The following is a 72089-nucleotide window of genomic DNA, read 5'->3' as shown; positions in this document are numbered from 1 at the left end:
AAAATGGAGAGTCTGTCGAACTCAGTATACAAACGGTTGGTTTTTCTTTGTTTATGACAGTGAAAAATATTAAGTGAATAATAGGCTATTCCAGAAAAAAATCGTACCCCCCATGTTAAGGAGGTCTTTTTTGGAAAAGGTGACCCCTTGTATATTTTTCACCCTGATCTTTGACCTCGCTTTACTGACCACCCTGGATTTTTACACCCAAAAAACCAGACCGCCTTTTCTTTTAAATTTCCAGACCATTCTGGACGTCACACCTCCTCAACATAGGGGGTACAGACTATTCAGACTTAATGATTTTATTTTCGACTTGTAGACTTTGAATTAAGATAAGTTTACCAAGAAAGGGTTGGAATCATTAATTCCCTATGCCGATGTCTGACCAAGTCATACTTTTTCAATTGAATTTTGTTGATTAGTTTTATTTCACACGATGACAATGTGATATGCGTAATAAGCGTTCAGAAGAATTCTTCATCTTTATAATGTGAATGTTCTCGATAACTTTTAAGCATAGAAACTTAATTTAAAAATTAAACTAATTCTTCAGGTGAAAAAAGCGAATGACGAGAAGTTGATAATGCATCTGATCGATTTCTTGATGGGTGAACTGGATGGTATGCCAAAGGATTCTAAATACCTCTTCCGCTTGTACATGGCTATCGAGAAATTCACGGAAGCGGCAAAGACAGCCATCATTATTGCGCAGAGTGAACAGGAGATGGGGAACTACCGGAACGCGCATGATGTGTTGTTCAGCATGTATAAAGGTACCTTTATTGGATGGTTTTACTGTTTGTCTTCTTATACATGAAATGATATACTAAAAATATATTCGAATTAAAATATGAGAAGCAGAGAATATTGGAGTTAAAGAACACTATTTTAAATGTGTTCTCTTTCATTCTAGAATTGCGTGAACGGAAGATCAAGATACCAAATGAGATGAATCAGAACTTGATGTTACTGCATAGTTACATTGTTTGCAAGGTAAAAGAAATCTCATCTTTCTCCATTTATTCTCCTCCAAAAACTGGATTGTTTATTTATTTGAAGCTCGAATAACACTACTTCATCTGGTACAATACACACAAGGAAAGTAAGTTCTTTTAGTCCTTAAATTCCGGTTCGTACATTTGCTTTCACTTCAACACCAAGTGAACTTTTTTTCTCTCCATAGATTCATATCAAACGCGGTGACCATTTGAAAGGAGCTCGAATGTTAATCAGGGTTGCCAACAACATCAGCAAATTTCCTGCACGTACGTTTCATTACTAACACATAATACAATGGTTGCAATGCTCTACCTGGTTTTGGATGTACAGTAAAACCTCCAATTAATGGACACTCTAAAAGGCGGACACTATTATTTTCCTCGGCCCTTTTCTAGCCAAATCCTCATAAAAAAGTTTCCAAAAGGCGGACACTTCTAATTAGCGGATACTAACCCTATTTCCCCATGGTGTCCGCTAATTGGAGGTTCCATTGTACTTTAAAGAGGAGAAATTCTCCTTTACGAGAATATTACTCCTGACGAAAACTTTTAGCAGAAGAAATTTCAGCAAGATGAAATTTCCCCTTCTATTCGTGATATTCATGACGTAATGTTTTAAACGGAAGCACCCCCAAAACGACCGGGTATTTGCCGCTAATTTAACCGATAAAATAGTGACAAACGCCATGGCTTTTTTGGGTCTTGACAAAACATGGTAATACGAATAAGGTGTTTGATTCAGTGAAATTGAATAATTGTTTCTTCGCTACTTTCAGACATTGTACCGATCCTGACATCGACGGTTGTGGAATGTCATCGAGCTGGGTTGAAGCATTCCTCCTTCAGTTTTGCTGCCATGCTAATGAGGCCGGAATATCGATCACAAATCGACGTCAAATACAAGAAGAAAATTGAAATGATTGTCAGGTACTGAGAAGGCTCGGGTGTTATTTTTTTCGCACTACCGATAACTTAACTTGAGACGTAAACTTTTGTTTAAATCACCATTTGAGCATCAACGCTAATGCATTATTTAAAATTTCGATGTTGATGTTTTTCTTTTCAAATTTTTCCAGAAAACCTGACAAAACGGAAGAAGAGGAGCCATTGGACGCGTGTCCGTTCTGTTCGTACCCAGTCCCTCAAACACAATTGGATTGTCCGGAATGCAAGCAACACCTCCCTTATTGTGTTGTCACCGTAAGCTCCTTTTATTCATCATCCGAAAATTACTTGTATACTTGCATTTTCCCAATGTTTTCTCTAATGAATTAGACTGAAGGTCGTGGTTTATCTATTTATACTATTCTCTATTTATGTTTTTTTGCAAGGTAAAACACTCTATTCCTTCATTTTCAGGGTCGACACATGTTGAAAGATGATTGGTGCAATTGTCCTAATTGTTCATTTCCTGCTTTGAGTTCAGAATTCAAAAAGTAAGATGGCCTACTTTTCTTTTCGAAGAAACCAGTCTATTTTCCCCATGTTATTAAAGCTAGTATCAAAATGCAAATTCATATCTTCCTTTTTTCAAATGAAAAGTTTCTTTGAAATTCTTGCTAACGTACGAGTAATTGATGCTAGCTTGTGTTGGACTACAGAGAACTAATTGGCATATTTCAGTATAGAAGGAAAACCCTTTTTGTAGTGAGTTCATCCATCTATCTCTAATATCTTTTTCTAGCTTATTGGAGGGAGAAGACACGAAATGTCCAATGTGTGCAGAGAAAGTGACGATCAATAGCTTGAAGCCAGTTCCTGATCCATCTATTTATCTCAGAGACGAAGTGGCCGTTCCTGCCGTCCCTGATGAACTTTGAAAGATGCTGGGGATGAATTTATGTACTGCTGTTTTCTGGAGATCTATCACTACAAAACCTCTATCTATTTAATGAAATGACAAATACCTTGATGCTCTCTACCGACTAAGGATCAAAAAAGCTGTATTGGCTTTCTTTACTTTAATTGTACACGCTTTTTGTAAGAACAGTTTTATAAGAACATGAGGCTGAAAATCGGCCAATATCTAAGAAAATTTCAAAAAGCCTTAGCCAAAATTGAATGGTTCTATTAAAAAAGCGTGTAAGTAAATGGACTAAAAATCTCCAGATTAAGTTCTATTTTTTTTTTGATAATACAGAAATATTAAATACATCATCCTCTCTGCCCCTACCTCAATAAAAAATGTAATATCAATGAATAAATATGAGTAAGGTTTGAAGAACATTTTAACATAATACTGTAATATGAAAGATCAATATTAGGGAAATTATTATACAAAACTATTGAAAAATTTTTACGAATTGTATATATAATATGTAATTATGTAACATTATCTGTGGGTTTTTTTTCGTGTCACATTTTTATTGAAGATATTTTAAGTACAATCTTCACAAATACTTTCCATCGCTCATTTTCCTTTCCAACATGCCTTTTTTTAGTCGGTGACATACAATGACACATGAAATACGCGTTTTAATTCTTATGGTAATTTAGGTACTGGTACTTAGGCAAAAATGGGTACTAAGTATGTGCGGACGGTAAGGGGTCGGTTTTTTAACCGTTCAAAGTCTCTCTAAGGGTCGCAAAAATCAGAAAAATTCAAATTAGCCTCTCCTTAGGAAATTTTTTTGATTTAGATAGTGAAAGAATTGTTAAAAAGTCTCTCTAAGCTTAAGGGTAGGGAATTTTAGAAAAATCAAAGAAAGTTTTTAAAAAATGTAACCCTCTTAAGTCTCTCAAAGGGGTATAAAGAGGATAAATTATAGGCTTCTGCTCATCCTCTAGCGAAAAAAAGTTTCTTATAGGAGATATATCTATAGAGGTTTGCGAATCAAACTAGATAAATTAGCAATTGAGTCTCTGAAAGGGTCACCCTCGCACCCTCGCGCGAGAGTGAGAACAATGTCAATTGAATACAGCCACTCTGCAGTGAGTGCTGGCTGTTGTGACGTCACCCACCAAAAAGACTGTAGATCAGGGGGCTAGACCGTCCATTCGTTTTTATATAAAAAAAATTCAACCTTTTTGCTTGCGTTACCTGACCAGGTTCTATATATTCAATTGACATTGGTGAGAAAGCCCCACCCTCATTCACTGTTAGGTATTTTACTGAGCAGATTTTAGGTAGGATCCGATTTCATAAATATTCGGGATAAAACTTTTCCTCGATAGGCCATTTCACGGTCGAAATGGATCATGGGTAATCAGGACTGATTGCGCCTCTATTACGGCTTCCCGTTGGCTAGACGCAAAAATCTTCAATTTTTTTCAAAACTTTGGACCAATAGTAAGGCGTTATTAGCGCGCAGTGGTCCTGATTACCCATTACGCTTTGCGACTGTGAAATGGCCTATAGGCCATTTCACGGTCGAAATGGATCATGGGTAATCAGGACTGATTGCGCCTCCATTACGGCTTCCCGTTGGCTAGACGCAAAAATCTTCAATTTTTTTCAAAACTTTGGACCAATAGTAAGTCGTTATTAGCGCGCAGTGGTCCTGATTACCCATTACGCTTTGCGACTGTGAAATGGCCTATTAAAATGAAAAAGGAAAATGGTAGCATTCAATGTGTCAGGTCCACAATCGGGCTCAACCTTTAGGTCTTATCTAGCCTACACGCCAACGGGCTCAAAGCTAAAGGCGGAAAAGGCAGACTGTTAATACAACAATATCAATATAATGTTATAAACGCTCATAATAGACAGTATGTTAGAGCTTGACCCGACCAAATGAGATCGACTTCCCAACAAAACAGCCAGACAACAAGGAGCTGTAGTAAAATATCAAAGAAATGGCTGGGACTTTCTTTAAAGCAATGAGCGATATATCCGTCAAAGTTGGATCAGATGGCTCACGAAATGTAGGGAATAATGCAGCAATGGATAGAGAAGATAAAGGTGGAAGAGGCTTTCAAAGAAATGGTAAGTATATTCTTTTCTTTCTTGTTGTGTGGCTTTTTTTGTTTGATTTGTGCAAGGGACATCATTCCCCAGAGAGTTTGTCAATTTTATTGGGACGGTACAAATATTTCCCATCTCCCAACAAAACTTTCAAAATATATAGGACCCTGCCGACGCACCGGACTGTCCGGTGTATTTGTCCGGTGGCAAAAAAAAGTATCCTTTCGCTACACCCCGGACCCAATAATTCTGGTGTCAGTCTGGTGTTGCATACAGGGAATTTGGACGCCGGACATTTATGAAACAAAAAATTAAGAAACACCGGACGCACCGGACGGGCTGGGAATGTCCGGTGGAAAAAAAATATCCTTCTCTGACACACCGGACATCCCACTTCCTTAAGTTCTGGTGTAGAGATTGTCCGGTTGTAAAAAAAAATTCTCATTTTACACCAAACTTTTTTCCTGTAATATATTCAAATCAAATCGACGTTTTTTATTACAAATTTCATAAAAAAAGAAGGCTTAAGTTTTTGAAGTTTTTGTGACATTTAGTTACCTGGGTAAAGGCCACATTTTTGGTATACACCTGTCCCTTCCGTTACGCTAAAAAAATTTCATCCTCAAAATTGTTTAAAACCTATTTATTTGGATGTGTATATACCTCTATGATGATAATCAAGTATGTGCTCCTCTATATTACCTTTTTGCAGAACTGTAGGACCCTAGAAGTTGTTGTGGTTGATTTTTTTCTCATTTTCAACCAATAACTAAAAACTTGTTATTTCTACAATAAAAGAGACACTTATAAGACTAAACTTACTCTTAAAATGTTTCTACAAATTGTTTTAACCAATTCCTAATCGTTTATCATGAATTTACATTTACGGGTTGGAGGGGTAGCCTAATTTGCGTAACGGAAGGGACAACTTTCAAATTTTTAATTAACATCTTTACTAGGAAAAAACTTGTTTCCAAAGATAGTTTGAATTTTAATAGTCAAATATGATCTTTTAACCTAAAATGATAGAACTAACTACCGGGTGACCCACGAAAAAGTTCAGACGTTTCCCGACGTCTTGAGGCCGAACAAATGTCCCAAAGTGCTTAGAGTTCTGATATTTAGAAAGTAGATATCCTCACTTAAAATTTGAGCTATCACTTTTTAAATTTGACCAACTTATTCTCTGCTTATGAGCTTTTAAAGTCAAAATTCACTTTACGAAAAGTGTAAAAAACACGTAAAAAAGGGGTATCAAATTTGGTATTTTTAGACGTTTTTGATATAAAGTTTTTAAAAAAAAAATCTATGAAAGCACCAATTTTTATAAAACTAGTCTTTTTTTAAACAAAAATTACTTTCAAAGGTGTTTTTATTAATTATTAATGTCATAAAACTCGTTAAATAAGTCAATTTGTAAGTGATTTTCTAATTGATTGCATGAATTTAATACCTCTTTTTTATGTGTATGATTAACGATGAAGGCGCGCCAAAGAGAGCAATTAATCGTTAATTGCATCCTGTAGAGAGCAATTAATCGTTAATCACACTCTTCAATGCCGCGCCAATTTTACAAAATTGATTTTAATGTATTTTTCTTATATTTTTTTTTCATTGAACGTTTTAATTGCATTCGAAATAGGTTTTGTGAGAAAGAAAATCTATAAACAACAATAAATAAAAAAACATAAAGAGAAAAGAAAAATATCAAACTTTCAGTGTAATTTACTTTCCTGACGGGAAAAAGTAGTGAAACAAATTGTGCGATTAGCTCGTAATCACATAATAACTCGTAAAATTCGAAAATTGCACTCGTGAATTTTTTGTTTCGAATTTTCCTCGTCCTTTCAAGCTCGGAAATTTATTAACAAAAAAATCACTCGTGCAATTATTCTCGAATTGCACTCTTTATCATGTGATTAGTACTAGTAATCGTCAGTAAACATTCGAAAACTTCCTTTTTTTCTTTTGTTTAAAAAGAAAACATTGCAGTGTAATTTTTCTTTGTTTTCAATTAAAAGAAGCTATTGTAACGTAAAATTCCTTTGTTCTTTTTTATATTGAAGAAAAAAAATGTCTTTGTTTTTTATTATATAATAAAAAAAAGTCTCTGACACAGGACTTGGAAGAGAAAAGATAAGGGGACAAAAGTGTCCCCCTGCCGAAGAGTGCAAAAAGTGGTAATAGTGCAATTAACGATTAATCGCACTCCTCTAAACCAATCAGATTCGAGTAATTTTGCATGGCTGACGATTACATATACTTATTAAATTGCACATTTCTTTGCTCATCATTAGTCAGATAAATGATAAAGTACTTTTGTAGCATTTAATCTTTGATACACATTTCAGTGGGAAGCTAGTGTGGCCAACTAACTGAGAAAAAGAGATCACTTTCGTTTTAATTGCAGAATTCAATAATGAACATTGCATGGGGAATATTTTTGTCAATGTGCTTTTTAAAAATGTTTTTTTTTTCCTAATACATTGTTTGTCTTTTGAGGAGGTGTATAAAATTCATTGCGTAGAATAAGTGCTTTCTCATGATTTCTAAACCAATTATAATACGAGCACAGACTGTGCTAGGTCTTCTCTGTTGACCTAGCTATCATCACATCATAAAATGTAGAAAAATCTGATTCAGTGAATCATTACCAGAATTACACTTTGATAAAATGCCAGTTATGCAATTATATCTTTTTGCAAAGGATTTGCATATTTTCCTATGAACTCTCACCACAAAAAATTTACCGCCATAATAATCTGCACATAATCCGGGGGGGGGCACTCAATTTCTAAACGATGGTATGTGACACCAATAATTGGCTTTCAAAATCAGACCCTTACAGTGCAGCTCTTAAACAGTGAAAAGGCACCCTTACAGTGCATACAGTGTAGTTTGATTTCATACCTAATTTTGCTGAAGCCATCTGAAGATGAGCCTGAGCTGTCAATACAATTTGCAAAACAAATCAAAATGAGTGCGAGTTGAAACTATAAAAGACACACACTTACAGTATATTAGCTCAAAAAAGACCCTTGTAGTGCACTCATCAAAAGTAGACCCTTACGATGCATTAAAGGGTCTCAAAAAACCTACCCTTAAGGGAGGCACATGCCATGAGTCGGACCATATGAGTGCCCCCTCATGCACATAAAAGCGAAAAAGGTCTATTTGGGTCTACTTTCATAGTCACCTCATACTTATGAAAGTACCCCCTTACTTATGAATGCAGTAATTACCCATTTTCAAATTTTATTTTGAAAAATGGCAGTCATTAAACATAACATGTTTTTTGTAACAAAATAAGCCATTGGTGAGGTGAAATTAACTTTTTCAAGGGTGTTTTACCCATCTTTTCCCAGTGACCAGTGTCTAAGTAGGGGTAGAGTCACTTTTTTCCTCAAAAGAAGTTAGTACCTGGTACTAAAAAAGTAGTGGTGGTATCCTATGGGGGAGAGACTTGCGGTAATATCCCCTGATCTATCTATCTATATATATTTAAGTAACATTAGGCCCGAAGGCCCATTTTCGCTACATATAAAATACAAGATTGTTTAATAAAATAATTTTATTCATAAATATCAATAAATATTAAAATCATTCTAAAAGTCAAGGGGCTAACAAGAAAAGGGGGTGATAAGTGTGTCCAAGCTTGGAAAGAGTAAAACTTGATATGACGCAGGGGGGGGCACGCAGTTACTACAAGACAGTATGACACTTACTACCGTGGTGGTACTGTATTCAGAAGTTATGAAAACAGTTACTACACAGTGTAGTAACTGCTGTTTGGGGGTGGTGCCAAACACTAAAACTAGCACTTTTGGTGTAGTAAGTGCTTATATTTTAATTCTTTTTAAAGAACTTTCAAAATTTTTTACAAAAAATGAATTTTTTTGTGAAAAAATTGTTTGTTAAAAAAAATATTTTTGTTATAAATGGAACAAAAAAATTTTTCTCAGACCCAACTTTGAAATTATGCTTTCCCTAATTATCATTAAAATGTTCTCAACAGCTGTTAACCAAGTAAATTAAAAGAAAATCTAGCACAAAAATGGCTTTAGGTTGAAAAATAATCGCAATTTAGGGTAATTTCGAGCATGTTTTTGATGATCACTCAAAAACAGGGGTGGTACCTGGAAATCTTTTCTGAAAACTACCAAGGTGTAGTAACTGCAAAGGGTGGTGGTCCTGAAAAAAAGTGTTGAAAAAGCACTTACTACACATCATGTCTTGTAGTAACTGCGTGCCCCCCCCTGTATGACGCCCTATCCTCAAATGAACTTTAATTCTTATAAGTTACCATCCTCATTATAAGATGAACCTAGACCCCAAGAACAAAAGAACAAATTTCTTCTCTTAGAGGTATTATAGTCTGCATAGTCTGAAGATTGCGCTAGCATGTAACACTGTAGTAAGTTCTTTATTTCTCAATATAATGATAATGATAAAGTAGGGGGGCTAATCTTTAGGATCTGCAACATCTTTCATGGGATGTAACTGTATGTGATTGGTTCGAAAGTAGATAGGATTCTAAGACTTTTTTTCTGAGAAGCAAATTAAGCTAGCAAAAAGTGACCAATGACCAAAACACTGATGATTACAGGTTTGACAGACTAAAAAACTGACGTTACAGGAAAAACTCCTTGACGAGATTTCAAAGTATAATTCAACAGAAATGATTGATACCATAGAGCATGGAATTTTGATCAAAAAAATTAACTGCAATAAGTTTTGTACTCAAATAGAGATGGGTAGAGAATGACGTCAAATTTTGTCTAAAACGTAACAAGATTTCATAGAATTCCTAAGGCCATATCTATCCGTGTGTTTGACTTTTGTAAGACTTTTAATACAAAACTACCTTATTACACCGATATTACTAGGTAAGAGTATTCAATGGCCTTGAAATTTGGAAGATCCAAAATTAACACAAATTGTTCTGCTTTTTCAAGGAAACAGCGGCTTGTTTTAATTAAGGGGCGTTTTTGTTAACACGCAACTTTTCAATTCGTGTTGATAAATTGACTAGTAATATTCGTGTAATAAGCAAAGTGGGCTCACAACTAAATGGAAGTGTTTCGAACACTAAACAGTCAGGAATAATCAAATTAGGATGCATTAAGCAATCTCTCTTAGTTTGCAATTATCCCTGACTGCTTGTGGTCGTTATACCCTCCCATTTTCGTGGTTTGGTTTTGTTTCCAACTTCTTTTTGAAGGAATTAAAACAGCAAAATAGAGTGGCATGTATCTGTGTATCTGCGTATATACAAATTTAGGACGGGGTTGATTTGCTCCTTCGGGCTGTTTCTGTGCTTCAAGGGTTTTTATTTAAGGTTTGCATGGGGGTAATCTCACCTAGGGGGCTACTCACATATAACATTTTACTAACATTATATTGACACTGAGTCTATAACTCTATACTATATAGGTACTATATACTCTCTACCATTAGCATCAAAACTCATAAAATCGACTAGAATCTGTGTTCATCTCTGTCAGTTCAAGTTTATATTGACTTTTCAAGAAATGTTATAAATATAAACCTCTCAGCATTTGTTTAAGGAAAGTTAGATTTAAATTTGAGCTGTTAAACATTCAAATTTGCTTTATAATTTCAAAAGTTATGAAGGAAAAAAGCAGAAAAAATTCTTCCAAAAAACGCTATTAAGAGATATGACATACCAAACTTGAGAAAGAAATATTAAAAAGTGAACGAAAAAAAGAGGAGATTTTTTTTGAGGGGAGTGAAGGGTGACATAACTGACGAAATTTAGTCACGTGGTATCAATTGATTTATAGATCTTGATGTCTTCTGTAGTAGCCTCGAATTAAGTTTTTAATTAAGCATCAACTCTTGAGATTTTAACACTAATTTTATTTTTCAGATAATGGTGGAAGATGGCAGAGAGGTGGAGGCTTCCGTGGAAGAGGGCGTGGTCGTGGAGGAAGAGGAGGAAATCGTGGTGGGAGAGGTGGGAATCGTGGCGGTAGTGGAAATAGAGAATATCATCCACGCTCGAGGTTTGAAAATGATGATGATGACCAAGATGGTGATGCTTCCATGGGCGGCAATAGATCAGGGCGTTTCAATCCTTACGGTGGGCGTGGTGGTGGCGGTGGTCACAGAGAAAGAGATCGGTCGCCGACAAACTCGTCAGAATGGTGGAAAGTCATCATTCCCAATGGATCATCTCATGATCGAGAATGGCTGGTGAAACAACTAAAGAAATCCAGCAATGTTCCTTTTGAAGAAAAGAATTGCCACAATGTCAAAGAAAGTTTCTGTTTTTTCGTCAATGATGAAAGTGCTGCTAAAGCGCTCCGCAGACTAAACAACACCATCACAACTCGAGACGGTAAAATTGGTATAGTCACAAAACCAAGTGATCCACCGAGAGATATGAATGGTAGTTCGCATCGCGGTCGTGGCCGTGGCAGTGGCAATGGGCGTGGCTTCAGCCGGGGAGGCGGATTCAGTCAGGGCGGTGGTGGAAGTACACGACCTGCTCGAAACTTTGGTGAAACAGAAACTGCACCAGAAAAACTTGAAGTTTTGAAAGAGTTTCTGTCTACACGATATGACCACAATGCCGTCAAGTTAGATTTAACGGAGATTGGAAGCGATAAAACTTTACGTACTGGTGACTTTGATACACGAATTTGGCAACCAAAACTAATGAACACTATTCTTATGCTGGTTAACGAACTTTGTCCAAATCTCAAATCTCTTGATATCTCAAAGAATCGCTTGCAACGACTAAATATTCTTGCCAATTTGAGTCAAAAATGCCCCAGCTTGGAAGAGTTGAATCTATCACACAATTCTGTCAAATATTTGGATGAGCTATCGAAGATTTCTGATTGTAAAACGATCACCAAGTTATGGTTCAGTGATAACCCAGCAAAGGAACAGTATGAGAACGATGACAGTGGCTATGTATCTGCTATTCGTAAACACCTGCCTAGCATCAAAGAGTTGGATGGAGTAATTCTCCCACCACCAATCACCTTTGATTTGGTCGACGACAAGAAGACACTACCAACCGTTCATAAGTCGTACAGCTGTAATACAGAAGCTACAAGTATCCTAAAAAATTTTGTGGAAGGTTTCTTCAAGATTTACGATTCTGCAGACACGAATAATCGCCAAGAGCTTCTGCAAGCCTACCACAACGATGCTGTGTTTTCAGTCACCACTCACAACACCATCTCAAACAAACAAAACTCTAAAGGACTGAATGATTATTTCAATCATAGCCGAAATCTTGTCACTTTAAAAAGCATGGAGAAGAAAACGAGTTTAGTTAAAAATAAGAAGTTATCAGTAGTTGCTCTCCTTACAGAGCTTCCCGCCACTCGTCATTTACTGGAGTCACTCATACTAGATGTTTGTCTTGTCACGAACGAATGTTTGGTCTTCAATTTGAAAGGTATCTTTTTGGAAGGAAAAGATCTGACACCGAGAAGCTTCACTCGATCTTTTGTCGGTGTCCCTGAATCAGGCGCCAAATTTCTGCTCATCAACGATCACTTGACGGTACGTCAAGCTACGGAAAAAGAGATCGCAAGTCTTGAAAATGGTATTACCCAAAGCTCTAGCACTGGGGCTACTGTGTCACCAAATCTATCTGCTGAACAACAAGAAATGTTACAAAGATTTTCGCAACAATCTGGTATGAAGCCGAAATATTCATTAGATTGTCTCTTATCTAGTAACTGGGACTTCCAGGCTGCTGCAGCCAAATTTAACGAATTAAAACAAGGTGGTAAATTGCCTCCTACCGCTTTCGGTGTATAATTTCTTTTGTTTTAATTAGTATTTTGTTTATATATATTATTACCTCACCGACTATAGTGGTCACGTAGATTTTTTAACATTAATTTTTATTAAATTTTAGATTTTTAGGTTTCGATTTCCTTACCTTAAATTACGAGTTTCTTTATCTCTTTATTCATTCAATAGTTTCTGACACTTTCTGAAATTATATAATGGTATGATATCACCAAAAGAGTTCAATTTTTTACTCAGTGTTGCAACTTTTCCGTCTGTAGACGGATATCCGTCCAGTTGAGATACAAATATATCATTTCCGTCTTGCCAGTAAGAGGGTTTTTGGTTCAAATGACCATCTAATCCTAAGGTTTCCGTCCATATTCACAAAACCTAGTTGCAACACTGTTTACTACTTTTGATTTGGTTCAGTTTTTGTTCCGCTGAAAATTTCGACAGGCACCTTTTTAATGCACAGTCTCTATGAATTGTAGAAATTTGCGAGAGCCGGAAATTTTTTTGGAGTATAAAATTTATATCACAAAAAAAGCGAACGATAAAATATTTTTCCTTTTACCTAGTTTAAAATGTAAAAATTTCATAATATGTAGCCAAACAACATTATCATTATTTTGAGTTATGTGTGAGTGATTTTTTTTTAAATTTTTTCAGAATAAAAAGATTTTTCGTTGTTGTCGTTTTTAGTTTTCCCTTATTTAACCGATGAGAAGTATTCTTTTTCGAAAGACTTAAGAAAACAATAATCGTCTGTAGAATTATTCTATTTTGCTGAAATTCTTGTATCTTCTTTGTATGAAGTCATCAAGTTTACTCTCATTCTTCATTTATTTGTTTGTTTGTTTTACAGTAGTGAAGAAATCATTACAATAAAAAGAAATCTTGATGAAAAATAAAATGTCTGAACGAGAGCAGATTTGTTGCTTGGTGGAGAATGGTGAAAGGTGTAAGAAACAATCTGGCAATGCTAGTTTCAATTTTCGTGTTCAGAAGTTGGTGGAACAAAGAAAATTGAAGTTCTCATTGGATTCTAACGTAAGTATTGTACTTGATACAAATCAATTTTTTGTTTCATTCTTTTAGTGAAATTTTCTTTTCCGGGCGAAATTCTTCCAAAAGGTATGTAAATTATCTTGGGTGTATTAGTCCTGTCACGTCTTTGAAAAAGAGTGGCGTTAACGTTGGATAAATATGTCTCGTTGTGTTAAGGGGTCAAATGTAAATTTGCAACGAAATTTTTATCACCTTTCAAACGTGATAGGTGAAGCACACATACATTTGTGATTACCACAAGAACATCATACAAAAAGCAAGAAACAAAAGAAAAAGGAAAGATTCAGATGAAGAAAATGATTATCCAGAGGTTTGTTACTCTATCTCTTTTGAAACAGCATTTTACTAGTAGTCTCTATGGCATGTGTATGTCCCTCATCAACTAAAACATCTCGTATCCCGTGTAAATAATATTTTTAACTAGCTTGGATGATGAATATAAAAATGCCCTGAGAGGAACATTTCGATGAAGAGGGAAATACAAAAGAATCTCTTTCTTTTATAAGCATACGGGAAAATCGGGTCGAGGCTCAATATGCTTAGCAAAATCTCATTTTCAGCCTTAATTTATGCTTATTTACATGCTTAGACTTCGATTTGTTGATTTTCTTTGGGTTCAAGAAAATTTTGTATTTTTAAGTTGGAACATTGATTCGGCTCAAAGAATGAAAGTTTTCTTTGAAATTTGGCGCTGCAGGTGAAAATCTTTGGTCCAAGAAAGCTCAAACAGCTTTAAAAGCAGCCCTAAAAAGGTCAGCGTTTTATAAAAGCTGCACAAATTTTTTGCATTTCATGCTTAGCATGATTCTTATTTTTTTGCCGAATTTGAGCCTAAGTATGCTTATAACGTTATGCTTATAAAGAAATTAAAGTGTATGACAAAAAAGGGACGAACTTTTAAAGAACGAATTGAAAAAAGCACTTCAGGAGTCAAACTATGCATGGAAATGGGAGGGGGTTTATTTTACTCAAAAGCGTAAATCTCTTCCCTTCCCTTTATATGACGTAAAATTTTGAGCCTAAGATCATGTTTCCCACCTTTTCACTGCAAACTATCTTGTAGATGTTTGGAGTATTTTTCCTGAGCAAGCTTCCCAAAAACAAGGCCCCCATCCTTATATAATTGTTTACAAGACAAAAGAAGTGATAGTTGTTTCAACTTTGTTCTAAACGAGAGAATTATCATAGAATTATACAACTCTGAGAAAGAAATACCTCATCAAATGATTTATTTTATAAACATTTCGATTGAGGTTAATCCGTCGACCATCATTTTTGACAACTCACTAAAAAGGGAAAGTACAAAAATTCTAATTTTTTAATCCGATTAAAGCAGATAAACTTGAAACATGGAATAACACTTAAACCTACTCTGTCAATTTACAAATAAACCCAGGTTACTGAGGCTTTAAAAACTAGACTTGTATCTCCAATACATCTAAATATTTATTTTTTGAAACTCTTTTACCTCCTCGATAGCCACAACAAAACTTAAAAACCATCATAATAAATATGCATAAAATGACGATTGCCTTTTTGAATGGTTTATCTACAAAATTGACCGATTACTGGGTTACCAGACCTCAACAAATGATTATAGATGACAATCGGTTGCACTCCTATCGTGAATTTTTGATATTTTTTGGCTACAAAATATTAAGTGGTAAAAAGTTAGAGGAGGAGTCCTTTTTTTTAAGTGGTGGCAAAATGGATGACATCATCAGGGGGTAAAAAACGTTAGAAATTCTCTAAATTATTACAAAGTGTGTCAGATGTTATTACAAAGTGCGTCAGCTTTTTTGTATTACAAAGTGCGTCAGGTGTTATTACAAAGTGCGTCAGTTTTTGGTATTACAAAGTGCGTTAGGTCGTTTATTACAAAGTGCGTCAGGTATTACAAAGTGCGTTAAGGTGTATTACAAAGTGCGTCAGGTATTGCAAAGTGTGGCGTTTATTACAAAGTGCGGCGTTTATTACAAAGTGCGTTAGTACAGGGGGCACTGTGTTGGGAAGTATGCCAGACATTGTATATGTAAGGATGACGTTGCTCAGATGAACAAAACACTCGCGAGAGCACATCATTCTATTCCGCTTGTCGCCGAATACGCCATGACTCTGTTGTTTTGCGAGCACAGGGTGAATAATGTCTGAAAATAATAGGTATCCATCCCTTGAGATGGTCCATGCTCTCCGCATCAACGGAATCATCCTTCCTTCCAATAAGCTCTACGCAAGTATAAATTTAACGTAATTTGCTTTGTTTTCGGTTTTATGTTCAGGTCGACTTATCTCAATTACCCGTTGGAACTTTACGGCGGTACAAACGACATTATCGCATTCCAACACGCCCTGGGATGAGCAAATCCATGCTTATTGATGTAAGTATATGAATGCCATACAAGTTGGAACTAAAAGATTAGAGTTTTTTCAATCATTTTATCTGGACTGTGAAAATTATTTCTCCAAACTCTGAAAGTCTTACAAAAATTGGAGTACAAATTAAGTGTTATATTTTAATAGACAGGTACGAGCCGGGAAGTATCTTATCCATTTGGTGGACTAACTTTCTTGGGGTTTTTCTTGTTCCTTATGGTAATGAAAATATTTTAAGCTTCTGGGCCACCTGGATTTCTCACCTGGGTATCCATAATGGCGGATTTTTGGTCATGTGACCCCCGTAGGCAAAACTGAAAATTTTTCCGACCCAAATATAGGCATATCATATATCAATCGATCGGAAATTTGATACTGATTAATTTTAAGATATAAAGTTGGGTCTGAAAACCTTCCTATCTCGAGATATAAATCACTTTCGTTTTCTCAGGTTTGGCTGCAGTTGTAGGCGGACATTCATGGAGTGAAGCAATTCTTTTAGTCATATCTCAAGAAATATGCTTTTAAACATATCAAAACTTTATGTGCTCCTAGAAAAGGCATTGAAAATTGTTTGTGCAAATTTTCAATAAGTTTGCAGTAAAAATGTGTATTTTACAGACCAGAGTACAATTTCCTTACCGTCCAAATAGATCTTTTTTTCTTAAAATTGGCCTTTTTGTCTGAAATGAATGAATGAAATGATTCTTAATAAGGTTTAGAGCCACTTAATTCTGCATATTATACTCAGAGAGGTACTTGGGGAATATATAAGGGATAAATGTGTCCGGTCAGCACTTTATAAACATGTTTTTTTGGTAAGATTTTATCTCAAAAACGGTGAAATTTCCAAGCTAATATTCAAAGATTTGACTAAGTCTCTCATTGTATCTCGACATTAAACGAAGTTGAACCTTATTCCTTAGTTTGACACATGCAAAGAATTAAGAAAACATGTAAATCGTTGTGTGTATTTTACAGACCATAATTAAGTGCTTCTAGGTGGTTATATTGCTCTAAGCTGTTTAGACTTACTACGGAAAAACCCGAGCCGGAGAATTTTACTGAGGATAATCCGTCAAGATCCTCTAATTCCTATATCTTTATTATTCATGCATGTAACGAGAAATCTGTGTAACCTGCCTTTGAGACTTCGAGAAGTGCTTAAAACATGCAGAACTGCATAGCATAAAATTTTGATAAAATTAGTCTGGCTTTGAAACCAGTAAGCCTGGATAGCCTTGTATGCGCGAGACGTCAGACTTTGAATTATTTTCCTAAAAAAGAACAAAACCCCAAACTTTTTATTTCTTGCAAGCTTGCTAGACACTAGCAAGACACTAGCACAGATTTGTCGCTCAGTCGTTGAACGGCCTGTAGAGTTTCTGTCCACCCAACGACCCTCACATGGTATAGGTTGGCCCTAGCAAAGTAGCATTTACTTTTCATTAAGTGAAACACAGCACCGAGTTGGAGTTAGTCCTGATCTCCTAGACGACGGTCAATACTTGGTACACTACTGCGCCTTCACATGGGATAAATCATAACTGGACATCTATCTTCCATTGTGTCTTTGAAGCGAGCTTCGTTGCCGCCTGTATTTTAAAATTGGTATAAAAAATCCGACGATATTCCTTCACAATGCTATTTCCTTGAATTACTTACGTAAAATGATTGATAGATAGCTTGATAGCTTGGAAATCTATATATTAAAACGCTAAAACGTGTGTGTTTACAACGTTTTGTAAAAAGTTTTCGAAAGTCTAACAAAGCTCTACAAAGCTTCCTCTTCATGGCGTTGAACTTTTTTCTCCTTTCTTTTATAAAATCAAAATCTTATCATCAATCGGCAGCTATCTTTCGTTCGTTAGGGTTTTTTAGATATATAGTGATTTGCTGGATTGGGACACGCAGCGTGCGACACTGCACACACGGCTAGTTACTCTTAAGTCACAAAATAATTGTTTTCAAATTTTTATACGCTGAAATGGAGAATTTCAACTGCGTGTATACTTTTGAATCACTTTTATCATTCCAATTAGTTTTTTTATTGGCTTGAAAAAAAAAGTATGCCAAAGTTGAGGGCCTGTGTCATATAACCTGATAACAGCTGTTCATAATTTTCTTACGCGCACGGTAAACCTCTAAAGGTGCTTGAAAATTATACATCTGAGGGAAATAGTCCTACCGCGGAAAATTTTACAACAAGAATCTAGTTGTCCGCCAGAAAGTCAAAAACTGATACGGCGCCCTATTCATAAACACAATCACGCAACTTTGTTGTCATCCCCAGTCCTTTTAGACGAACGCGGTCCTTACGATTTCAAGATTGCATATTCGTCAGATTGTATGTTTTCACCCATCCCTTTAGAGCTTCAGCGTGGTGGGCAGAAAACCATCACAATCTGATCTCAGGTTAGTGTCATAAGAATATCATAATTTGAATCCTATACTCTCAATCCTATATACTCGATATTATTTCATACTTTTCAGTCAAAATTTATAAATATTCGTCGGAGTTTTGACAAATGACGATGATTTCGCATCTGTTATCTTTGTTATGATATGGATAAAAGACTTGAGAAGAATAGAACAACAGAGACTTTTGTCGTTGTTTTGACGTTGTTAGCAAGGTATTCCAGAGGTAGATCATCAAGATTTATTGTTTCGTTTTATGTTTTAACGAGGCGGCAACGAAGCTAGCAGTGCTTTCTACAAAAAATACGAAGGAGAAGGATGTCCAGTCGTTTATGTTCATGTTCGGACGAAGCCACAGAGACCAGACAATTCTAAAACTTTAAAACCTCATGAAGGGAAAGGAAAATGGGATCACCATCAGCAAGCCATGTCCGAAACAACTAAGAATTTTAAAATCAAGATTTCTTAATATTATACTTAGATTTTTGTAAGAAAACGAGGATAATTTTGACATGTACCTTGAGAGAAGCGTTATTTTAATCGACAATAACTTCTTGAAAGCACTTTTAGTTAAAATTCTTAGAGTCTGGCTTCTTCAACTGGCTGAAGGCGTTGTGTTGCATTCATGTAGTTAAAGCGGATATACAATGATGCATTGAACCATTATACACCTCTTATAATTGTAACAGTAACCAGCATAGCCCCAAGCAGGTTCACAGATATAGCTCCATCACTAGGCTTCCATTGCAATGGCCTAGGCTTATCGCCTCTCGAAGCCATATTGTGCCGACGTTTTGTGGCCCTATAGACAACACAGATTCTAAGCCCTCTAAATCTCGTTTCATGCATGAATAATAAAGATAAAGGAATTGGCGCATTTTGACGGATTAACTCAGTAAATTCTCAAGTTTGGGTATTTCTGTAGTAATCCAAAGCGTTTTAGGACAAGACAAGCTCCTAGAAGCACTTAAATCTGGTCTGTAAAATACACACTGTAACGATTTACGTTATTCATAATTCTTTGCATTAGGCAATCTAAAGAACAGAAGGTTCTCGTTTTATGTTGAGATGCAATGAGAGAATTTTCATTAATTGTTTGGAAATTTCACCGTTTTCGGGATCATGTCTTACCGTAAATCATGCTTATAAAGTGCTGACCGGACACATTTAGCCCTTATTTTGTTGCTAAGTACCCCTCTGAGTGAGATTACGAAGAAGTGATTGGCTCTAAACCTTATTGGGAAACATTTCGATCATTCATTTCAGACAAAAAGGCCAATTTCGAGAGAAAAAAATCTTTTTTCGACGGTAAGGAAATTGTACTCTGGTCTGTAAAATACACGTTTTTACTGCAAACTTATTGAAAATTTGCACAAACAATTTCAATGTCTTTTCTAGGAGCACATAAAGTTTTGATATGTTTAAAAGCATATTTCTTGAGATATGACTAAAAGAATTGCCTCACTCCATGAAAGCCCGCCTACAACCTGCAGCCAAACCTGAGAAAACGAAAGTTATTTATATCTCGAGATAAGAAAGTTTTCAGACCCAACTTTATATCTTAAAATTAATCAGTATCAAATTTCCGATCGATTGATATATGATATGCCTATATTTGAGTTGGGAAGATTTTCAGTTTTGCCTACGGGGGTCACATGACCAAAAATCCGCCATTATGGATACCCATGTGAGAAATCCAGGTGGCCCAGAAGCTTAAAATATTCTTATTGCCATAAGGAACAAGAAAAATCCCAAGAAAGTTAGTCCACCAAATGGATAAGATACTTCCCGGCTCGTACCTGTCTATAAGGCAAATTCGAGATGCGTGGCTCACTTTGAAAATTCCTTGTCAAGCAGTCAGTTCTATCGTCATTATCTATTTGTAATCTTTCTTTAACGCGAACATGCTTTCGCTCATCAACCTTAAAAACCTCTCCATTCTTTCCAATAGAACATCCATAAACACTTTCGAACGATATCCGTACCGGAAAGAGAAACAATCACTTATTTCATTTACATGGTCAAAACGTACAAAAGCAAGCTGGATCAAAGACCAGCTGATGCCGTTATCTAGATTCTTCAGTTGACCAAAGGATTGTTTTGAGATTCTGCATCAAGTTATTGGGGTTGGACATCGATTTTGGACTTTTCTTTTGTGTACTACGATTGAGATGAATATACGACTGCACTGCCTCAGTGCCTCGTTGGTACCTTTTTAAGCACTTGTGTTTTAGATGATGATGTAGCCAGCTCCCGTGTGGTTTTTAATGAGTTTTCTATTAGAAAAATCCACCGAATTTTGCTTTGGACAGGTTTTCAGTTTTTAGATTTTAACTGACAGGAAATTTTATAGTCTGAATCGTAGAACTCTACAAAACCGTAGGTTGTATAAGGAGCACCATAAATACGTTAGAGGATGCCAACACCCTTACCTAGGAATTTTATAATTTATAGTATCTCTTCATTCCTGAATATTGTATATAGTTGCATTAGGACATGATGAATGCAAAAGCTTGAATAGTTTGAGTAAAATTATTGCATTGACAAGATCATATAAATTAATTTCAATTTTCGGAAATTTTTTATCAGATCCATGAAGGGGGCCCCCCACGAACTCATCGCTCAAAAAGAGCACAAGCCAATACCTTTGGCTTTTTTGATGTTCTTTCAACTACGTCAATCAGTTGAAATATAGAATTTTGGAAACGAGATCACTCCGTCATTTTGTTTTAAATTGAGGTCTTGCAAAAAGATAATTATTGTGTGTAATTTATGATTTTTTTTTTCAATTGTAAAATTTTTAGTGGCCTTTGTGAGACAAAAGAAAAGAAAGAAGCAAAATGGCTGTGTAAAGGTCAATTTTGGACGTCCACTTTTGTCAATGAGTCATTCCTAGAATTAAGCTCACTTTTTTATAAGGAACTTGAGGCTGAAAATTATGGTTCCAAAAATAAGCTTAATAAGGAATTGTTAAAGAACTGGTCAGGCTGAGAATAAGAAAACAAGTTAAGGAACAGAGAGGACAACATTCAATAAACATCTTTTTTATTTGTTATACTTTATACATAAGTTACATACATACTTAGCAAATCCAATCTTCACAGCTAAGTAAATAAGGAACTCGATAGCTGAAATCTTCTGGAAAAATAAGGAACTCCAGGCTCGGAGCAAAGTTAAGGTTCCTTATATAAAAAAACGTGTATTGGGAAATGAGTTCCGCAAAACTGATAGTGCTTTTTTTATTATGAAGATTTTGCCAGGCATTTGTAAAGAAATCGACACGAAATTTTGATTTTTTTTATTATTTTAATTAAAGTTTTCCTTTTGAATGGAGGAAAAGGTTTTACTCTCAAAGCTATTTGATGAGAGACACTTATATTTGACATAATGGCGCTGTAAGGGAGCTGACCCTTTCCGATTTTTTAACTACGGAAAACTTTTGTGGAACTTTTAATGTTCGAGTTAAATGACTTTTCCTCTTTTTTGATTATCCTCGACCATCATTTTGTTTTTAATGATTGATCAGTGTAAAATCTAAAAATTTCGTTGTGGTCTATGTATAATGCATTTTAGATGGTTCACTCCCCTATTCGAATTTGACGCTTTGTTATTTGTTCACGTTTTTAATTTTAAGCATACATTTATGGACGCAAATCAAACAGAAATTGAACCTCGCACTTGCTAATTTTTGAAGTCGATTTGCTGATTAAACAATAATGTAAACTCATCAGTCATCAAATAACTACCGACTTCGAATTTTCGAAAAATAAACATATATATTAACAGACATTTTTCATGTTTGAAGTTCCTAAAGCATAAATGCCTTAAATAGAATACGCTTATAAAAAACATTCTCATCGGGAAAGTCCCTTTTGTAATAAGATTGTTAGATTGTTAATTAATGTAAGCAATGTAGGATGTAAATTGAGCTTGACGCAACCCTATTCGTAGAACAGAGCATTTACTAAATAGACGACATGTATGGTAGCGACTGTGCTGTTCCTGTTGCTGCTGATAAACGGAGAGGTGGACCAAATGAGGAGCTTGTCAGAAGAGAGAGCAAATCCCTTTTAGGTTTGTAACTTGTTTTATTTTTGTCTTGATAGCCCGTTATTCTTGTTACTCTTGCATTGAAGATACTCTATCACTTGGCGAGGCAAATTTGTTTCGAAAGCTAAATTTAAAAAACTGGGCTTTTTGTTTATACCGACAACAAGAAATGACCAGTTGGAGCCTTTCAATATTTCATGTCCTACCAGGTCATTTTATGAGTTTGGTCCCTCATATTTCACTCTTGTCTTTAAATAATCTTCAAATTCAAAAATGCAGAAACGAGCAGAAGCCTATAAGTTAAAGAAAAGGTTTTCACATAGCGGTGAGTAAATTGTTAAAAATTCTTAACCAAGTCTGTTCCTTTTTTTTATTTAGAAGCATGTTTATGAGTAACGAGATTTCTATTATGAAAGTAGTTTGGATAAGTAAAGAATGCAGTACAAGGAGAAGGATTATATATAATTTGACTATTTTATAATTGGTTGGTAATTAAAAAACGGGAGTTAGCTGTTCAGTTCAGAAAACTGTAGAAAACTTTGTCTTGTGTCTTGTATAGCTATTATAATTATGTGAACTAGTATACTGCTTTTTTTACAACATTTTAATACTTCTAAACAGACTGACTGATTTAGTTTCTTTTTTGTGCATGAAATAATTTCCTATTAAAGACTGAGTCCGACGTTTTTGCTGTCCATTCAAGACCCGTTAGTTTCTCAACACCCTTGATGCGATAACCTCACATATATCACAACATATAATGAATGTTTTGGCAAAATCATTGGGTAACTGACGACCCGACGAGGCGCTATGGTATAGTGGTCATTGACCTTGGTTGCCTATTCTATTCTATTATGGTTGAGTTACAGGAGGCTCTGGGGGAGCCCATTCTCGCAACCACAGATGCTTTAAGTAAGCATCCCGTCAGCACCTTGAACTGACTACCCAATTCCCCTCACATGGTACCGTGAAAAAGGGTAACTTGCATCATTGGAGGCTAACATGCATAGCCCTCAAATGAAAGACACAGCTGGTCATTAAAATACAAAAATAAATCAAAACAAAAATGGTAGAGTAGAGCTGCGAGCGGAGCTGCGTAGTTGTATTTTAATGACCAGACAGGTCATTCATTTGAGGGCTATGCATGTTAGCCTCCACTGATGCAAGTTACCCTTTTTCACGGTATGGGTTGAACCGGGCGAAGGTTTGTTCACTTGCCAAGTGAACCGTTGTGAGTGGGAATCGAACCTTGGTCAAGGTTGATGTCCACTATACCACAATGCCACACACAGGCGACTGAGGTTTGATTCCCACTCGCAATGGTTCACTTGGCAAGTGAATAAACCTTCGCCCAGGTCATGTGAGGGGAATTGGGTAGTCATTCCAGGGTGCTGGCGGGGCGCTCATTGAAAGCATCTATAGTTGCAAAAATGGGCCTCAAAGCCTCCTGCAACTGAACCAAATAGAACAGACACGCAAAGTCCGGTGTTGGATGAGGATACTTTTTAACACCGGACAATTTCAACACCGGACTTGAGTCCAGTGTGTCCAATGTGCATTATTTTTTAAACAAACTTTGTCCGGTGTCCAGAAATTCAAAAATTTAACACCAGACAAAAAGTTCCCGGTGTGGCTGAGGGATCAACAAGGTCGTGTACTTGGGGTTTGCCCCACAAGGAGGCCAATCTTGGAAGGCAAGCCATGTATGATACAAGCTAAAGGAAACCAGACCCGATCAATCAAACTTGTGGAACCAATCGAACAATCAAACTAATCGAACTCCATCGAACATTAAAGTTCGATTAAAAAAATTAATCGAACCTAATCAAACGCTCACAATTTTTGAAGCAATCAATAGCAGTTCGATTAGTTCGGTCAGTAAAAACTTTGATTAGTTCGATGATATTAAATCCTCATATATCTTCCCTTGCTTGCAAAAACTTTATCCTGGCACACCATTTTGACAGTTCCCGGACTTAACAGCTTAACGTTTATTGTACCCGGATTTTTGCCTATCCGACATAAAGTCTGTAGCCCCTCTGTTGCAATTTCATGCACGACCGAGTAGTGGTGGAATACTACGCCCCAACAGACCGCCTCTGGCACTTAAAGGACGCAAGTAAAGTGTGTAATCCGTTATCGGAAGTAAATTCACGATTTATATACATTCTGATTTTGGCTTTGAAAAGAAGCTAATACCGAGTTTATGTATGTGTGTTTTTCAGCAACGGAGACGGTAAGGTTCTAATTTGGCTAGATCATGACCAACTGAGGACGAAGGTAAATCAGCACTTTTACTGCCTCGATTTTGCGGGTCAGAACTGCGGGTTTTTCCAAATCGCTCCAGTCGCTTTACCGTCCTGAAAAGTGCAAATACATAAACTCGCTAATATACGGTGGCGGAGTAGCACAAACTTATCAAAAAAAATTGGTTTATCGAACTGATCGAACCGAAACCCATTGATGGAACTTAATCGAACACTCGCAATCTTTTTAAAAATCTTAGAGTTTGATTAAATTTTTTAATCAAACTTTAATCGTTCAATGGAGTTTGATTAGTTCCATTGTTCGATTGGTTTGACAAGTTCGATTGATCATAGGTCTGGAGGAAAGGAAAAGTTTGACTCTTAAACAAATTGAATACATCAAAAAAACTGATGACCCTTCCATAGATTTTTTCTGACCATAACCCACCCATCCAACTCCAAAATCCAGGGTCGGGTGATGGCAAACAAATTTTTAAGTCCAGCCTAAAGACTCACTAAATTAAGAAAAAATCAACTTCTTGTAAAATTGTGCTTTGATCACCATTTTTGAATAATTTAATTTTAAAATTTTCAAAAACATAATTATTCAGTTGAAAAATAGAACTTTACTCCCAGGTGTCAGAATAATTAGGCTGCTCTAACTTGGGACGATTGATCGAAACATGGGACTGTTGATATCTGGCCTGTATTTTCACTTACTGTTAAATCTCTTTGACAACAAATTTATTTTGATAACTCCGTCAAGTTTATCAATCATACTTTCTGTCATAACATGTCACAGTACAAAGGGAATAAATTATCATGTTTCAGCAGCTTTCTTGTAAAAGCCCGTGTAGGAATATTAATTTAATTGTCTGAGAAAAAATAGCATCAAAAAGGTATGAAAATCGTTCAGTATTCAAGAATTAGAAGGGAAATCATTTTCTAAACGATTAAAATGTGAAGTGATACAAAAGAAATCATTTTCATCTGTTTTATTTTATTGAATATCGTTTACAATCTTATGTCATTGATGAAATTCATTTAGGAGAAAAATGATCATTTTTGTGTAGAAAAAAATCGTTTTTTCCTATATAGGGCTCACAAACAAAAATTGAGTGAAAAAAATGTTACAGGGGTATTTATTTTTGGTGTTTTCAAAAGAACAGAATTAAGGCTCGCAAGGGACAAAACGAGGTACTCAATGGGTGGTATCGAAGTTCCATTTCTTTTGAGTGAATCAAATTCTTTTAAGGATTTCATTTCAGAACTTCAAATTCTTTTCAGTAATTGCAAATTCGTACAAGAAATCCATTTTTCGTTTTAGTTATTTTTGAATAGTCTTGTTGCTTTTCTACTCTAATAGAAACGTTTAAGATCATAAGATATCGTTTTAACCTTAACCAAACTTTCAATAGGTACAATTTTTAAACAATGAAAATTGTCTGGGAAAGGAAATAGTTTGTTAACATTCGTTGACGTTGAAAAGTGTTTTTCAAAAATGTTATTCTGGTCTTTATTTTTTCAAGTAAGATAAGAAGGAAGGGGTGCATGTCACTAGTCCGACACTTTCTAGTCCGACAGTAAAATAGTCCGAATCTTTAAAATAAATTTACAATTTGGAAGAGTTTTTTTCTGACGTCACTTTTGTCCGAAAACGAAAGATTTTAGAGTGTCGAATGTTGAATAGGGGTTTTTCACAGAGATAATATTAATAAAAGTCTATTTTGGCGGCATTTCGACATAATTAGAAATAAAGGACCAATCAGAGTTGTAAATCACTAAAGAAGGGTCGTAAAAACAGCTAAATCCAATTTCTTGACTCTTGAAAGCCTATCCTAACAAGCTTCCCAAAACTTAAGAAAAGTCGGGTTTAGGGAGGGGCCTAACCTCAAAATCATCATCATCATCATCATCCTTCGACTTAGGTCCGAATGGACCTCAAAATCGGAACGTTGGATTTTTATAAAAGATGTGCCTCCGATTCATATTTCGTTTTTCATATGTTTTTTTTGACTTGTTGTCGGACAAAATTGTTGTCGGAATACTGACGCATTCGTCAAATCCAACGTCGGACATTTTTACTGTCGGACTAGAAAGTGTCGGACTACTGACTACCTCCCGAAGGAAGACCATGATAAAAAAATACTGGGTGTGCCACAAAAAAGTTTCTCCCTTTAAAGTGAACTTTCCCGAGATCTAAAATTTTTGAAAGAACGAATCCTTTTTCATTGTAAAGAAGAAAGATTAACTTAGATTTTGATGGGTCATTTATTAAATTTGGTTTATTAGATCAAAAGTTATGCTCGATTGAATAAAAAAGTTACTTTCAGAAAGTGCACGAAAACGTTGAAAATCAGCTTATCAAATTAAATAGAAGCACGATCACATGATACATCAGTATTGTTATTTTAGTCATTAAAAATTATAATTAGCTGTCAAAGTGACCTTTTGTTTTACAAAAGAAAGTAAAGTTGAATTTTAACTGAATTTCAGAAAATGCCAAAAATTCTGGCAAAATTAATCAAAATGCATGAAATATGGGTTTCGAGATAAATCCAGCCTTGCGTTGACTTTATCCAGTCTAGAACCAAAAATCTAATGATAAACTCGGTAAAAACAAATGAAAATGATTTTCATTTTGAATTTTATAAACCCTTTTTATGCTTAAGTTTCAAAATTTATGCGTATAATTGCTAAGAAATGCTCTTATTCGTACAAAGGCTATCGCGATTGCCAAATTTTAAAATAAAGATTTAATAGATCGATTTTCAACGTTCTTGAGCACTTTCTGAAAGTAACTTTTTTATTCAATCGAGCATAACTTTTGATCTAATAAACCAAATTCAATGAATGACCTATCAAAATTTAAGTTTATCATTTCTCTTTCCAATGAAAAAGAAATGGTTCTTTTAAAATTTTCAGACTTCAAGAAAATTAACTTTAAAGAGAGAAACTTTTTTGTGGCACACCTGGTAGTAGATTTCAGTAAATTTGACAAAATGACTTTTGCAACAAGTTTTATGGCAATCTTAAATCTGATTTTTGTAAATGATCAATCGAAGGTTTTAGTATAATTTTACCATGAACTCAAGCATCAGTTTGTAAAATTTAGGGCAAAAAGGGGTACTCTGGCAATAAGTAGCCCGATTGGGGCCCCAATTGGGGTACCCTACCTTTTAGGAACACCCTTTCTTTAGTGTTAGTGATATGAAAATGGTGATCAGGGCACGATAACATAAGAAGTAGAGTGTTTTCACTTTAAAGTTACACTTCTTTTGATAAAAGCGTTGTTTTTGCATCTTGAAGTAAGTAATCCAAAAATGCATCACATATTGCAAAATGCAATATGCTGATTCAATTCCTGAAAGAGCATGTTTTTGTTTAGAATTTTCTCTTCTAAAACATCACATAGTAGCTGTGATAACTTGTAATAATATAAACAATAATAATAAGTGGCATTCTCTGGAAAGCTTTTAGGTAGCTAAAGAATTGTTCTCAAAAAGGACCACTAATTTGAATGTCTATCATGTTTTTCATTGCTACCTGTTACTTATTTTACCCTATGGCATCCTTTCTTCAATTTATATTTGGTTTCACTTCAGAACTAGGTCATGTCTTTTCTAAACATTTCTCTTTACCAACATCTTATCTATCAACTAGTCCTTTACTTTCTTTGGTTTTGCTATCACAAAATGTATATATGGGATAGCTTATGAAAATGTTCATCCTCTCAAAAAGTAGACTTTGTTTTTCAACTCTCTTTGTTTGAACTTTTTTTATGGCTTTTCTTTCTTTTGAAATATCTCATAACAATATTAATCTTTTGAAGGAGGAAATATTTGAAGTGTTTCAGTATCTTTCATGTATTGTTTTCATTTGCCTTTTCATGAAAAGAACAACCTCTTTTTCTACTTTCTTTCCAGAGGGTTAAGATTGTAATTTGGACTATAATATTGGGAAAAGTTTTATCATCATAAATTATTTAGCATATTTTTTATTATTTTGATTTCTTTATATATGTAAGATAAAACATAAAAAGCTCTCTATCTTTCCCTGAAAATTATGGAGAATATTCATCATAATTACTTTGATCATTTTTACCACCTGTCTAGAATACAAAAAAAACAAGACATTTAGGGAAGTTCACTTGGAATGTTTTCTACTTTCCTTTTACTGGTTGCAAATGGTGGAAATTTATATTTGTTTATATATCTTTCACTTGGTTTTCTTTTTATATCAATTGTCAATGCTCTATTTTTTGATTTACTTGGATTGTAATTTTTGTTAGGCTTTTTTCTCCTTAAATATACACTACTCTCAGGTGCCCAAAAGTGGGGGAGCTAATTGCCTGTGGGTGGAAATTGTACTAATATCTAAAAAGGCAATTATAGAATATTATAACGTGCTAAAGCACTTATAATTGTGAAAGTGGAAAGCCCAATTGTGAACACTTTTTTGTAAACACTCAAGAATAGAGAAGGCTAAATTCAAGGGTGATGGGTATATACTCAGGATAAGGGTACTCAGGATAAGGGAATGCCTTTAATTGTAAAGTTAGAATTATAAGTCTTACTTACTGTAATGTCTGGATTAAGAAAAACTCAATTATAAAGCCCACGTGATGTCGGGGGCGTACAGGGTTTACAATTTATAAATACCGAATAATTTTACCAAAATTTCCGAAATTCCATAAAAAAATACTTGCAATTCCGAAACCATTTTTTGGGGTATTTTTCCTTGTTTTGACTAATTTTTCCGTCAAATTTGATTTTTCATGTATGAGTTCCGAAAAAGGTGGATAAAAACTTCATAATACCAAAATTTTGAAGCAAAAATCCATGGATTTCCGATACCAAAACAATTTCAGAATTCCGAAATACCGAAGGAATTTTGTCCGATTTCCGCAATTACAAAGAAAAAAGGGTTGATTTCCGCAATTCCGAATGCACGCAATTCAGCTTCGTATTTCCAATTATTTCGCCCTCTATGCTGCCCCAAAGTTTGCGGACATACATACATACATACATACAAACATTCTGAGATTCTAACTCAACTGAAGTTGAGAAAAACCAGGCTATTCAAGCGCAAATTAAGTGACTCTTTTGAAGCTCTTCAGGGCAAAGCCCTTTCTAAAAATATAAATTTCACATTTTGCCAGGGGGGGGGTTCAGTAGTAAAATCTCAGACATAATGGCGTTTACCACTGTGGTGGTGTGACAAAAAATCAAAAAAAAATTTTACTACCCAGGGTAGTTAAGGTGGTAGTCTACCGCCAGATTTCAAAAGTCAAAAAATCACATTTTTTGCAATAACTCAAGAACTTCTTTACATTTCGTAATGAAATTTTCAGGAAATGTATATCAACTATTAACATTTTTAAAAATAAAAAAAAATTCTAAAAATAACCAAAGACGGGGGTAAAATCAGCTAGGGGGTAAAATACTTTATTTTGCTTGTGTCAGGTTTTCTGAATAGTCGGCTTGACCTATGAAGTTAGTTTTTTTTTTAAATGACTAATATTTAGAAAAGGTCTGGAATGAGTGAAAAAAAAAATTAAAAATTTTTTCCAGGGGGTAAGAAACTGAAAAAAACGCTTTTTTGAGATTAAAAATCAGGAAACCAATTTTAAATTTTAAAACTTTTTAATCCATTCATTCAATGCACAATCATGTAAGGAAACTTCCCTGAAAATTTCAAGTCTGTAGCTACTCTCAATCCTAAGATATTTCTGACAAGGTGTTTGCGAACCCCCGGAAACGCGTTTTTGAGAAAATCAAAGAAAAAGACAAAAATCATTTTAAGCTGGAAAGCTCTTTTCAAAAAATTTCTTCATTGAATACTCATCAAGCCAGTCAGGTTTCATAAGTTAAAGTAAAACATTTCACAAAAATTGATAAATTATCCAAAAATCAACAAAAACATGTTGCGCTAAAGTTACGTAAATATAGCAAACTTTGCGGTAATCTTGCGATTACATCAAATTTGGGTGAAAACAGCCAGCATAAGTGTGACAAAATGTTCATTGAAATTCCAGCATGACTCTCTGTAGACATGGAAACTTTTCTAGTGCATATTTTTATTCACATAGACTTGAATTGACAATGAGCTGGCTTGATCGAAGGCGCAAGGCGGCGCCTTCGCTTCGGTTATGAATGGCTGGTGTCAGATGAGAATGTGTGTCTCCAGAAGTTAGATCCAGTTCATTATAATGCACATTTCTATCTCTGTTACATCATGTTGTGCTTGGAAATATCTCAGTTACATTTAGATCCACTACAAAACATATGTGAGCCACCAAAAGCACACTGTCTATGCTCAAAACAAAATGCCGACAACTTAAATGTTTTTTCGCAGAAATCCAGCAACACAACCAATGTAGAGCAACTTTATAGATTCTGTAGAGTTCATTCTTCATTTAAATAAATCATTTCAATCAAAGAGATTAAGTTTTGATCTAAAACTTGCCAAGAAACCTGCAGAATCATGCTTACAGCTTGCTTTTCAGCTGGTTTTGATGTGTTACACTACTGCAGCTACCATCTTTAATTTCAAGGATTACGTAATGCCACGGAAAATAATATTTTGACGCTCGAAAAGGGCGTAAAAAGAGCTTTCTTTTGGCGTATCACATTGCTATGTTTCGGCCGAGATTGAAGAAATAAGTCCTCAGCAACGGGATTTTTTCTGTTGCTAGGGCGATTTTTCAAGCACCCAACAGGATAAAAATGCTCACTGCGGCCTGAATGATAAAGATATAGCTCTGAAATTTTCAGGAGATGTTCAGAAAGACCTAAGGATCTCAAAACACCCGAAAACGAGAATTCGACAATTTTTTCGATGATTTTTTATTTTTGGGTAGACTACCACCTTAAATACTAAAAAGGGTAGCATTTATGTGTTAAATGTTGAAAAAAGTTTAGTACCTGGGTAGTTAAAACTGGTAAAAATAGCAAATTTTAGCTATTTTTGTAATTCTTTTCAATTTTTTGGATGACTTTTCTGAAAAAATCTGAAAATTTTTATAATTTGAAAAAATTTTCTGTTGGAAAGTTGTTTGCTGCAAACAAAAAATTCTCCAAATTTTTTGTCAATATAAAAAAGACTAATTTTAAGGGCAAAACATTAATTTTTGCACTAAGTGAAAAATGTGTCACAGAAATAATAATTTTTTAGCTTTTTTTGTAAAATCAGTCCGAAAAGCAACCAAAAAATAGGTGGTCTCCATGACAAATTATCCCGAAAACTTTTACTACATAACTCTTCCAAGAGTCTGGGTGGTGGTATGTAAAAATTCGTAAAAATCCTTTTACTACTCATATATGTCTGAGATTTTACTATCGACCCCCCCCCCCTGATTTTGCTACCCGCAAATTGAGTATTACGTTTTAGTAATACAAATCCACATATTTTTAACCCTTATGTTATCTTTTTATATTAGCCCATAATCTTTTAGTTTTAATTATTTTTTATATCCAAGCTTTCTTCATGACCTCTTGAAATCCACTTTTAATAATACATTTAATTATTATACCTCTTTAATATTCCTAGATAAAACTTATTTATATGCTTAGCACTTTCGTTGCTTTATTCTTCTTTTTTTAGCATTAAAATTCTTTAATCTTCAGTAAGCTGAATACAGAAACTAAGTTGTTAATAACAAAATCCATAATGGGCAAAGGTAGTCTAAAAGATTACAAGGCCCCTCCAACAACATCACAACTGCCTACCTGCAAATTGAATTTGAAGCCCATTTTAGGTCTCTACTTTTTGGACCTACCTGGGAGGTCATATGGATAAACCCATGTGCGTTAGTTCTTTACCAGCTTTACTCAATAATTGCTCATTTAATTTTTCTGATTTTTTGCACTAAGGAGCATAAACCCTGGAAATTGACGGAGCCTGATTTTTGGGAGAAAAAATTCCGGTCACCAGATCAGGAAATAAATGCCCCAGAAAAAGTTTTTAGAATTTTCTCGAAATTTTAATTTTCAATCTTTATTTTTTTTTTTTTGATAATATTCCACTCTTAAATATTTTTTCAAAAAGCACAAAACGGTTATTCAATTCAAATACTATCAAAAGTTACAGCCTTTTTTGTTGGCTAGTTCGAAGCACAGGTCACAGGTCAACAGGTCATTACACAGGTCACAGGTCATACAAACAACAGACCAGAAAATTGTAACGCACTTGTAACATATAAAATATAATCAAATATTTATAAAATATAATCCTTTTGGTGCTATTTTCATCAATTCTTGTTATCATACCCAAGGTGATGCAGGAGGTATAATGGGATATGATAAAGCGATTGTCTAATAGGTATTTTTCTGTCAGGGGGCTTTGTTTAAAGGCAAGATTTATATTTTTATCTAAAACACGTGTACGTACATAACATATATGTAACACGCATATAACATTAAAAAGATAACTCCTATTACATGTGTGATATAGGTGTAATATATAATACAAGTATCACAGGTCCATGTTATACACGGCACAGAATCCAAAAGCGCATCGTAAGAACATGCATATATTTTTTACCTTTAATGAAATACCTTCAGTATGATATTTTTGACAATAACAAGTGTTTTTCACAGACAGACTTTACTTGACTGCTTCCATATAAAAAAAACAATTAAGCAAAAGTGGAAGTACTGAAATTCCAATTCTCNAACCAGAACTCAGACTCAAGAAAGTATATATCATATTTTTTCAAGAATAAAAGGAGAGAAGAGGTAAGCAGTAAGGCTTTTTCTCTTTTAATTTGAAAGACTCATGTTTTTGTATGTTACTTGTATCCACCAGGTTTATCTCCAGTGTATGGGGCTTGTTTTGTCTAATTGCTCTAGGAAAATTTTATTAGAGTGGCATTTTTCAATCACAGCTTTTTTACTAGTGTAGCTAAGTAAAAAAGCAAGTGTTATGCATTATTTTTCTTTATCAAAAATTTTTAACTTCAAACTATATCTGACTATATCACAGAAAAAAATAAAAATAAGTTACCTTGACGTTTTAGATGAATTGGTGGTGAAAAATCGTTCAATAATTACTTGGTGATTAGCTGAAATTTCACCGTAAATTATTAAAAGGTTGCAGCGTTTCACCTTGAATTGCCCTAAAAAGTCAGGGGAAATTTTTATATCTTGCATTCTGTGTTGATTGGGTAGCAGATAATTTTGCATTTCTCCAGAAGAATGTGAAAAAATTCTTTTCGATACAATTTTTTCTAATTTCGTAGAAATGTGTCCTTGAAAAAAATTTTGTTTCAAACTTTCAATACCTGAGACCTGAACCTTAGAAAAGTTGTTTCTGAATGAACCAGCTGCTTGCTACAAAAAGAAACTTTTTGTTCAGATCCAGCTTGAGTACTGCTCTCATATCATCCTGCCAGGTGTCGTTCAGATGTTGTGGAAAGTGTTATTCAGATATCGTGGAGGGTATCCTTCAGTCATAATGGAAAGTGTTGATCAGATATCGTGGAATGTGTTGTTTAGATATTGCAGAAAGTGGACACGGTGGAGGATGTTGGTCTGATATCGTGAAAGGTGTTAATTGAATTTTTTAGAATGCTTTGGTCGAAATATGCCAGATAACTGTCACTCAAGCGTCAAGCTGAAAAATTGACTATAAAAAATATAAAAAATAGCTAAACATTAAACACAATCAAGCCCAATAAAAACAAAATAAACAGTAATTAAAATATATTTAAAAAATTAGGCCTTTTCTCTTAGAAGAAACTTTAATTGAAGATTTTTGACAAGCACAAAACCCATACTTGTATGAACTGGTAAAAGCCAATATTTCAGTCTCAACTAACACCGATTCCTTCTACCATAAAAAAAACTACAAAATTCAGTAAATATAAACCTTACCCATAGCTGCTACTTTAAGATTCAGGTGTCGGGCATTTATGTTGAAAAAAGTTGACTGTGGGTCTTGAGGAAAACTATCCCTTCTAACTAAATATTGCCAAAAAAGCAACAGCAAAGATTTTAAGCTCTCTAGCCTTCAACAATGTTCTTCTTCGCCAAACCAGAACCTAGTGCTCCAAGAAAACAACCATGGATAAAGTTTACTCATGTCATGTGCTTGCAACTGCTTCCCCTTTCTACCTTTCCTTCCTTCGATGTTTTTTTGTTTTGGTTTTCTCTCCCAAGCTCGGCAATAAATCTACGGGATTTTTTCGCAAAAATCACCGACCCTTCTACAAGGTCGGTCAGGGCAAAATAAAATCAAGAAAAACGCCGAGTTGATATCGCCCGTAAACACAGACTCTATCCGCCGCGAAACATATTACGTTTTAGATAATATACAAACTATGAATGTTATATCATAATAATACATTATACGAACGATAGCATCGTCTAGGTACGTTCTACCATTAGTCGAATCTTCTGCCTTCGTCGCCGAAGAATCAGAGATTTGTAACTTAGGCATTTTTTTATAGATATTTCTCAAAGGCATTTGACTCTGTCGACAGAAAATAAATCTTTGAAATTTTGGAACTCTATGGTATTCCCCCCAAATACTATCCGGCATCAAAGTTCTTTACACCAACTCATATTCGAAAATTCTTACCACCGAAGACGAGACCTCCCCTTTCCAAATTCTGGCAGGAATACTTCAGGGTGATACTCTTGCCTCATTTTTGTTTATCATTGTTGTCGATTATATTTTACGTGTTGTTTCAGTTGATCCTTTAACATACAAGAGTATTCAGATAACAAGAAAGTGCGACGCGCGCCATCCTGCTACATTTCTCACAGATATCTATGGAAGCCCCCAACAACCATCTGTATAGGTAGAAAACTATCCTTTCCAGACGTTATCTCCCGAGATACTGGATTATGTAAGGAAGACCTGAATACAGCAATGCGAGACAAGGATGTCTGGAGGGAAATAGTGAATGCCGTGGTCTCGACTGTGGTGGAACCATGATGATGATGATGACTAACTACTCTTACTTAACACACAAAATTGACTAAAACTTCCCCTCACCCAAGTGAAAATCAAGAAAAGATTGATCACACCACTCAATTTTTAGAAAATATCTTGCAGCCCAGTGAATCTTGCAGCCCAGTTTGTCACAACCCAACCCACTGGGTTTTTAACACCCACTGGGGCACAGAGACAAGAGACAGGGGTGTTGTAAACATTCCACTTCATCGTATAGATTTTCTGCAAAACACCATGCACAAACATAGTATGAACCCCCCCTTTTTTTAAGGGGGGGGGGGATCCGAGTTTTCAAGGAAGGCTTTATAGGGGATGGGCAATTTTCCAGTTAAAATGGGGGGTTTGAGCTTATAGGGGGGGATCAAATAAAAATGGGGGGGATAGTAACTTTTTGGTTAAAAAATTATTAGTTTACTGTTTATTTGCTAGTGTTTTCAAGTTCATTGACTATTGGTACGAATTCACACTGAATTATATATTTCATTCATCAAAATTCGAAGACGAGACCTCCCCTTTCCAAATTCTGGCAGGAATACTTCAGGGTGATACTCTTGCCTCATTTTTGTTTATCATTGTTGTCGATTATATTTTACGTGTTGTTTCAGTTGATCCTTTAACATACAAGAGTATTCAGATAACAAGAAAGTGCGACGCGCGCCATCCTGCTACATTTCTCACAGATATCTATGGAAGCCCCCAACAACCATCTGTATAGGTAGAAAACTATCCTTTCCAGACGTTATCTCCCGAGATACTGGATTATGTAAGGAAGACCTGAATACAGCAATGCGAGACAAGGATGTCTGGAGGGAAATAGTGAATGCCGTGGTCTCGACTGTGGTGGAACCATGATGATGATGATGACTACTACTCTTACTTAACACACAAAATTGACTAAAACTTCCCCTCACCCAAGTGAAAATCAAGAAAAGATTGATCACACCACTCAATTTTTAGAAAATATCTTGCAGCCCAGTGAATCTTGCAGCCCAGTTTGTCACAACCCAACCCACTGGGTTTTTAACACCCACTGGGGCACAGAGACAAGAGACAGGGTGTTGTAACATTCCACTTCATCGTATAGATTTTCTGCAAAACACCATGCACAAACATAGTATGAACCCCCCCTTTTTTTAAGGGGGGGGGGATCCGAGTTTTCAAGGAAGGCTTTATAGGGGATGGGCAATTTTCCAGTTAAAATGGGGGGTTTGAGCTTATAGGGGGGGATCAAATAAAAATGGGGGGGATAGTAACTTTTTGGTTAAAAAATTATTAGTTTACTGTTTATTTGCTAGTGTTTTCAAGTTCATTGACTATTGGTACGAATTCACACTGAATTATATATTTCATTCATCAAAATTCTTCCCCAATACTGATTATACAAATTATATGCTGGGGGCTCGGACCCCTGTAAATGGTGCGGGATCAAAAAATTTTAAAAATAGGGGGGATACCTTTATAGGGGGGGATGAAATATTAATGGGGGGGTTCAGACCCCTCTGCACACTATGACAAAGAAATCCTTCTCGATGTAACAAACCGGAGTTATTTAGGCAAGAAAGCAAAAAATTTTGTGGCGGGAACTTATTTGGCGAGTGGGCAAAATATTTAATTATGGCGGGAACTAATTTTGGCGAATTTTGTCTAAATTCGCCAAAATTAGTTCCCGCCAAAAAAAGTTCCTTTAAAGAAACCTTGAAAAAAATACCATGTGGCTAAAATTTGGCACAGAGGTCCCTTAGGTTTAGAACCACCATAAAAAAGCGCAGTCGATTGAAAAGGTTGGGGGCACTTCTTTGGTTCACTTTTTGATGACGTCAGTTTTCAATAAAAGTTCTTGTAAGCAAGATTTTCAAAAAGTTTTCGAAAGGGAATTTGACTGTTCCATCTGAAAGATTATGAAAAATAGATGATGAAAATTTATTTATTAAATTATTATTATTTGTAAAATTTCGTCTTTTAGATCCCTAAAATGACCCCAAATGGCCCAAAATCTGCCATATATCTTGATAACGCCATCAACTGTCCACCTACCCTAGATACGCCTGAGAAAGTCATTAAATTATGAAATCAAAATATACACGCTTTTTTCATAAGAAAATTTTAGCACAAGCTGGGCTGTTCTTTATTTTTTCAATTTTTCAAACTTAAATGTTTTTACGATGTTCTAAATACGCTTAGTTTCTTTACTTGAGAACTTAAAATGGGTTTAAAATCTGTTAAAATCAGTAAATTTTCTTGATAATTTCTAAAAGCTGAGACTTAATTTTTTCTTAGGTTTTGGCCATATTTCAGCCTCGTGTTCTTATGAAATTGTTCTTATAAAAAAAGCGTGTATTGCATTTTTTATCTCCTTTTTTTAATCAAAATTGTGGAACACCACAAGTAACCCATAAAGTAGGAGCTTCGACAGGTCGAGACAGAAATTGCTAGCGTGTTTTTATAATTAATCACAAATTTTAATCTAAAACACCACCCTAGATACGTCTCTGACTGAGAAAGATATGAGATTATAAAATCAAAAATACATTGGATTTTTTATCTCCTCCTTTTAATCAAATTTGTGGAACACCACAGATAACCTCAATATTAGAGCTTTTTTTGGAGAAATTGCTTGCGTGTTTTTATGAATCTGTTAATAACACTATTTAATCACAAATTTTAATCTAAAGTCTGTCCAGATATAATTGGCAGTGGGAACAAGAATACCGGTAACTTTTGATAATTAAATATAATTATGGAAATCTTTTAGCTTGTTTAATAGAATCAAAAGCGCTATATTTGAATGTATTTTTGTTTGAAAAATTCGCGATTTTTAGTGGTTAAATTTGCGATTGTAAAAAATGAGCTTTTTTTCTACTTCTGCAATAACGTTCATTTTTACATCAGTGGTAGTTCAACCTTAGGTTAAGAAGTTTATTAAATTTCAAGGCAAACAGAAAAGTCGCTCGGAAGATATGGGACCCGAAATACCCCTTGGTAGCACTTTTCTGTGAAATATCAAATCTCCAAGTTATTACTACAAATGTATCCTATTGAAATGATCCGCGTAAGAATGATAAAAAAGTTAATGATTTTTTGCATTATTAAAATGTCATTCTGTGTGCAAAAGTATTTTTTTAAGATTAGCTATTGGTTGATATTGATCACATGACCTAAATTTTGTGAATATGTTCTTAATTTCAAGTCAAACTTTTAGGCTTAAAAATCAGTAAACATTGTTAAAATTATAACATTTGTATTTGGATAGTGTTTGTGTTTTTTATCTTAAGAACGCACCATGAACGCACTTTTATTTTCTTAGTTAGAGTCTTTCAAAAATGTTTATGTTCTTAAAGAAAATGCGCTGAAAAGCGCAACAGTGTTGTCGAAAAATATTGAAAAATATCTTGTGAGAAAGATGATTAAAAATGCGATCAGACGTAAGCAAAAAAAATCGAAAATTATACTTATGGTCAGTAGAAATTCAATATAATTGATTTTACACCATTTAGAGATGCTTGTAAAAAGTCTAATTTCTTTGTAATATGACTTACGCGGACGGTGGAAAGACGGCAAGATGAAAGAATACAAAATGAATAGAAAACAAAAGATTTTTAAGAGCCATTGTATGAAGTTCTTGGTCTATTTATTTTATTAAGTCGTTGATTGAACCTAGATATTTTTGGACTCGCGTAATATTCAGTTTTTGATTGGTGTAAAAATCATTTTCGTAGCACCTTTCTATCGAAAAGTAGCAAGTTTTCTTCTTCGTTTTTCTTCACTTTCTTAGACAAATTTTGAAAAACTGATAAGTGGAAAATATAAGCGTATTTAAATTTTTTTCCAACGATAACAAACTTTTTATTATGCGAAAAATGGTTAGAAAGTTATCGGCAAAAAGAATAAATAATGCACACCTTTTTGTCACAAACTTTTTTTTAAATCTTTTTCAATGGGGACCAAAAAAAAATTGATTAAAAATGCCACGTAGTATATTATGCTTTTCCTTTATTTCTGTGGTTTCTACATTTGATAATAGAAAAAAAATGATATTGAAACATCATAGTTATATCAAGCAGGAACCAATGCCTCAGTAATTCATAAGAGCATTGCTCTTTGCAAAGAAGACAGATAAAGTTGAAGTGTGCACAACAAAAAGGTAAGTCTACTTGTATCTTGCTCACAACAGACAATCATTCTGAGACCCTTTTCAAAACCCCCGCAGCTGTGGTAACTATTTTGATCCGCCTAATCTTTCCCCGCAAACAGTGCAACCATTTTAGGCATAGTGGGCTTGAAAAGTTTAAGATTTCGGTACAGAGATTTCTATTCCAGATTTTATTTAAGAGTTCAGTGGGGGCGTTATAGAGGTTCTTCACATTTTGCTAAGTTACGTAATTTCCAACATTATGGAAGAAAACATTCGATTCCGTAGAGGCGATCCCTTATGCAATTCGAACGTTTTACATCATAATGGCGGAAACTAAGTAACTTAATGAAATGTGAAAAACCTCTTGTACGAGATTGTTGGCTAAGATTACAAAATAATCAGATTGTAGAGTTGATAATTTTGGCAGACTCAATACATTTAAGTGTAATTAAAAAGGGGTAAGCGGATTAGGCCCGGCAAATTATTTCATACACTCATAACCACTTACACCATTGGAAAGCCCTCAAAAAACGATATACCAAAAAAAAGGAATTTTTTTAATTGATACCTTCTCTCTTTTTTGTTAATAACTCCCGAAAAAATTGTTTTAACCCTTCGTGCATATTGGGGCTATAGGTCCCCCCTGGTTGAAAACTTTTAATAACTTTTGATAGACTTAATATTTTTTCATGAAATTTTGGCAGTGTGGCTAAATCATGAATTGACAACTTCTAACAAAATTTTATCCTTAGTGATGACGTCATTGCCACCTGATGACGTCATCAATTTTTGAAACCTCCAAAAATAGGAACCCCCTCTAACTTTTTGTCACTTCCATATCTTTTGCTCAAATTTTGTACGGGAACTCCATTTGACATTTATACAAAGAGCACAGGGTAGTCCAGGGGAATTTAGGGTTGAAATATGTTCATTAGGTCCCTAGGAGTGAAAAACCGTCGAGTGCCACTTTGCACACCTTGTCTTCGAGCATAGGCATATTATATACCATTGGAAAGTATTTTTTCACGCTGAACAACTTTTTTGCTTATGAAAAAGTCTGAAATTGTACTCAATGCGAGTAAAACACGATGGAAGGTGTCAAAATGACGTCATCGTTTTCCCAAAATTTGACATTTGCTCTAAACTTTTGAGTGTTATATAGCGTCGGAAAGGATTTTTCATGCTGAACAATTTATTTGCTTACAAAATAGTTTGAAAATTTACTCAATGTGAGTAAAAAACAAAAGAAGCTATATATAAGTGACGTCATAATTTTTACTTCTGAAAACTGCAAGTGTTAGGCATCACTGAACACTACTAGACTACTACTAAGATTTCGACCTGTGACTGCATGTGATTTTCACGGTACCTTTTTATGCTTACTGATAGCGCGTAAAAATAAAGCCTGGAATTAGTCAGACCGCGCTACAGTTTGTGACCTCCGTACACACCCTCCATAAAAGTCCCGGTTATAGATGATGATGATTATATTTGAGCTTTTTTCTTTCAAAGTTTCTGGTCAAAAGAAGGCCTCATAGCTTTGAATACATTTTTTTTTTTAAGTACAAGTGTAAAACCAATCAATTGTAGCAAAAGCAATATTTAGTTTGATGTCAAAAACTGTGCAAAAACAGGAAGTGTTGATAGTTTCAGAATAATATGGTCCTTACAGAAATTAGCGGAAGATCGTTTCATGGGGCCCCCCAGCGGTTTGCGTGAATGCGTGAATGGGCTTTTTTGGTTGCGTGAATGCGTGAAAATCGAAAAAAAATTGCGTGAATGCGTGAATTGAAAAAACTTGCGTGAACGTGAAAATCCATATTTCTATTGCGTGAATGCGTGAATCTGCCCTGTTTTTTTGCGTGAACGCGTGAATTTTTCCTTTTCACAGTTTGTAGAAAACCCCAAGGTGCGCACCTATCCCAAATTCAAGGGATGCCAGGTGAAGGTGCACAAAAAAATCAGCAACTTTCAAATTCTCTATTTTATAAAACGATTCATGATTTAGATGCGCTTTCTAGCAATCTAGACACCTTAAATTTCCAGATTTTTTCGCTCGGGCCAAACATGTATTGGCCCTCGAATCTTAAATAACTCTAATTTGCCCCCTTGAAAGTGTTTGTTTAAGATAAAACCATGGTTATGCATGATGAGTGATCCAGGGCCAGGGTCAGGGCCAGGGGCAGAGCCACCGGGGGCAGGAGGCGGCCATGACTTCACCACGTTTTTGCAAATAAAAAGAAACTTATTTCAAAGAAATTTTTACCCATGATGTAGACTTTCAATAACCTGATTTCTTGGCAAAATTAGTCTGAAATGGAGTCGTATTTAAGCACATCAGAGGGTTAAAATAGAAATTTTCTCCTGTCGGCGCAAAATATGGTTGCGCCTCCTTAGTCACTATGTTTTAGGCCCCTCCACGCTAGGAAATTAATTCGCGAGCCCTGATTAAAACCTTTCTTTTTAATTTTTTTTGATCGCTTCGCTTGCAACAAATGTTCATTCTTTTACCTAATTTTACAAGCTATCAAGCGATGGTACCTTGCCTCTAACGAATTTAGACTACATTCTTTTTCAATGGTGTTAAAGAGAGCATTTTAAGCCAAACGCGAGTGACAGAAATGTAAAAATTTCCTCTCTGCGTAAACCATGGTTGCGCCTCCTTACCCCAGAGCTAAGCATCATGGTGTCATACTCGAGTTTGTTTGACCTATTTTTGATAATGTTTAAGCTATTTTTTGTACAAAAATTCGCCTGCGGCGCATATCTTTTCACTTACTATCGCGATACGTTAACTGCAGAAGCTTCACCTTTTCCAATCGATCGTGACAAGTTAAAAGAATCAAATATTTTGCATGATGGCATGTGATTAAAGTTGAAAAATTACGTAACACTTTCTATTTGGGGACTTCTTATGACGCTACCAAACACGGTGTCTTATAGTCAGGTTTACAGGAAAAAATCACTACTGAGTTAAGTTTTTCTCAAGTGCATGACCAGATCCGGTCGAATAATATCTCGAGTACAGCCTTGTCATACTTTTTTATGCAAATCGAACGTTTTACTCCATAATGGCGGAAATTACGTAAATTACGTAACTTAGCGAAATGTGCAAGACCTCTATTTTTGACATTTTCCCCGATTTTTTCCGAAAATTTCCCCGATTTCCCAAAAAATTGGGTTTGCGTGAATTTCGAGAAAAACTTGCGTGAATGCGTGAATTGCGAAAAAATTTTGCGTGAATGCGTGAAATTTGGGTCCGCTGGGGGGGCCTCTTTCATCGCAGATGTACTTCAAACATACTAATATTCCTCAGTACAGCCCTCACCAACCGGTCATTATTGTATTACTACTACACTACTACTTTGACACTCAATGTTCCCTCCTAGGATTACAAGCTTCCTGCTATCATAGCATGAAAGTATCTAAGTATCATATAAGTATATGTTATCAATCGTTTACAAAGGGAGCAGACATCATTACAACTGAGTATCGTAAATTGGGAAGAGAAACGAAAGTCCCCCATCAAAGTTGTATGTCATGATACTGAGGACATTTTTGTCTTGCTATAAATACTCAGTGCGATCACCATTTCTTATGAAATCCTTTTCAGTTACTCATCAAAATCAACCAAAGAACTAAGAAGCAATCCGACATTGTGACGTCAGCAATTCCTGGGCATCTGGTTGCGTAATTTTTCTGTACATATGACAGTCAGGCCATACTAAACACTATCACTACCCTTACACGGACGGGTTATTGATTACCTAGACAATCTGATCATCTATCTCCATACATCCCTGTCTGCCATCAGAGTTTCGCGTTCAGTAATTTCGATTTCAGTGGTTTTACAGCCAGTGTCTTATAATACTATGTAGTCGGTAGTAAGTTTAGTGTGGTCTATTTCCAACATTTTCTCTTTCCTGTTTTGGTTACGAGGTGATAACTTCACTAGCAAGCTTGTCTTTACTCATGTTCGAGTCACAGGCAAGCATGTGGTACGAAATTTTATGATGGTTGGAAAGAATTGATAGTTAGTTTTTTATAGAAGCGCTCTGTAGTTGGATATGTTCACGCAAGGAGATGTTCAGCACTACTTGAAGCTCAGCCTGTGTTTGTACTGCATCTAGGAGGTGTAGAGTCTGCTAAATGACGTGCCCTACGTGCCCACGTGCCCTCATTTTTTTGACGTGCCTTCGTGCCCTAAGTGCTTTACGTGCCTTCGTGCTCGCGTGCCTTACGTGCCCAACGTGCCTACGTGCTCGCGTGCCCTCCGAAATTTTACGTGCCCGACGTTCCTACGTGCTTACGTGCCCAAAGTTTTGACGTGCCCTTAAATTTTGAGGTGCCCTCGAATTTTGACGTGCCCAAAGTTTTGACGTGCCCTTAAATTTTGACGTGCCCTCGAATTTTGACGTGCCCTCGAATTTCGACGTGCTCTCAAATTTTGACGTACCCTCCAATTTTGACGTGCCCTCCAATTTTGACGTGCCCTCCAATTTCGACGTGCCCTCCAATTTCGACATGCCCTCCAATTTCGGCGTATTTAACGTATTGTCAAAATTAACAACAGTATTGTCACTATGATGAATTATACACTACACTTGGTTGGGGTTTTAAAGTTGGAAGAAAAAAATATGAAGAAGATGTTTTGTCTGCGTATAAAAGAATCAGCAAGAAACACCGAGGGAGATGGTTAAGCCATAGAGGTATAAAGAAAAACAGGAGTTGAATGTGTCGGTAATTGGTCGTTAAAGTCTTTTGATTTCTTTTATAAAATGTATCAAAAGAAATTCTAAGCTCGCCCGATGAAATAAGACTTTTTAGTAGAACTCAAGTTTGCTATGAACATTCTAATAATCAGTATTGAAGATTCTCGCCTTTTAATATACGAGAATTAGATAAAAATTCGTCCACGAAGCAAGTTTATGTTCCATTTCGCTATCCGTTCAATTTTGTTTCAAAAATATATTTTCTCAAGTCAGAAAATGAAAAGTTCTTTATAAGCACACACGTTTCAGACTCAATGTGTAGACATAAAATCGCTGGAGGATTTTGGAGGAAAGTATCAAGCAATAGAGTTCACCTTAAGGAAAACATTGATCGAAAAATCTTATAATTTGATGAAGGATTGCCAAGTTTACAGGCCTTTTTTTAGTCCAAATATTTTCTTACACTGATGTCAGAAACAATGAATCTCGTCTCATCTAATTTCTAAAGCTTAAATGAGCCAATAGGATTTCACCTATGGATAAAAGAGCTCATTAAGAATGCACGATATATGAGATTATGAGCATGCATACATCGTAATTTTTTTAATCGTAGGGCGAGCTTGGTTACAATAGCATACTTCTCCTGTTTCTTTATACCTCCATGGTTAAGCATTACTTCGAATCAACGACCTAATAAAATAGATAGACCAGTATCCTATTGAAATGATTCGCGTAAGAATGATAAAAAAATTAATGATTTTTTGCATCATTAAAATGTCATTCCGCGTGCAAAAGCATTTTTTTAAGATTAGCTATTGGTTGATATTGACCTAATCACATGACCTAAATTTTGTGAATATGTTCTTAATTTCAAGTCAAACTTTTAGGCTTAAAAATTAGTAAACATTGTTAAAATTATAACATTTGTATTTGGATAAGGTTTGTGTTTTCTATCTTAAGAACGCACGTTTATTTTCTTAGTTAGAGTCTTTCAAAAATGTTTAAGTTCTTACTTAAAGAAAATGCGCTGAAAAGCGCAACAGTGTTGTCGAAAAATATTGAAAAATATCTTGTGAGAAAGATGATTAAAAATGCGATCCGACGTAAGCAAAAAAAATCGAAAATTATGTTTATGGTCAGTAGAAATTCGATATAATTGATTTTACACCATTTAGAGATGCTTGTAAAAAGTCTAATTTCTTTGTAATATGACTTACGCGGACGGTGGAAAGACGGCAAGATGAAACAATACAAAATGAATAGAAAACAAAAGATTTTTAAGAGCCATTGTATGAAGTTCTTGGTCTATCTATTTTATTAAGTCGTTGTTCGAATCAAACTTTTCTGATTGGTTGAAAAAAGAGAAAATATGTGAGACGCGTGCTACTTACTTTTTATCAGCTGGCTCTCTTTTTATTTCAAGTTAGGGGATATAGTGTTAATTATATGAACTTTTTGAAATAGAAAGGAATTTTTTAAGATTTTAATAGAGGTATGGCATCAGAAATTCCTTCAAATCTTAAGCATCACATTGAAATACAACTTGAAATTTTGCACAAAGACAGTCTCATAGTTTTTTGTTTCCCTATGTAAAAACTTTTTTAATTCGATGCCAATTTTTTTGGAAATTTGTATTAAAAATGGTGTTTCCATTTTGGAAAGATCGTATGTTGTCTCCACTTTAAAAGGAGAACATTTTAAGTAAAACATCATAAAGTCAGTGACGCTGAAAATCTTAAATCCACTGACCAAAAAGAAAAGTTTGTGTTTCTTTAAACACCACATTTTCTTATACAAATTGTCTGTGTCTGCACTTTTAATTAAAAAGAAAATAGTAAATCAACGACATTAATTCTTATGTGTAAATAAGCGACATTCGAAAACAATGGCTTTCGCGAATATATTCAAGGACAATCTTATTAAACGCTGTGAAGTGTGTGGTGTACTCAATATGATGATGAGTAAATACGGTGATTTTTTATTCTTACTCTTTTGTGCCGACTTTTTGCGATTTTTTTGTGCAGAACGAGGAACAGTTTAACTTCACAGAAGAATTCATAGGAGAGGGACGAAATGTCTTCTGATAATGAATCATCAAGGTAGGGCACGTCAAAATTCGAGGGCACGTCAAAATTCGAGGGCACGTCAAAATTCGAGGGCACGTCAAAATTCGAGAGCACGTCAAAATTTGAGGGCACGTCAAAATTCCAGGGCACGTCAAAATTCCAGGGCACGTAGAAATTCCAGGGCACGTCAAAATTTGAGGGTGCGTCAAAATTTGAGGGCACGTCCAAATTCGAGGGCACGTCAAAATTCCAGGGCACGTCAAAACTTTGGGCACGCAAGCACGTAAGCACGTAGGCACGTCGGGCACGTAAAATTTCGGAGGGCACGCGAGCACGTAGGCACGTTGGGCACGTAAGGCACGCGAGCACGAAAGCACGTAAGGCACGTAGGGCACGAAGGCACATCAAAAAAATGAGGGCACGTGGGCACGTAGGGCACGTCATTTAGCAGACTCAGGAGGTGTAGTAGACTTTTGGTTAAGTGACGATTGAGAGAAGTCTTCATCAGTACATAGCATAGCCACATAAAATAGAAAAGGTGTCATCACTTATATCGAAGGGATCTATATCGCTATCAGACGATCTTACGATGGCATTTGTTCCGTGGTAATGTGCCACGATTGAATTAATGATTGGATAAGGAATCCCATAAACTTCAAAGATGTATGCTATCTTTCCTTGTGTCGTTTGTCTATTCCTTTGAGTCGAAGGCCTTTGTCAACAAATAAAGATATTTATTACCTTTCAACCTAAACAACTCAATAATTAATCTTACCATTGAATTTATTCTTGACTATGAGAGGTTTAATAGTGTCTTATTCTAGATTAATGATCTCCTTACACAGCTCTAATATTTTTTTAATATTTGTGTTTATCCTTTTAGTGATGGTTTTCCCTTTAAGTTTTTTCTTCTATTCAATAGCTTAGTACCCTTGGAGATATCACTTAGTGCCTTGCGGGGGGAGGAGCTATTCATTTTTTCTGTGTTTGTTTTTGTAAGTAGCATATGTTCGTAAGTGCAATGTAGTTTTTCAAATCATATAAAAAATTTAAAAAAAAAAAGGATATTATTACATTCATTTTACGTCACGTCACAAGTTTTGGACTGGATACCAGGAGTAACAACATAGGTGTGGAACTGACCGTGAGTCATGCACAATGGTTGATAGCACCCATAGAGCTGGTTCAGTCGGTCATTAACCATTCCGAAGATATACCGAAGATTCAATCATTCAAGAAAGCATCTATTTTATTGCTGTCTGCTACGGAATAAAACTGAATAAAGTCGATCTGTCAAAAAGGTAGGTTCTCAATGTGGGTCAAGCGAACAAAAAAGAGGTTGTCAGCGTTTAAACTATTAGAATCTCTTAGGCCTAAAGTCAGGACATTTAGTGATAGAATAATGAGAACTTATTTCTTTCCGATTTATCAGATTTATTAAATTTCAGCATTTTAGACGTCATTTTGACACATTTTATCGCTTTTTACTCGCACTAAGTACATCTTGTTGTTCAGTATAAAAAATCCTTTTCAACGGTGTATAACACTTAATATTTTAGCCCGACTTTGGAGAAATGAACGTTATATTGACACCTTCTATTACTTTTTACTCACATTGAGTGATTGTTAAACATGAATAAACCAGCTGCGCTGGAAGCTCCGGCTTTAGAGATTAAAAGATGTAAAAGATGAGCTTGTTGAGTTAGTTGTGTTCGAACGTTGCCCACAAACTACTAATCAGAACAGATCAGAAAGCAAAGCAATAAATCTATTGCAGAGCGAGTATGAGAAATAATCTTAACGAATTGTACGAATAAATAAACCAGCTGGAAGTTTAGCTCTTCTAAGTGATTACACATGCACTTTCTTGCTTAAATAACCAAGCCCATCCCCCGCCCACTCATCCTCAACTAAAAAGTTCAAAATTGGAGCTAAAGGAGATAAACATTTAGAAGTCAATATTTCCAAGTTCTTATAAATTTATTTTTTTCTAAACTTGCCAATAGCGAAGCCATGATGCGCCGTTGATTTGATTGTCCGGATAAAATTTAGTTAATGGGATAAACTTTCGCGATTGGGCCTACCCGCGAAATTTAAAAATTTTGCGGGGACTTAATTTCGCGGGTGGCAATATTTTCAAAATTTTGTGACTTAACTGTCAAATTGCAGGGGCAAATTGTGCATTTTGGTTGTTGAAATACACATTATTAGCACTTCTTTGATGCCAGTAAACATTCAAAAAGTATTTGTTTGACAAATTTTGAGTTTTGTTTAGAAATATTTCGCGAATGAGGCCTCCCAAATTTCCATTGAGACTTAATTTTGCGGATGACACCCAACTCCGCGAAATCAGCGAAATTTAATCCCCGCGAAAGTTTATCCCATTAAGCCACGGGTTTTTAGCTAAGCATTATTTTTTCTGCTGGGATAATACTTGGAGAAGAGTAGGATAAACCAAATTAAATGGTCAATAGTGTGTATGTAATAAATAGTGTTATATTTGGAAAAAAACCTGTTTCGGGTTTGAAAAATGTTCAAAAGGAACAGACGCCCCAGCTAATGAAATTACGACAAAGTCCAAAAAATATCATTTTCAGTTATAACACTGTGAAAATTTCTCCGATCTTGTTCAAATTTACACAGGAATTGTGTTTTAGTATCCTTTACTGAATTCTCATAGTGATATGTTTGTAAAAAATCTGTGTCTGGTTTGAAAAATCAAAAGGAACGGTCGCCAGCCGCGACGAAATTACGACAAAATCCAAAATGATCATTTTCAGCCATAATACTGTGAAAATTTCTCCGATCTTGTTCAAATTTACACAGGAATTGTGTTTTAGTATCCTTTACTGAATTCTCATAGTGATATGTTTGTAAAAAATATGTGTCGGGTTTGAAAAATCAAAAGGAACGGACGCCAGCAGCCGCGATGAAATTACAACAAAGTCCAAAAATGATAATTTTCAGCCAAAACACTGTCTGACTGTGAAAATTTCTCCAATCTTGTTAAAATTTACACAGGAACTGTGTTTCAGTATCCTTTATTGAATTCTCATAGTGATATGTTTGTAAAAAATCTGTGTGTCGGGTTTGAAAAATCAAAAGGAACGGTCGCCAGCTGATGATGAATACAACAATAACAAAGTCCAAAACAGGATCATTTTCAGCAATACATAACACCACAAAAAATACTGTGTATCAATGGCTGTGTGTTTGAAAGTTTCATTGTCAAGTTTGAAAATCCAAAAGGGACAACCACCAATTAGATATCATCACATCATGAAAAATGACCAAAAGTCCAAAATAGATCATTTTTACAGCATAAAATCATGAGAAACACGCGTATTTGAATTCAGTATACAGTACAACGTACAACGCACCATCAAACTTCTCATAAATCGTGTCCAAAACATCATGAATAAGGATGAAAATGATCAATTTTTCACTGAGATTTGCCAGTATTTGCTACACAGTCAGCTAAAGTCCACTTTCGATAGCCATCTTTTTCTAAATACTTTTCGGCCAATCAAATCACAATATTATCGGAATCAGTGATCCGTTTTTGTTAAATCGGAATAGATCATCGGATTAGATAAACAAACAAAAAATGTCTTGACCCTTCTTGTCGGAAGAGAGAATTAAAGGCTCCTAGGCCGGAGCAAAAATCCTTTTCAACGGTAAATAACACTCAATAGTTTGGAGCAAATGTCAAATTTTGGGAAGCAGGCAGCAATAAAATAGATGCTTTCTTGAATGATTGAATCTTCGATATATCTTCGGAATAGTTAATGACCGACTGAACCACCTCTATGGGTGCTATCAACCATTGTACATGGCTCGCGGTCAGTTCCACACCTAGGTTGTAACTCTTGGTATCCAGTCCAAAACTTGTGACGTGACGTAAAATGAATGGAATAATATCCTTTTTTTTTTTAATTTTTTTATATGATTTGAAAAACTACATTACACTTACGAACATATACTACTGACAAAAACAAACACAGAAAAAGTAAATAGCTCCTCCCCCCGCAAGGCACTAAGTGATGTCGCCAAGGGTACTAAGCTATTGAATAGAAGAAAAAACTTAAAGGGAAAACCATCACTAAAAAGATAAACACAAATATTAAAAAATATATTAGAGCTGTGTAAGGAGATCATTAAAATAGAATAAGACACCACTAAACCTCTCGGAGTCAAAAATAAATTTAATGGTAAGAATAATCATCGAGTTGTTTAGGTTGAAAGGTAATATCCTTATTTGTTGACAAAAGCCTTCGACTCAAAGGAATAGACAAACGACACAAGGGAAGATAGCAAACATCTTTGAAGTTTATGGGATTCCTTATCCAACCATTAGTTTAATCGTGGCACATTACCACGGAACAAATGCCATCGTAAGATCGCCTGATAGCGATACAGATCCATTCGATATAAGTAATGACACCTTTTCTACTTATTATGTGGCTATGCTATGTACTGATGAAGACTTCTCTCAATCTTCACTTAACCAAAAGTCTACTACACCTTTTAGATGCAGTACAAACACAGGCTGAGCTTCGAGTAGTGTTGAACATCTCCTGGCGTGAACATCCAACTACAGAGTGCTTCTATAAAAAACTAACTGCCAATTCTTTCCAACCATAATAAAATTTCGTACCACATGATTGCCTGTGACTCGAACATGAGTAAAAACAAGTTTGCCAGTGAAGTTATCACCTCGTAACCAAAACAAGAAAGAGCAAATGTTGGAAATAGACCACACTAAACTTACTACCGACTACATAGTATTATAAGACACTGGCTGTAAAACCACTGAAATCGAAATCACTGAACGCGAAACCCTGATGGCAGACAGGGATGTATGGAGATAGATGATCAGATTGTCTAGGTAATCAATAACCCGTCCGTGTAAGGGTAGTGATAGTGTTTAGTATGGCATGGCTGTCATATGTATAGAAAAATTACGCAACCAGATGCCCAGGAATTGCTGACGTCACAATTTCGGCTTGCTTCTTATTTCTTTGGTTGATTTTGATGAGTATCTGAAAAGGATTTCATAAGAATTGTTGATCGCACTGAGTATTTATGGACAGGATGATGTTAGCAAGACAAAAATGTCCTCAGTATTATGACATACAAATTTGATGGGGGAATTTCGTCCCTCTTCCCAATTTACGATACTCAGTTGTAATGATGTCTGCTCCCTTTGTAAACGATTGATAACATATACTTATATGATACTTAGATACTTTCATGCTATGATAGAAGGAAGCTTGTAATCCTAGGAGTGGAACATTGAGTGTCAAAGTAGTAGTGTAGTAGTAATACAATAATGACCGGTTGGTGAGGGCTGTACTGAGGAATATTGCCCGAGGTCAAGTAACGCTGTTGCGTTGACCAAGGGCAATATTTTCAGTACAACGCGAAAATAACCGGTCATTATTGTATTTGTTAACCGTTTCCTTCAGCTTCGATTGATTTTTAGCGCTTTATCCAGGAAAAATAGCAAAATAAAGCGATGTTGCGTTGACCAAGGGCAATATTTTCAGCACAGCCCGAAAATAACCGGTCATTATTGTATTTGTTAACCGTTTCCTTCAGCTTCGATTGATTTTTAGCGCTTTATCCAGGAAAAATAGCAAAATAAAGCGAAAAAAAATATGCGAAAAGAGATAAAAATTGTTATAATTTCTGACCACAGAAATAAAAAAATGAGAGAAATGATGTCAACGCATTGTTCATTTTCCTTTGAAAAAGTGACATCACAATGAATTTTCCTAACGACGGGCAACTCTGGACAGTCTAGGCCCGTCGTCATACAAAAAGTACCAATTGCATTGCGCAAAAAGCCGTGTAGCCCGCTTTGAAAAAGTAATCGGTTAACAATGTTCAGTGATGCCTAACACTTGCATTTTTCAGAAGTAAAAATTATGACGTCAATTATATATAGCTTCTTCTGTTTTTTACTCACATTGAGTAAATTTTCAAACTATTTTGTAAGCAAATAAGTGCTTTAGCATGAAAAATCCTTTCCAACGGTATATAACATTCAATAGTTTAGAGCAAATGTCAAATTTTGGGAAAACGATGACGTCATTTTGACACCTTCCATCGTGTTTTACTCACATTAAGTACATTTTCAGACTTTCTTGTAAGCAAAAAAGTTGCTTGAAAAATACTTTCCAATGGTATATAATATACCTATGTTTGAAGACAAAGTGTGCAAAGTGGCACTCGGCGGTTTTTCACTCCTAGGGACCTAATGAATACATTTCAATCAAAAAATTCCATTTGTACGCAAATTTTGGGTTCCCTAAAAAAAGCCAGAAATTCTCCCGGACTAAGGGTCAATTTTGCCCACCTGCCATAGGCGTGTATTTTACAGACCGGCCCAAATTTGCCTTTTTTGCCTAAATTAGTCCTAAATTTTTATATCTCAAGATTGGAAAATGCTATTGACTTGAAATTTGATCAGTGGTAGGTATTGATAATGGAAACTTGCTCTCAAAATTTTAGCAAAATCGGACCATTAGTTATGCAGAAGGTGAGCATTTAAGGTAAAATACTGACCGGTCTGTAAAATACCAACCGCACAGGTGGCCGACTTGAAATTTTGCACATTGTCTTAGATGGTCAAGACCTATCACTGGTGAAAAGTTCAAGTCCTTGAGTTCCGGAAAAGGGGGGTGTGTATTTTACAGACCAGTCTGTAAAGTACCAAATACCACCCTGGAACTATTTTTTTTCGGTTTACTCTGATTGGATTTGGCAAATACACGCAATTTCAACGAAAAGTACCAAGCCAATTGGATAATTCATTCTAGTAGCTAATTTAGCATTCTGGTCTGTAAAATACCAACTAAACAGGTGGCCGACCTGTAAATTATCTTCATTTGTCAATATCTGTCACTGGTGAAAATTTCAAGTTCATAGCACTTGTCAATCTTGAGATCCGAGGGGGGGGGGTAACATGCCCCTCAAGATGCTCTGCATATAAAAAAAATAGAAAGATGCACGAAGGGTTAAACAATAAAGCTGCTTGTCCACTGAAATTAAGCTATTGCAAATAGTTTGCAATGAATAAATTTCTTGTCGCGAATTCTTTATCGCAAGCACGTGTTCACAATGTCCATCTAAAAAATAAATATTTACGAAATATTTCGGCGATCATGAAAATAAGTTTTGTATTTAACTCTTTCCGTTAGTTTTTTAGAACTTCCAACTTCAGATGCAATTATCTCAGCTTCCGAGCTTCTTAATATGTTTGGGTTTGTTGCAAAGCTCTTTTCATGCTTTATCTTTTCAGTGTGCCAGATTTTTTAATTAGGTCCTCAAAAATAATTAGGGCAGCCAAAAAAATATCTTTCCAAATTGAACGAAAGTAGCTGGGGCCGACAGAAAAGTGTTAAAAGAAATGTGTTCAAAAAAGATGTATCTTAACTTATCTCCATGGTAACACAAAATACAAATTTATTAAAAACAAACGCAAACCGCAAACGCATTGAAAACGTTTTCATTTTCTATCGCCAATTATTCGGAATTAATTTTGATTCTAAGACAAAAAATATTTAGCGATGAAATGTGTCCACTGGAATTTTTTTTTCGATGGACGTTAGATGAACGTTAAAACAACGTTGTGTGGCAGCTGGGTTGAGCTATCTATATGATTCTTTTAACCCTTTAAGTGCCGATGACTTAATAACTCGTCATCCCAAAACCTAAAAAGTAAACCCTGGCACTTAAAGGTTTAATTCTAATCAATTCATTCGATCTTCCATACAGTGCAATAATGGAAAAGCTGATCTTCATTGGTGTCATTCTTTGTATGTGTTGCCCATGCGCAGATGCATACAAATCACCGTACATTTGGGGGGACCTTTATCATGGTAAATTTATTGGCTCTACTATATATTGTAATCCAAAGCCATACGTCCCCGGTGGTGGTATACAAACGATCCAACAAATTAAGGCTCCCAAAGCTACACTTGAAGAAAACGAAGTCCTCAGTGGTTTTTCAGCAGGTACCCAAGGAACAGGATTTATTGCAGGACTTACAGGTTTCATTGGAGAAGGGTCTTCCAAAATAAAAAACATTCAAAAACTTTTTAATACTGCTTCAAAGATGGCATCGACCATGTGGTTTGTCAGTGGAATCTTGTCTTATCTTGGAGGTGAACCAAGTGCTCAGGATATTCTTGATGCTACTAATAAAGCTTTTGAGGAGTTTGCAGAAGACGTCAATAACAGGATGAGCGAAATGAAAGGCTATGTTGATGGTAAAATTATCGAGTCCAGAGCCATCATGTTAAAAAGAGAGTACCAGACGTTGATGCCGAAATGGTCGGCCTGTCTTCACCATTATCATGAGGAAACTGAAGTGAACCAATGCCAAAAAAGAGCATACTTAGCTATTCGAAGCGAAAGAGCCAAATTTATGATATTCAAGAATCAATTACAGAAGGGGACAGTAAGCCGGGAACAGTTGAAGGAATTGGAAATGCAATTTCCTGCATTCCGAGATTATTCCTTTTTAACATTACTCGTTTTGCGCTCAGTAAGGGGCAGTTTCAAAAACGAAAGAGGCAAATGGGACGAATACATCGCTTATTTGAAAAAAAGCATCACAGTGTCACAAGAACTTATTAAATATGCTCACGAAGTCAACAACGCTATACTCAACTTTTATGGTGCACAATCAAAGAATCTCTGTAAGAAGACAATGCATTGTAAAGAAATGAAGGAAACCAAAAAAGCAAAAGACTTTTTTAGTGAGAAAAAAGTTGTCGACAGGGAACGCGCATGTGAATGTCAAATGTTCGCTGATGCTTTACCTCATGAGTTGTGTGAATATCGAGCACACATTCGGCCAAATGGTCAATGGCATGATTTCAAAAAATGGCTTGGAATTAACGCAGAAGACATGCTGTACAAACACGAGGATGTTTATTGGAAACAAACATTATCACTTGTTCAAAAATATTGGCAAGCGACTGTAATGTCTCAAGTTCAATTGTGGGAGCAATTCGCAGTCGACGCTCAAAAAGAGCTCCTTTCAATCGCAGGTAACACATAATAATTATTATTAGGCTATCGGAAAAAAACCGTGCACCCCCTGTTGAGGAGGTCCAACCATTGACGCTCTACCCTCTTGGAATTCCAGACAATTTTAGGATCCTACCTCTCAGGAATTCCGAGTTTTTAAAGATTATCAAACCTTAGCCCCATGGAATTCCGCTTATTTTTGTCTACCCCTATGGAATTCCACTGCATTTCAAACCCTACCTACCCCTTGGAACGGAAATGGACCTCCTCAACAGGGGGTGCACGATTTTTTTCTGGAAAAGCCCATTATTATCAATTTATTTTGAGTTGGTAACAATGTTAAGACCTATTGTCCTAAATAATTAGAGCCTTGGCTGTTTACTAATAAAGTCTAACTTTCATAAAAAATAACTTTCATTAATTTTGAGCATCTTCTGTAACCGCCGTTGAATAGGACGAAAAATATCCATATTGCACTTGGTACCGTGCAATCTAAGCCTGTACCTAACCCATATCGGGGTGATTTTTCAAATTTTTAAAAAATCTTTCCGTGTGAGGGTTTGTAACGTCAAAGCAAAGTTTACCAATGAAACTCTCATCTACAGGTCCGCCAAATCTCGCTTTGGGTCGACGGACTTCTCAATCAGGCCAAAAAAGCGGTAGCAATCTTGCCGTCGATGGAAAACATGACAAATGCTTTCCTCAGGGTCACCAGAGTACGAACACAGGTCTGCAACAGAATCCATCTTGGACTGTCACACTGGACAAAGCTTACGATGTCAGATACATCATTCTTTATGTTGGTAATTACAACCCTTACGCCCATGCAAACTCACTTTCACATACTGATATTTACGTTTATGATAAAGACAACAAACCACATTTTTGTGCAAATACCGGAGACATAAGCGTATCTCGTAAAATGATACGAGTTACGTGCAATTTTGGTGCAATAGGAAATAAAGTCAAGCTTGAAAAGCAAGTCCACGGACAGCTGAATTTATGTGAAGTTATGGTTTATGGACAAAAAGGTTAGTGAAAGCTTTCTGTATTTGATTTCTGCTAGCTACTGTGGGTGCTGAATGGCAAGGTCAGTGACTTCCCAGCTCGCACACAACGTTGTTTTAACGTTCATCTAACGTTATGAACGTTATATGGACGTTGAAACAACGTTGTGTGTCAGCTGAGCTAGGTAAAGCAAGGAAAACCATTCTTTATACCGCATGAGACTTGGCCGGTTTAAAAGATGGAACTTTTACCGCCTACTTTTCTTCACCCCGCTTTCCGAAAGCAATGAAAATGCTAGATTTAATCTATTGGCCCGACTTTGTTTGCTTTTTTTTCTTTTTTTTTGCTGGAGAAAACCTTATAGGTCGGACGAAAATTTCTTTATGCATGTTTCTAAAGACTAAACCTTATCTCAGCTGAGATAAAAAAATGCTGCAACTTTTGATAGAATTCGAATCAAGTTGTGGTTATAAACTCGCGTTGAAAAGATATCTACGAGTGGAATATTATCTAATATAGAAAATTGAAAAAAATGAAAATGAAGAAGAAAAAAACTTCTTGTAGAATCGTGGTTATAATTACCATTTCCACAGGAGTGATTCCTCAATCTTAGATCATCATCACTGTGAAAAAATATTTCACAAATGTCCAGTTGATCAAAAGATATCAAGCAAAGTTTACTAAGCAGATATTCAATAGGTAAAAGTTGGTTATTGAGATTTATGTACCAGAGGTGACGTAATATTCATCAGGGTTAATAAATCCAATAACCAACGTAAACCTATTGAATATATGTTTTATCGTAAAACAAGACATAAATTTTCTATTTTGTAGTGAGATTCACACGAATCGAACATTCGAATGTTTTTCTTTCTAACTGTTTTTTAATGACTTAAGTCATTAAAGTCATTCGTGACAAAAAATCAAATTTCGAAAAGAAAATTAAAAAAAAAATCTACCGTGGTAGATCAGGAATTATTCAATGGCTGTTTTTGCCTACGGGTATATAATAATATTGGTTAATTGACAATTGTTTTTTTTTTTTTTTTTGTTTGATCTCTGTTGATTGAGTGAATATTTTTGAAAAGTTTTTTCACAGCGATGAAGATTGAAGAATCACTCCTGTGAAAATGGTATTTACAATTCTACAAGAAAATGATTTTTTTCTTCTTCATTTTTCATTTTCATTTTTCAAGTCTTTTTCAATTTTTTTTTTTCATCATGTTCCACTCACGAATGTCTTTTCAACGAGCACAAAATCGCAATATGATTCGAATGAAAAGTTACAGCCTTTCTTGTCTCAGCTGCAAACTTGAGATTAATGAACAACATCGTCTATGGACAAATACTATATTTATTTTTCAGTCGAATCTTATGGTAGGAACCTTGCATTAAACGGTTTAACAAGGCAATCCTCTACCCTATCCAATTTCCCAAGTTCCAAAGCTGTAGATGGTAACAAAGCTGATTGTTCAAACAACACGGTATGCACAAGCACAATGGTTTCACAATCTCCTGACGGAAAAATCTGGTGGCAAGTGCAGCTATCAACATCGTATCATGTTGAAAATGTTTTTATATACGGATGCGGTGACAGTTCGTTATCACATTTTGATATTACAGTCATCAATTCGGACGGAAAGATTTCCTTGTGTAGACATGTGTACGATTTAGCCCGCGAATTCCCTTTCAACAATGTCAAGTGTGGAGAGGAGGCATATGGCGAGGTTGTTCGTATTGATATGAAATATTTAGATCAACCGTTGAGATTATGCGAAGTTGAAGTTTATGGGCACCAATGTAAGTGATTAATTAGGTTTTGTTATTTCGAATGTCTGGAAAAAATGGAACAGAATTTATGAAAAGAAAAATCTTCGTAACTCGTAATGTCAAATACTTGATTTCTTTTATCCAAAACCTATTAAAATAGCTTGGGAATTGAATACCTTTTAATTGAACAAAACATTTTCATCTTATTGTAATTATTCCGAACTCGTTGGGATAGAAGATTTGAGTATTTGAATCTATGCAAATTCTGTTCCAATTTTTTCGGACACACTCTAGCTAGCATAAAATAGTTGAGTCTGCTAAATGACGTGCCCTACGTACCCACGTGCCCTCAATTTTTTGACGTGCTTACGTGCCCTGATGTGCCCGCGTACTTACGTACAGTGTCTACGTGCCCTCGAAACATTGACGTGCCTGCGTGCCTAACGTGCTCGCGTGCTCGCGTGCTCACGTGCCCAAATTTTTTTGACGTGCCCTCGATTTTTTTACGTGCCCTCAAATTTTGACGTACCCTGGATTTTTGACGTGCCTTCAAATTTCGACGTGCCCTCATATTTCGAAGTGCCAGACTAATCTCTAAGCTCATGCAATAAATAAAGCGTTGTTACTAAAAGTGGTAACACAGGTAACAGGGGATAACACTAGGGTAACAGGTGGTAACACCAGGGTAACAGCGGGTAACACCAGGGTAACATGGGGCATTTTATATCCAGCCACATTGCTGTCATCACATTCCGTATGCTTAAAACTTTTGGTATTTTTGTTCTGGTAGGCATCATATTTTATGATTTTGTAAATATTTTTGTCAAAAATGAGAACAGGGTATCAGCATTTTGTCAAAACACCACGTGCCTACAAAAAACTCTTCTTTTCAAATTTTCAACCTGTTACCCTGTTAAACCAGAGCTTCCCCTGTTACCCCAGTATTACCCCTGTTACCCCATGTTACCCCCTGTTACCCAGGTGTTACCCCCTGTTACCACTTTTAGTAACAACGCCCTCAGAGCCACCATTTTCAATCTGTTACCCTGTTACCCGAGTGTTACCCCCTGTTACTTTGGTATTACCTTGGTGTTACCTTGGTGTTACCCTAGTGTTATCCCCTGTTACCCTAGTGTTGCCCCCTGTTACCCCGTGTTACCACTTTTAGTAACAAGTAAATAAAAAGGGATCCACAAAATGTTCATTAAAGATCATGTGTTCTGTTTTGCAAATAAAAAGAGGGTGAAAAAGGCTTAGTCGTAATAAGAGCACCTGTCTTCGTAAAGGTAAGCTGATAACAGAATAACAGCTGTGGATTTTTCTTAACGCGACACGCTGAAGCTCCAAAGATCGCTGAAAACTAACATCACGTCGCTATGAAAAACTTTCAGTCCACTTTTTTTCGTGCGCATTAACAACGTATCATCGTGAATCATTGAAATTGAAATGGCCGCCCATAAAAATTCAATACCGGCAAATTGAAATACAAGCTCATTTATTTGGTTTTGTAATTAATTCGGTCGAGAGGAATCTAAATGATGTCTGTGAAGGGAGGGTACGTCAAAAAATAGACGACACGTCAAAAAATCAAGGGCAGGTCGAAAATAGAGGGCACATCAAAAATAGAGGGCACGTCAAAATTTCAGGGCACGTCGAAAATAGAGGGTACGTCAAAAAATAGACGACACGTCAAAAAATCAAGGGCAGGTCGAAAATAGAGGGCACATCAAAAATAGAGGGCACGTCAAAAATAGAAGGCACGTCAAAAATAGAGTGCACATCAAAAATAGAGGGCACGTCAAAAATAGAGGGCACGTCAAAAATAGAGGGCACGTCAAAATTTCAGGGCACGTCGAACATAGAGGGTACGTCAAAATTTGAGGGCACATCAAAAATAGAGGGCACGTCAAAATTTGAGGGCACGTCAAAAATAGAGGGCATATCAAAATTTGAGGGCACGTCAAAAAATTGAGGGCATGTGGAAATTTGAGGACACGTCAAAATTTTGGGCACGTGAGCACGCGGGCACGTCAAAGTTTCGAGGGCACGTGGGCACGTAGGGCACGTCACTTAGCAGACTCAAAATAGTTTGACTCTAGAAATAAAATAACAGACGTAAATAAACTCCGGGAATACTAGGCTTGCATGATTGCGCCACCTGAATCTTGGTACTGGGATCCTAAAACTTAAACAGACCCATAGAGGAACTAAAATCGAGGAAAAACCTGAATTCTCGTGAATCTTGTGAAATTTAACGTAAAAATTTAAAACCGATATCGTTTCCTCGATTGTTTATTCATTTTTTGGTTAACGAGTTAAAACATTACATTCAGTAACTTGCCTTCATAATTTGAAGTACAAAATGGCATTGTATACTTGAAAGGGTTAATTAAAAATCATTCTAAAGAAGCGTCTACATTCTACAGTATATGCTCCCCCAATATGTCGGTTAACCCTATTAACCTCGACCTGTTTTGATTGCTGTAGCCCCTAGGGGGGTGGAATCTACCACGCTCAATTATTTTTGATCTAGAAGTGCTATGATCATAAAAATTGGTACAGATGTTCCCAATTATGAAACAAACTTCCTGGAATAAAAAAAATTTCATGACGTCATCCAAAAGTTGATGAAGTCATCCTAAAATTTCCACCTGTCGGAAAATTAGGCGAAAAGTATGGTTTAGAAAAAATGATCTCAGAATCAAACGGGTTGAGATATTCAGGTTCTTAATTCAGATTCTAAAAGATAAATAGTTACTCTTTCAATTAAACGCCGGGTTTTTATTTTGAAATGTTTTTTTATTGTTAAAATCAATGCTGAAAATCAGTGAAATTTCCAAAAATTGATGACGTCATAAATGAAGACGTCATCATTTAATAAAAGTTTTGCTAACAATTTCTTATTAGGGTTTTTAATATCTATCATCTGTTAAAGTTAGATTTTAATTGTCTAGGTAGCTCAAAAATTATGACCGTTTGAAATTTTTGAGTTTTATTGGATTTTAGCTGGGTTTTACGGTGTATTTCACAATAAGTTCATAAAACCTAAACTAGAGTGTCTATAATCACAAAAATTCGTACACTTACTCCCTAATAAGATTTATTAAAAGTCAGAAAGTTTCAAATCGTTTCAAATTTTTTTTTTGCTGAGATATAAAGGAAATAACAGCGGTGTGGTAGATTCCACCCCCTAGGGGCTAATAGGGTTAAACTTGAAAACTCTCTCAAACTCACAGGAAAAGATATTTTACAAAAATGTTTCTACTTTTTTTCCCAAAACTTCTTTCAAAAGTTTCAGCATCAACAATCTTTTTTAGTCACTTGAAGGCAGATTGTTTTTCATGGCCCCTAATATGTAGGTCAGCTATTTTTATGATTTCTCGAGATATATTTCAGATATGGATACAAAATTTTGACCATAGTCTGGAATTGTAATTTGAAAGGTCGTGAGTATAAGCTTGCTAGGTAGAATGCTCACAGTTAGACTTGGCCGTCAGAATGCAGGTTTGTGACCCCAAATTGTCGATCTACCTATAGTCCAGTGTTGTTAGAGTGAAAAACCATTGACACGTGCTTGTTCTCTTATAAATATACCATCTGACTGATGTAAAAATTGTTAACTTTCATGAAGGATTTCTGGATTTTCGATAATGCAAAGTCCAAATCGAAAAGGATAATAAATTTTTTGAAAATGACTGTTTTGTTGAAATGACGCTTTTATTGAATTTTTGAAAACAATTTTAATGCTACTTTTGTGTGCTCAATTGTAGGGGGATCATTTTCTAATTTTTGGGAAAAGAATCACCCCAATATCACTTTATAATGACCCCCGTATTATGAAGTTCTCCTGAAAAAGTGCCAAAACCTTCATTTTCCTAGCTGTTTTTAGACGACTCCCCCATTTTATGACTTTTCTTCCGGACTATCTCCCCCCCCCCTACAATCAAGCAGACAAGAGTAATTGGATTTGGATTATGCTGTGTAAATTTCACCTTGGCTCAATTCAAAGATATGAGGCTTCAAAGTTATTTTTTTCCTATATGTTCCACGGAAATGACAGGTTTTGCTGCTTTTGCTGATTCAGCAAGTATTATTGCATATAAGTTGATTCTCTGTTGCAATCTATGAAATGTAAGTTGGTAGCGAAATAATTTCGCAGTTTTTAGCTATTACCCATCTTCAGAATTCTCAGTTCTATGAATGCTTATTCAAGGGCTCCCAAAATGTTGGTTGACTTTGATATGGTTTATGTTTCATTCAACTTCTCGTGATATAAAAACACCTGCATTTTCGGATAGGTTGTATTAGGTATAGAAAGCTTTCTATACCCTACCTTTATAACTTATTTTCGTAGTAGAAGTAATGAAATCTTTTGTTTCAATACTGGCAGTTTCATGTTTTTACAAACAAACCTCAGTTGAAAATAAAATTGCAACGGATTGCTCTTACAAAAAAATAACATTGCAGGGTCTTCGTCAAAAATTGACGTCATTTTAGTCCTTAGTGTCGTGAACTTTTAAAGTGAACTTCTTCACGTGACGTCATTTTGAAATCAGTTCCTTCCTAGAATTAAAAAGCTTGTCAGGGTTCGGAAATGTAGCGATTTCAAGTTTCTCTGCGAGACAAAGTGAGCATTTCAGTGACGAACGGTTGAACGGTGGCACTGTCGGATGGTTTTCCATGCGATCTTTGGTGATGGGTTTTTTCGTTTTAACCTCCAAACTTCTTTTGACAATTCCGTCTCTTTTTCGTAGTGGCGGTTTGCGAAAGAAGACTTGTGGTTTGCGAAACGTTTTTTGAAAGCAGGTTCGACAAGTCCGATATAAAACTTCTCGTCGTAATCTGTTTCTTTCTCGCATGTCACCGTGGCTTGGTATACTGATCGCTCAACTAAACACGATCCGTTCAGGGGACAGTTGGTTTTTACCCTGCAGTTACACATTCGGTTGTCTACGTTCTCGTTTGCTTCGTTTTTCAGGATGTTTTTATTGTGACTCTGTAATATGTTCTTCATGTTTTTGGTGCAACTATAGCTGACTTTGACAGTATTGTGGTTGAATATTTTGTTGAGTCTGTGGTGTTTTGGAAAGTGCTTATCTATGAGTTGCAGAAACCTTCGTGCAACTTTGGTTTCGACGTTCTGGTTGTACGGGGAGGGTTGAACCAAGTGATTTTACGCTTACGGTTATTTGTACGATTGTTATTTGCGATGGTAGGAATGTAGGATAGCTGGATGTTGTAACCACTATCTTTCAGTGCCTTATCATACGGCATTTTAGCTTGGTTGAATAAGTGCTCGTTCGATGAATGGTTAGACAGTCTTTGTTCGTTAGTTTTCCGAATTTGCTTGATCACTTTCGGTGAATGGTTTGACTGTTTGTTAATGTTTTGAATCTTGTTGTCTGGTTTTGAGTACGGCTTGAAACTTCCGTCATTCAAATTGAACGTAACGTCCGGGTAGTTAGCAACTTTCTTGTTGCATTCAATCAAAATTTCCAGCCCGTCCCCGTATTCACGGAGCTTCGACTGCAGATCCTTTTTGATTTGTTCGGATTTGTTGCCATTAACATTTCTGAAAACTGAAAGACTATCGTCACGGTAGAGTCCCAAAATGTTCTTAATGTCGTACGTTTCACCATGGATTTATCATAGAACTCTGGATACACAACGAGCTGGTTTTTCATTGATTTCTCATGTTCTAGCCTTGTCCGCAGTAATGACATTATTGTTCACCCTCCTCCATTCACTAATAATTTTTCGTAAATTTTTTTATTGCATTTTTCATCAAAACACAGCTATACAATTCCCAAATGAGACTTAAAGATCTCTCAAGAGAGTCAAATGCATCAAACTCATTGCTAATGATATGTCGTTATGACGTTTCATGCTGCGAGAAAGATGCGACAAACATGCTATGTATAAGAAATTGAATGTTGACACCAGAAAATTTCAAACTTCCACCTCGCCAAAACCACCGTGCCACCGCGTGCCTCCAAAAGATTTCCATATCACTATGAAGCCAAGATACTCTAGTCTAACATATGTCAATCCTAGCTCTTCCCGGGAAAAAATTGGACAGATATTGCCAACTTTATTTTCAGCGTCATTCTAGGCTTTTCACTCAATTTTTCTTGTTTGATGAAGTTTTTTTCACATTTAATTTCATAAATGTATTCGTTAAGCTTTTTTGCTTTCATTTTCAAAGTTGCATCCGGTAAATATACAAAAACAAGAAGTTACAGGACTTTTTAGAAATGGGATTATTAATCATTTTTCAAAATCAGGGACCTTCGAGCTGCCATGACAGTTGTCCTTTGCGGACAAAGCTAGAACATTGATTGTTTTCTGAAACAATGGAAATACAATGGTCGCTCTACACTGTTTTATTTGATGTTTATCCAGAGTTCTATGATAAATCCATGGTTTCACTTAATTTATGCTGTAGGTAGATTCCAACTAGCTCACAAACTTCAGCGCCGTCGAACGCACCCATGGTTACGTCAAACAGGTTACCATTTTTTTTCATCCAAGCGGAGTCGTCGCTGAAACAAGGAGATTTTCGTGCGTGGTTGATAATTCTAACGTCTTTTGCTGACAGAGTAGTGATGGTTTTAGCGAATTCGATAGCGCTGGATACAAGATCTTTAGAGATTGACGGATAAGTCTTTTATGTCAAACACTATGAATTTGTGGTTCTTTTTATCATGTTTTGCTTTGAACCATTCGATAACCTCATCGGTGTTCTTCCATTGGTTTATGTTCTTTATGGGCTTTAAGTTCGTTGTTGACCCTATCGAGGATCGATTTTGCGATACGGCCGATCTCGTTTTTGGTTGGATTTAATAAGCGTACCTTTGGATTGTTTTCGAAGTTATTCTTGTGATATTTGAGGGTTATGAAAGCCTCGTTCTCGCCATTTATAAGCATTATGTCGAAAACTTTCATGTCTTTTACGATTGTTTTACCGGTTGAGATGATCTTATGGTGAACATTCTTGTTGACTTTTTTGTACGTTGACGTGACGGTATTATTCAGAAGCACGTTGTGGTCTTCTTTCGACAGCTTATATAAATTAGACGTTTTGTCAGTGAAATGTTAGCGTTGTATCAGTGTTTTTTATCGTTTTTTAAAGTTCGTTGGAACTTGTTGTGGTATTGTCGGAACTTATTTTCAATGTCTAAAGAGCTAGAGAGAGTTTTTGGCAAATTTTGTTGCAAACTTTTTTGATTCAGAAGTAAATATAGCTTCTTCATATATGTTTTAGACCACTAAAAACATGTTTTTTCTTAAAAAAGGAATTCTAACCTACTAAAGATAATCAAAATCATCTTCTTACGACTAATCTATAGGTCAGAATTCTCATGTTGGAGACCACCTACATTCTGGGGGCCATATACTAAACCTCAAAAATGGTATGTCTTGACGAGGAATGGACCGATTTTGATAGATGACTCTCCTTTCTTTTTCTTCCGTTACCCTGTATTGAGGCACAAAAATTATTTATAAAATCCTCCGTCATCTCTACCCTTAATTTGACTATTTCACTAGAAATTTAGGGTTCGAAGGCTTAAAAACGCAATTGCAGTTATACAACCCTTAGGGGGGGGTTAAAACGACTGGAATTTGTAATTTTTACGCCCTTTAGTGGGATTTTGACGATCCAAAAAGGGCACCATTACATAAGGGCAGCACATCCCCTTACTCTCCTTTTTCATAGCTACCCCGCGCCCAAGAAATGAACTCAGCCGGGATAACTTTATCTGAAAGCATCAATCATTTTTCTGGACGGTAAACTATCTGTATTCTAATCATTGATCAATTCATATTTTTCCAAACAACAAAGAGAATACAATTTTTTTTATAGTTGATGTTCAAAACAGAGAAAATTTGGCTTTACATGGTAAAACAAAAGCATCAAGCAGCCGTCTCAGCTCACATGCAGTTGATGGAGACAACCTGAACTGTGACATGGGCAACTTGCAAGGGCTAATATCCGTATCTTTTTCTGACGGACACCGGCCTTATCCCAGGCCTGTGTATGAAAAAGGCCGTCGTTATCTTAAGCATGTGTATGAAAAAGGCCGTGGTCATCCCAGGCCCGTCTATGAAAAAGTCCGGATACCGTCAGACCGTATGCTGCCAAGGCCAGGAATGCAAATTCCAGGTAATAGTTTAATAGATGTTAGTCGTGATCCAAAAAGCTTTTGGCAAGTTCAATTGATCTCAATTGCAAAAATCGAATCCGTTATCATATACAACCGTGTCGACTGCTGTACAAATGATTTATCGAATGTAACAATAACTGTTTTAAGCTCAATAGAGCTAGTTTCTGTTTCGAAAGATGGTACACCCATCAATGGTAAACCATATGAAGTACCATTTGGTGATACAGGAATCATGCATGATGTAATCGCCAAAGAAATTAAAACCAAGAAAGATGTTTTTGGTGATATTGTGAGGCTTGATCAAACAAGACCATACGTGCCTATAGCTTTGTGCGAAGTTGAAGTTTATGGAAGAAGAGGTACACGCTTTTTTTTATAAGAATGGTCTTTTTCCATTCTAGCATGAAAATTCTTAACTTTTTCGGAAAAATCATCTTAAAATATTCTTAAGGCTTTCTTATATTCGTCAATTTTAAAGCCATACTTTAATAATACAATACCAAAGAGGATTTATTGCAATTTCTAGAAATAATACTATTTCAAGGTGGCAAAACCTTGAAATTACTGAAATTTTTTGTGTAAATTAAGAAAGTTACGGTCACAAGAAGATCAAAATAGAAATTTCATGATGGCAATTCTTAGGACATTCTTAATTTTTCGCCCAATTTCATCATGAATATTCTTATAAAGTATATTCTTATAAAAAACGTGTAAAACAAACGCATGCGCATTTTTTTCTTTGTTTCTCCACCATCTTGACACTTGTTTTACCTGCACCAGGTAACAACATCTTTTGGGAAATATTTTCCAATTCTACCTGATTTGTGAGAGAGCGGCATGCGGATTGTTGAAAAATATGTTCCGATAATCGGTAATATTGATTGACTATTTTTTACTTTCAGCCACGGAAGAAGAGTTAAGGATTGCTCCATTGCGGGCGCATTGTGAAAATGAAAAATATGAAAATGTCGACGAATCTCGACTATGCCAGATGGTGATGGGAGGATCAAATTTTTACATTGGTTAAAGTTCTAATCATTAAAAATGGAACGTTACGGACGTTAAATGGACGTTGAAACAACGTTGTGTGCCCACTGGGACCATCGCTTGTGTGAAAATATTATCAAAGAACAAGGAAATTATTTTATTAGCAAATAAATACCGACATTATAGTTTGCGAAACTGGAAAATTTCATCAAACAGTTAGAGATTTAAGATAACGATTCGGTTACTTTGATGTTTTTTATTCATAATTTTACTAGAGATTTTAGTTATCTATATAAAAGTTTTAAACCTTCGGGATTGTTTTAAGGGAAGAATGACTAAGGCGTGGTGTTTCAAGTCAAATTTGTTAACGGAAGGGGTGTTAATAAATAGAAATGGATGTTCTTTTCGCGACAATTTTTTCGGGACAATTATTATGAGTAGACGGCTCTTTTCCATCTGCCCTTTTGTTTTACCACTTTTAACTAACTTCGATTTTAATTACCTTCCTGTTAAGCCTTCTTTGTGCTTACAAAATTTTATGACTTTGTTAATTTGAAATACAGAAGCTAACCCCATAACCCCCATAATATGTAAGCCATATGTAATCAGGCAATTAAAATTTATTTCAGGAGTAGGGACACCTACTATATTTAGAGGTCAAATTTTCTTTGTAAGTGGGTAAGTATGGCAGTGAAGTTATTTCAATCTTCATCAATTTATTCTCCAAATATAATTTGTTTTGTAACTCTAGAAGCTGGTTATGTTAAAAATTATTTTTATAGGGAACTAAATTTGTCTCAAAGTTCATTCTGCACTCGCGTCGCTTTTGTTTTATTTACTACGTCTGATCGTGAAATTTAGTAAGTTCAGATAGACGGATCGGAAATCTCCTTACACCACCCAAGTTTTCGTTTCGAATTAGACCATTTCGGTAATAGGTGCTATTTGAAAACTGTAACGTGCTAAAGCACTGGGTTCAACTTCAGTGTACGTGTTGAAAGTGGAAGGCCCAATTGTAAAACACTTTTTTAAAAACAGGGCGATGAGCCCTCAGGATAATGGAAAGCTCATTGTAAACACAGGGTGATAGGCGTTCGGGGTAAGAGAAGGCCCGATTGTAAACCCAGGGGGATGGATACTCTGTATAAGAAATTAGGGAAGGTTTGAGTGTAAACTCAGAGTGATGGATACTCGGGGTAAGGTAAGGCTAAATTGTAAACGCAGGGTGGAAAGAGCCTACTTTGACGGACACACAGAAAAGGGAAGGCTCAATTGTAAAATCCAGAGCGATGAGTACTCAAAAGGATTAGAAAAGGCTCAGTCGTAGGCAAATTTAAATTCATGAAAGAAGAATTCTTTTAGGAATAAAGAATATTTTCCCTTGTAGAGCACTTTTTTTCTGGCCCGACGTCGGCATGCTTGAAAATTTGTATTTTTAGCATTCAAAAAAATATTTGACGTCAATTATTTTGAGTTGATAAAAAAATAAAACGTCATGAATTTTGTCGATTTAGTGACGTTAAATGAGCGTAAAATAGAAGAACCACAAGAAGGAACACAAAAATTCAAAATCAGTCGAACTATTAGAGAGCGAAGAAGAAAGGCTATCTTTGCTCCATGGAGTTCGGCTTCCGCGGAGACACAGGAGGACCGAACCCAAAAGGGCAAAGTTAATCTTTCTTCTTACCCAAGTTGTCGTGATGGCAAGGGACTCGTCCCGTTTTTCAGATAAAAGTTCTGAAAGTCTTTTGTAAAAATGTTTCGTTTCTCTCCCCATTCCACCCATTGCGGTGAACACAATTGGGGTAAAGGAGCCGTGCTCAACTTTCATGATTCTTGAGTTGTAAATGTTATTTTTCTCTTTTTCGTTCGTATCACATGCTTTAGAGACATAGCGGAACTTTTTGGTGATTGGGTTGAAAACGTCGAAGAATACCTTCTGGCCAGGAATCCACAATCCCCTAGCAGCAATATCTTTTTAAAAAATATCAATTATTTCGATTTAACTATTCTATTTTCGTATTCAGCATTTCTCAACTTCAGTTGAGCTAGAATCATGATCGCTGCGATGGAGTGTTGGTGAGAGAGGGGAGACGATGAGAGAAGCGTTGATATTTATAAGTCATACTTCATCGCAGAGGTCTCCGTACGGGAATTTGTTTATCAAACAGACAAGCACAGAGTGTATACAAAGCGATAAACGTGAGATACACTCTGATACAGAGTAGGGTCGGTGGGACACCCGTAAAACAACTGATCAAATTGGTCTCGCCTCGCCTTAATCAAAAATTGAAGCTAACGGAAGTAAAAATGTCAGCTGTCAGATAAAAAGCCGAAAACGTACGAAAAATTTGAAAACTTTTCATGCCTTTCATGTCCTTTTATGGCTATTGTCGTGAAGGGTTTCATCCAGGCCTGTTTCATCCAATTCAAAATAAAAAAAAACAAGAAGCCCGTTGGGCGTGAAGACCCAGCAAAAGCAAAATTTTCGCGCGCTATTTTCGCGAATTTCGGAATTTCTAAAAATTCCAAAAAATTTTTAACAAGATTTCTAATTTCCCCCAGGAAAGGGATGGCCAAAGCATTTAAAATTTTACTGCGTCGAGCAAAACACAATGAAAAATAAGTCGACAAGGATAATTCTCCCTTTCTTTATTTCTTAGAACAGGGAAGTGAAAAAATAAATGAAACATAATGTAGTCAATCAAAGATGAATTGAATGTTGAAAGCTCGAAACTTTCTACCCGAAGGTAAACAATCAAATTCAAAATATCATTAAATTCAACTTCCATAAGAAACAACATCAAAAAATGGTGCCACATCGATTTATTGAGCTTCTCCGTTGTATTGTCTTTGTTCATCTTCTCCCTCTTTCCTCCATCAAGGTCAATTCGACTTGAAAATAATTATGTGTCGAGTTTGAAAAATCAAGCCACCAATTCGTTAAACAAAACAGATCCAGAAACAACCATTTTCACACGTAACATCATGGAAAAAGTTCCAATCGTGCTCAAATTTACACATGAGCTGCATTTTAGTCTCCATTGCCATAATCCATTAATAATCGGTATTTGAAATAATTCTGTGTCGCTAGTTTGAAAAATCAAACCACCAATTTGTTAAACGAGACAGATCTAGAAACAACCATTTTCACACGTAGCATCATGGAAAAAGTTCCAATCTTGTTCAAATTTACACACAAGCTGCATTTTAGTCTCCATTGCCATATTCAATTTAAGAAAGTATGAATCAACACGAATCAATGTATTTCCTCGCTTCGACCGCCATCTTGTTTTGTTTTGAAAACACTTGTTTAAGGAGCGCGAAATCAGAAAATATACTTTTTTTAGCCAGTACCCGACTTTAGCAAGCTTTTCCCTGTCCAGACGGCAAAAAGTGTGGTACTGGTATTAAGCGCCGTTTCTACCAAAACGGACAGACAGAAGGAAACACGGACAAAAAAATAGTGAGACTCTCATTAAAGGCCCACTCGCTAGCGCTGGGCCAATAAATGTTAAATAAAATGTTACACTAGTATTCACTAACTGCCCTCTCAGAAAGTTCATATCATATGCATTTATACTGCTTTAAAAAAAGCTTTCAAGTGAATGACATTCATCTCCGAAGTATTTTCTTGAGAAGTTGAAATAAAGTTTAAGGAGTGCTTGAAAAATTCTTCAGAATAGCTTCGCAGGCAAAACATTGTAAACTCTCTGGTCATTAGAATGTTTTATTAAAGTGAAGACATTGCAGTGTTGAATCGAACAATTAATTTACATCACGCGCTATCTTTTGTTTTGATGATTGGTTGAATAACTGCAATAACTGTAAGCTCGGCGTTTTTTGAAGCAGTGATTCAAACCTCGGCAATTATGGCTGCGTTTAGACCAGCCTGGCATTTGTAATTACTTGTAGTATTCTTTTGAATTCTATTGTTCCGCGCAATTGTTTGGTTTGTCAAATGCCTAACGATGCCAGCGTGTTGGCATTTCGTTGGCATTTGAAATGCCAAAGGAATCCCCCTTTTCTGACATTTCAAATCAAACAAAGGAACCAAAACAAAGAGAAAAAATGACATTTTCGATTTTTTAAAGTATTTCCACGTTTTTTATTCAGTTCTTTCTATAGATTGTAAAATTTGCAAGATTTGCCATAGGCTAGCCCTACGGCAAAATGTTTCAGTCTGAATGACTGCAGTTTTTGAGAAATTCCATGCTTTTCATTATTTGATCTGTCAAAGTTGAACTTGAGGGAATCACCTTTTCAGTAATGACTCTAAAAAGACGATTCCTTAAATGCCATGACAGAAAATACAATGGAAAAACTATTAAAATCGAATCCCTCGTGAGCAAATGCCAAATTACAAATGCCAGTTGGTCTAAACGCAGCCTATAATGTCAAATTGGCAT

The 72089-nt window shown here is 35.7% G+C and overlaps 4 protein-coding genes across 4 annotated transcripts in view; all 4 read left to right on the top strand.

Annotated features, from left to right (window-relative positions):
* The window catches only part of LOC136813360 (WD repeat-containing protein 19-like), a 19905-nt gene extending 16510 nt beyond the window's left edge, over positions 1–3395 (top strand). Inside the window, exons 35-42 of the mRNA XM_067069869.1 lie at positions 1–35; positions 557–776; positions 917–996; positions 1187–1268; positions 1778–1928; positions 2078–2201; positions 2361–2437; positions 2686–3395. The exon at positions 1–35 is cut by the window's left edge and continues 144 nt beyond it. Coding sequence (XP_066925970.1) covers positions 1–35; positions 557–776; positions 917–996; positions 1187–1268; positions 1778–1928; positions 2078–2201; positions 2361–2437; positions 2686–2821 — 905 coding nt within the window. The 3' untranslated portion in view covers positions 2822–3395. The remainder of the gene's footprint in view (positions 36–556; positions 777–916; positions 997–1186; positions 1269–1777; positions 1929–2077; positions 2202–2360; positions 2438–2685) is intronic.
* A 1213-nt stretch (positions 3396–4608) lies between these two features.
* LOC136813358 (nuclear RNA export factor 1-like) lies at positions 4609–13377 on the top strand. The gene is made up of 2 exons (XM_067069867.1): positions 4609–4926; positions 10796–13377. The coding sequence occupies exons 1-2, from the start codon at positions 4797–4799 to the stop codon at positions 12706–12708; spliced, it is 2043 nt and encodes a 680-aa protein (XP_066925968.1). The 5' UTR covers positions 4609–4796; the 3' UTR covers positions 12709–13377.
* A 166-nt stretch (positions 13378–13543) lies between these two features.
* On the top strand, positions 13544–21409 carry LOC136813359 (histone deacetylase complex subunit SAP30L-like). Its single transcript, XM_067069868.1, has 4 exons — positions 13544–13734; positions 13961–14062; positions 16032–16130; positions 20495–21409. The coding sequence occupies exons 1-4, from the start codon at positions 13585–13587 to the stop codon at positions 20615–20617; spliced, it is 474 nt and encodes a 157-aa protein (XP_066925969.1). The 5' UTR covers positions 13544–13584; the 3' UTR covers positions 20618–21409.
* Positions 21410–39832: 18423 nt separating this feature from the next.
* Positions 39833–68192, top strand: LOC136813355 (uncharacterized). Its single transcript, XM_067069866.1, has 6 exons — positions 39833–39939; positions 54491–55770; positions 56356–56781; positions 58124–58558; positions 66393–67052; positions 67596–68192. The coding sequence occupies exons 2-6, from the start codon at positions 54498–54500 to the stop codon at positions 67718–67720; spliced, it is 2919 nt and encodes a 972-aa protein (XP_066925967.1). The 5' UTR covers positions 39833–39939; positions 54491–54497; the 3' UTR covers positions 67721–68192.
* The last annotated feature ends 3897 nt before the right edge of the window (positions 68193–72089 follow it).

The sequence above is a fragment of the Clytia hemisphaerica genome, unplaced genomic scaffold (assembly GCF_902728285.1).
Source record: "Clytia hemisphaerica strain Z4C2 unplaced genomic scaffold, Clytia hemisphaerica genome assembly, whole genome shotgun sequence".
In the NCBI taxonomy this organism is placed as follows: Eukaryota; Metazoa; Cnidaria; class Hydrozoa; order Leptothecata; family Clytiidae; genus Clytia; species Clytia hemisphaerica.
The sequence above is the reverse complement of the archived record's forward strand: the minus strand, read 5'-3'. Positions and strand labels throughout refer to the sequence as shown.

Bases quoted from the DNA above. Each gene is read 5' to 3' on its own strand.
- LOC136813358 (XM_067069867.1), top strand. From the start codon at position 4,797: ATGGCTGGGACTTTCTTTAAAGCAATGAGCGATATATCCGTCAAAGTT. The intron at 4,927-10,795 runs GTAAGTATATTC...TTTATTTTTCAG, and splicing joins AAGAGGCTTTCAAAGAAATG to ATAATGGTGGAAGATGGCAG.
- LOC136813359 (XM_067069868.1), top strand. From the start codon at position 13,585: ATGAAAAATAAAATGTCTGAACGAGAGCAGATTTGTTGCTTGGTGGAG. The intron at 13,735-13,960 runs GTAAGTATTGTA...CAAACGTGATAG, and splicing joins AGTTCTCATTGGATTCTAAC to GTGAAGCACACATACATTTG. The intron at 16,131-20,494 runs GTAAGTATATGA...TCTTTCCAATAG, and splicing joins GCAAATCCATGCTTATTGAT to AACATCCATAAACACTTTCG.
- LOC136813355 (XM_067069866.1), top strand. From the start codon at position 54,498: ATGGAAAAGCTGATCTTCATTGGTGTCATTCTTTGTATGTGTTGCCCA. The intron at 58,559-66,392 runs GTAAGTGATTAA...TTTTTTTTATAG, and splicing joins TGAAGTTTATGGGCACCAAT to TTGATGTTCAAAACAGAGAA. The intron at 67,053-67,595 runs GTACACGCTTTT...TTTTACTTTCAG, and splicing joins TGAAGTTTATGGAAGAAGAG to CCACGGAAGAAGAGTTAAGG.